The sequence below is a fragment of the Diospyros lotus genome, chromosome 12 (genome assembly GCF_014633365.1).
Source record: "Diospyros lotus cultivar Yz01 chromosome 12, ASM1463336v1, whole genome shotgun sequence".
Lineage (NCBI taxonomy): Eukaryota > Viridiplantae > Streptophyta > Magnoliopsida > Ericales > Ebenaceae > Diospyros > Diospyros lotus.
This window is the reverse complement of record NC_068349.1, coordinates 32,191,960-32,264,048: the sequence shown is the minus strand read 5'-3', so window position 1 is coordinate 32,264,048 and position 72,089 is coordinate 32,191,960. Positions and strand designations below refer to the sequence as shown.

At 38.9% G+C, this 72,089-nt stretch overlaps 1 protein-coding gene across 2 annotated transcripts; it reads right to left on the bottom strand.

Moving 5' to 3' along the window:
- Positions 1-16,104: 16,104 nt before the first annotated feature.
- LOC127786832 (protein EMSY-LIKE 3-like) lies at positions 16,105-50,183 on the bottom strand. Of its 2 annotated transcripts, XM_052314518.1 has the most exons (10): positions 49,881-50,178; positions 39,896-40,107; positions 39,698-39,807; positions 39,325-39,577; positions 39,010-39,231; positions 38,860-38,928; positions 17,152-17,394; positions 17,006-17,074; positions 16,859-16,922; positions 16,105-16,505 (listed from the first exon to the last, which is right to left on the bottom strand). In XM_052314518.1, exons 1-10 carry the CDS (start codon positions 49,906-49,908, stop codon positions 16,468-16,470), a joined length of 1,308 nt encoding a protein of 435 aa, XP_052170478.1. In that variant the 5' UTR covers positions 49,909-50,178; the 3' UTR covers positions 16,105-16,467. The 2 variants fall into 2 exon arrangements, 1 of the variants encoding a protein (XP_052170478.1); XR_008020055.1 differs by lacking the exons at positions 16,105-16,505; positions 16,859-16,922; positions 17,006-17,074 and adding an exon at positions 37,462-38,766 and having other exon boundaries at positions 17,246-17,394; positions 49,881-50,183.
- Between the last annotated feature and the right edge of the window lie 21,906 nt (positions 50,184-72,089).

Sequence of the window (72,089 nt, the reverse complement as noted above, 5' to 3'; positions counted from 1 at the left end):
AAAATTAAATCCAATGCCAAAATATCTTGTGATAAATTTCTTAATGGCATTTGAAATATTATGTTTTTATTTAATTAAAAAAATTATTATTAAATGAAAATTAATTTTATCATGTGATAAATTTATATTTGAAATATTATGATTTTTATTTAATTAAAAATGCTCCAAAAAGTTATTTTTCAAAGAGTTTAAAAATAAAAACTAGCTTTGTTGCCCTAGGATTCGAACCTAAGCCACCAACAAAGCCTAAGCTTTAAGTGGGCACAAGAAACAACTCCAGTTGAAAGCCCTTTGTTTACTCAGGTGCACCAAATTAATTATATAGTAATTTGAGTTAGTTTTCTTAGCAAAACTGTCAACCATTTGTTCCAATCTGTCGATAGGCTAAATGTTTTGCCTTGCATCTATCGATCGGTCTGCTCCCATCTGTTGATTGGCAGAACCTTTGCAATGAAACTGGTGATTGTTTTCACTAATCTGTCGACCAATTTTCAAATTTTTGCTAACCAGTCGACCAATGCTCCTCATATGTCAACCATTTATGTCGTAGAACCTCCAACAACTAGTTTTTCCACTCACCCAAAGTGTTATTTCCACTACCAACGACAAGATTTTTGAATGGGCTCTCTAAGGCACTATAAATAGAAGTCAAATGGATGATTCAAACTACCCAAGAGAATTGATTACAAGCTTTGAAGTGCTCCATCTTTCAAGTACTCATTTGTTCTTCTTTTTTTGAGAGAATTTGTAACAAAGAGTTTTGTCTCTTAGATCCTCTCTTCTTTTGTATCATTCTCAATTTACCTAGCTTGTATAACTAGATGGCCTACATTGATTGTAGGAGGTTGTATTGCCTAGCATTGTTTGTAGGAGGATTGTGATTTCTAGGTTGTTGCTAGAGGGCTTGTTTGTCAAAGTCAAGAGGTTATAAATTCTTAACTTGTAGTTAGAGGGCCTATCCTGAGAGATAGGAGGATTATACTGAATTGTTTAAAAAATCCTTAGTGAAGAGCTAAGGTAGTGGATTAAGCTTAGTTTAAGCCGAACCACTATATATCGTTGTGTCCATTTTTTACTTGTGCTCTTTGTTTCATTTATTGTTCCAAGCATTTCAATAATTATCACTTGCACTAAAATCTCATTTTTCATCAAGAAGATTTTCAAACTTCAATCAAAATTTTAAATAACCCAATTCACCCCCACCCCCCCCTTTGGTATTGTTGCCATTGCTATACAAACTTAACATATTGTTGGAGACAGTGATCTTTCAGATGATCCTTCCACTTACCAAGAGGCGATATCATATATCGATTCAGAGAAATGGCTAGAAGCTATAAAATCCAAAATAGATTCCACATGTGCGAACTAGGTTTGAACTCTTGTAGATCCGCCAGAAGATATAGTACCTATTGGATGCAAATGGGTCTACAAGAAAAAGATAGGTTCAGATGGAAAGATAGAGACTCATAAGGCTAGACTCGTGGAAAAAAGGTTATCGTTAAAGGCAAGGCATTGACTATGAGAAACCTTTTCACCATTCGTCATGCTTAAGTTTATTATGATCGTACTAGCCATTGCCGCTCATTATGATTATGAGATTTGGCAATTAGATATGAAAACAACCTTCCTGAATGGTTTTATAGATCAAGATAAATCGAATCAATTTTGAGTTAGAACACCTGTAAGAAAAAAGCCATATTTAGCGAGTGGGCATTTCGGTGCCTACTCGACTGCATGACATTTACCCTATTGGGGGCTTAACTAGAAATAGACTCCTTAATGAAGGGAGGAAGTCGAAGGAAGAGAGATCAGATGATCTTTCAGTAGTCCCTGGCCTAAGGGCTTGTTAATTCCCCGTCGGTGTAGCCTTAGGCTTTTATTCACAAAGGCAGGCTGCTCTTCTCTTTCATATTCATTTATGCTTGTGCATTAGGAGGTGTCCCCCTCGGAACAACTGTTTGTGCCCCTAAGTTAGCTTGGTTCTGAATAGGAGTTCTTTTCCTCCCAGTGTTGCCCACATATGTCTGGCAAAGCCTAATTCATGGTCGTGGGTGTCTGTTAAGTTGTCTCTCTACCTCATTTAACAAAGGTATTTGCCAGGTTATTTAGAGCTTCTTCTATTACTATTGATCGTGGCATGTTTTGTACTTGGAGATCACTCTGCCCTTACTACCCAGATTGATTCTCATCCTAGTCATGACTCAAGTGGATGTCGTGGTGGTGGGTGTCCTCAGCCCCAATGCTCCTATTGTAATTGTCTTGGTCATAGGTGGGAAACTTGCTATTGCTTACCTAGTCATCCACCTCAAGCAGCTAGTATTGCTAACATTGTTTTTGGTGTTTCAGAGGGTTAGGCATCTGTCACACCCAGCCTCACCAATGACTATCTCCGCGAGAGAGAATGCTTAGTTCCTTAAGTTTCGGGCAACATAACATGCCACTTCACTTGTCACATCCCTTGCTCACATCGGTAATCCTACTACTTGCTTTATTAAGTCCTCATCTTCTCTTGGCCCATGGATCTTTGACCCCAACACAACCAATCACATGTCTGGTAATCGTTCTCTTCTATCCCATATTCAAACTTTGAAGTCTATGCCTCTTATAACATTGGCCGATGGCTCTAATGCCTTAATCGCGAGTATCAGCACATCATCACCCCTTCCTATTTTACCATTGTCATTTGTTTTACATTTAGCACAATGTCCCTTTAATTTACTTTCTGTTAGTCAACTCACTCGTAGTCTTAGTTGCTCTATAACCTTTTTTGTTTGATTTTGTTCTTATTTAGGATTAGAGGACCGGATGGATGATTGGCACGGGACTTGAGTCTCAAGGGCTCTACTATTTATTTCACCCTACTTCATTAGTGGCGTGTACGACAACTGCTTCCCCACTACAGGCCCATTGTCGGTTAGGGCACTCGTCTCTATGTAATCTCAAGAAGATGGTTCCCAGTCTCTAGTCTTTCTTCGTTAGAGTGTGAGTCTTGTCAACTTGGGAAACATAGATGTAGTTCTTTCCCAAGTAGAGTCAATAAACGTGCTAGTTCTCCTTTTTCAATGGTCCATTCGGATGTATTGGGTCCTAGTCGTGTCAGTTCAAAACATGGTTTTCGTATTTTATAACCTTTATTGATGTTTTTTCTCAAACTACATGGCTATATTTAATGAAAACTCATTCAGAATTGTTTTCTGTCTTCACTACTTTTTGTGTTGAAATTAGAATTCAATTTAATATAACTATCTGTGTTCTCCGTAATGATAATGCCCATGAATATTTGTCCTTACCATTTAAATCCTATATGGCATCCAATGAGATTCTTCACCAAACTCCGTGTCTTGGAACCCCACAATAAAATGGGGTTACTGAACGAAAGAATCATTTAATTGAGACCGCCCGCACGCTGCTTCCTCATATCCATGTTCCGCTTCAATACTGGGATGAAGTTGTCTTAACTACATGTTACTTAATTAACCGAATGCCCTCTATTGTCCTTAATGACCAAATTCTGTTCTTTTTTCTCGACTTGACTTGTATTCTCTTCCTTCTCATATCATTGAGAGTACTTGCTTCATTCACCATCTTACCCCAGATCGTGATAAGCTATCCGCTCGTTCTATCAAATGTGTTTTTCTTGGTTATTCACGCATTCAGAAGGGGTATCATTGCTACTTTCCTCAATTAGCTCGCTATTTTGTTTCAGCAGTATTACCTTCTTTAAGTCATCTCCTTATTTTCTCCCTTCGTCTGAGTTCTCCAAGTTCGTGTCTACTAGCTTACCTTTGCCTGTTCCTTTCCTTGACCTTTCCTCTTCTCCTTCTCCACCGCCATCTGCATCTCTCCTTGATTGCCCTGATCTTCAGGTCTATCAGGGACGTCCTTGACCTGTGGCCTAACCAATAGCGCTTGTCATTGCCAATCCAAGGGAGCTGTCCATTGACTCATCCTCTGTGCCCATTGGTTCTTCCTCTGGTTCCTTTCCCTCGATTTCTAATCTTGACTTACCTATTGCTCTCTGTAAAGATACTTATCATTGCATTGCTCCTATCTCACATTTTGTTAGTTATAATTCTTTGTCCCTTGGATATTCTGCTTTTGTTTCTCTTCCTAAATCTGTTCTAAAAGCTCTTTCTCATCCCGGGTGGCGGACTGCTATGGTTGAAGAAATGTTTGCCTTACATTCCATTGGAACTTGGGACTTGGTGCCTCTTCCCAAGGGTAAGTCTATTGTTGGTTGTTGTTGGGTTTACACTGTTAAAGTTGGTTCTAATGGTTGGATTGATCGCTTTAAGGCTCGTCTTATGGCCAAAGGCTACACTCAAATTTTTGGCCTTGACTATGGCGATACATTTTCTCTTGTTGCTAAGATCTCCTCTGTTTGCCTTTTCTTGTCCCTTACTGCTATGTTTCATTGGCTTCTTCATCAACTGGACATCAAGAATGCTTTCATTTCATGGCAATTTACAGTAAGAGGTGTACATGGAGCAACCTTCTAGCTTTGTTGCTCATGAGAGTTTGGGCTAGTGTGTCACCTTCAAAAATCCTTATGTGGCCTAAAACAGTCTTCTCGAGGTTAGTTTAGTCGATTCAGTTTAGTTGTTCTTAGGTTTGGGTTAACTCATAGTGGAGCTGATCATTTTGTTTTTTTTTTTGCTCTCAGTCTGGCCACCACATTTTTTTAGTGGTGTATGTTGATGATATAGTACCTACTAGGGGATAATGATGTTGGTATCACTGAATTGAAGGCACATCTTCACCAACAGACTAAGGATTTGGTCCCTTGAAATATTTTTTGGGTATTGAGGTATCTTGATGAAAGCAAGACATCTATTTTTTGGATATGCTAGAGGAGACAGGATTGCTTGGATGTAAACCAACAAATACCCCTATGGATCCGAATATCAAATTGTTATCGAGATAGTGGGAGCATTTTTCTGATCGTGGGCACTATCGTCGACTAGTTGGAAAGCTTAATTACCTCGCAATCACACGTTCTGATATTTCATTTGTTGTGAGTGTGGTAAGTCAGTTTTTGGATTCACCATGTGACAGTCACTGAGATGTAGTGATTTGTATTCTTTTGTATATTAAGGCTACCCCCGATCAGGGTGTGTTGCATGAGAATCATGGACACAGTCAAAATTGTGGGATATACAGATGCTAATTGGGCAGGATTGCCTAATGACAGGCGATCCACATCTAGATATTATGTATTTGTTGGTAGAAATCTAGTCTCTTGGAAAAATAAGGAACAAACTGTTGTTGCTAAGTCTGGTGCAAAAGTTGAATATAAGGCAATGGTCGTAACAACATATGAGCTAAAGTGGCTGAAACAATTAATTGAGAAGTTATGAGTTACTCAAGTCAAGTCTATGCAATTGATTTGTGACAATCAGGCTACAATGCATATTGCTTCTAATCTTGTTTTTCATGAGAGAACCAAGCACATTGAAATTGATTGTCACTTTATTAGAGAAAAGATGCTCCCTGGGGATGTAGTTACAATATATGTGAGTTCCAATGATCAGTTGATTGATTTACTTACCAAATCACTTAAAGGTTCTCGTGTGAATTACATTTGTACCAAGCTGGGCATACTCAATATATGTGCTCCAACTTGAAGGGAATGTTAAATAAGATAAGTAAGGAATATTAGTGTAATTAACTTAAAATACTTATATATATATATGTATTCTCTTGTATTATATATGTATTCTCTTGTATTATATATTTTGGGTGAGTACATATTATGTTATTCACACTATCGATGGTATGCTTCATACGTTTGGGACACACCTTGCTTCAAATAGGATGCCTCATTTAGAACTTACGCAACCCCATGAGAGAGGTGCACATAATTTGGATCACTATCAAGAAGCACCTAAGTATGTGCAAAGGCATCTAACTTTTGAAGAACCTATAGGTGGCAACCCTAGGATTATTGCACAACATGATAGGATTCCAGCCAAGGAATGTAGGCAATCGCCTCCTCCTCGTAGGCTTAGACAGGATGACCATTGGGATATTGCTAGAAATGTTATTTCAGGATAATCCCAGAATGTGGTGGCAAGTTGGACCCTAATGTTATTCAAACATGCATTAGAAGTGGAGAGAGAACTTGCAAAATGGTTATTGATAGAGGAAGTACCTTAAGATAGAGCCACATCCTATGCCATTTTAGGTAGTGTGGATAAACAAAAGACCGTGCTTGTCACTAAGAGATGTCTTGTTCCCATTGAATTAGGTGACTATAAGGTTGAAATTTATTGTGATGTGTTGTTAATGAATTTTACCCATGTTCTTTTAGGTCACCCTTGGCTTGATGACATGATTATAGTACATTATGGGCAAAAGAATACCAATATCTTTAACTACTACAAGGGGAAGAAGCACACTTTGATACCTGCCAAACCCTCTAGTAAAGACACTAGGGCCAAGACCAAGCAAGCACCACAAGTCCCCAATAAGAAGCACACCCACCTTATAACTCATAAGGCTTTTGAAAAGGATTACTAAAACAACATATAAGAATTAACCATTGTAGCAAAAGAGCCCATCCCGAGTTCCATTGATATGAGCTTAGAGTTAACACTTGATGTGACTAAAATTGTTGAGCAATTTCAGGATGATATGCCTAGTAAGCTTCCTAGTGGCCCACCCTTGAAAGATATTCCACATGCCATTGACTTAGTTCCAAGGTTTCCCTTTTCTAACTTGCCCCATTCTAAGATGAATCTTAAGAGAGTGAGATGAGTTAACTGAGCAAGAAGATGAACCCTTGGCTAAGGGTTTGTTCCTCATAGCCTTAGTCCTTGTGTACTACCTACCCTCTTCACCCCTAAGATGAATTTGGGAGTATGTGTGTTGGTTACAAGGTCACAACAAACTCGTCATTGAATGTAGGGTTCCTATTCCAAGGTTAGAGAATATTTTGGGTATGTCACATATAGGTTTCCTTGCAATGAGACACTTAGTGCTTCACATGTTGCTAAGCTATTCTTTCTAGAGATCAATTAACCTTAGGTTGGGATATTTGCTTAGGTGTCTTCTAGGAGAGAAGCCTGGTAATTGGGACTTGATTTTGCCAACTGTTGAATTTGCCTATAATAACTCTGTTAATAAGTCCATTGGTAAGAGTCCTAACATTGTTCAAGGTTACTTCACTCGTACCCCTTTTGATCTTAATACCTTTACTCCCAAATACCCAAATTTTTTAGCCTACTAAAAATTTTGTCTAACGCATCCATGACTTGAATGCTGGGATTCAATGAAAAATAGCCTTAATGTTGACTATAAACTTGCTGCAGATGTACATCGTAAGGTAAGGACTAAGGAGTTTAAAGTAGGTGATTATATCATGGTTCACGTTCGTATAGAGTGCTTCCCTAAACATTCCTTCAAGAAATTAACATGCTTAAGCTAGTGGCCCATTTTTTATCATTTAAAAACTGACATAATGCTTATTTTACTTGAGTTGCCTGATAATATGAATATTAGTCTTCGTTTCCATTGTGGAAGAGTTAACTCCTTATGGAGGCACATTTGTGCCTTCCCTTTTGCCTACCATTGTTCCTACAGGCTGCCAAGTTCCTCATCTCCCACAACAAAAGTATGTGATTGATGTCGTGTTTAATGATGAGATCGTGACTTCTTCTACTGGTGTGGTTATCAAAGGTTCCCTCGTCAAATGGAAAGATCGTCCTGTCAAGCCCTTGAATTAGGGCTGGCAATTCGGTGACACCGATTGTGAGAGAGAGAGAGAGAGAGAACAGGGAAAGAGATCAAGAGGGAGGAGAGTTTATTCATTCAATCAATCGGTAATTCCTCTTTCGTGTCATAGGTCTTTTATTAAGAGGACCTCTAGCCATACAACGATTTCCTCTAACTGCTTGACAGCCTACTCTAACTGTTACAACTGTTCTTCCCGCTTTCTAACCTCCCAACAATCTCTAAGAGGTAAGTAATTACAAGATTACCTCCAGAGTGGTGACAATCCCCACCCCTTGAAATAATTCTTGTCGTCAAGAATTTAAAGAAATCCCACAGCTCGAGGAAATTGCTTCAAAAGATCTGGGAGATATTCCCAAGTAGTGTGGTCTAGGTGAAGATGAGACCACTAGACCAATACTTAAGTTAGAGATAGCTTCCCTTGGTACAACACTCTTTTCTCCACAATGGCACAGGGTTCAATTACCTCTTCCGCATTTTGGGGCAAGTCCATCCAAGTAGGATTAGCAGGGTTTGTAGCTCTCTTTAATAGCAAAACATGGAACACCAGATGGTTGGTCACCCCTTTTGGTAGTTGCAACCGATATGCTACTGGCCCTGCCTTGGCCACAGTAGGGTAGGGTCCAAAATACTTTGGACTCAACTTAGAAGCTGGTAGGGAGGTATAGGGCTGTTACATGAACCTCCGAACCTTGAGGTAGACCATGTCACCTACCTCAAAGGTCCTATCACTCCATCTCCTATCCACCGTCTGCTTCATCCGATTACGAGTAGTAGTCAATTTCCTTTTTAACATTGTTAGCAACTATTGCTTCTTTTGGAAATAATACTCCACTTCAGCCATAGTGGGGGGAAACTCTGAAATGGCGGGAAACAAAGTAGGCTTATACCCAAACATTGCTTCAAAGGGCTCCTCCTAATAGCACTGTGGCAATTGGTATTGTACCACCACTATGCTAACAATAGCCACCTATTCCAGTTCTTAGGGTTAGTGAAGCACATACATTGCAAGTATGCCTCTAGACATTGGTTGACCCATTCCGTTTGGCCATCTGTTTGAGGGTGATAGGCAGTGGACAAACATAGGCTTGCTCTCAACTTCCTGAACAGCTCCTGCCAAAACAAACTTGTGAATAACTTGTCTCTATCTGAGACAATGGTTTTAGGAACACCATGTATGCTGGCCACCCCATCCAAAAATGCCCTTGCCACCTCTTGTCCAGTAAATGGATGAGATAGACTAATGAAGTGCCCAAATTTTGTCAAACGATCTACCACCACCATAATTACATCTTTGCCTTCCGACTTTGGTAGGCCCTCCACAAAGTCCATGGAAAGTCCCTCCCATGCTTGCTGAGGCATTTCCGGAGGCTACAACAATCCAGGGTAAGCCACATGTTCATGCTTACATTGCTAGCATATTGCACACATCATCACAAATTTTACCACATCCACTTAGGCCAAAAGAATAATTTTTGACCTTTTGATAAGTAGCTCATATTCCTAAGTGACCACCCAAGGGAGAACAATGAAGGGCCCCCAAAATTTTATCCTTTTAAGGCATTGTCATCTCCTACTACCAATTTGCCCCTGTACTGAACCAGCCCATTGGACAATGTATAACCCGCAATTGCAGTAGGTTGCACTCCAACTGTGCCATAATACTCTAAAGCCACTCAAACTGCCCATAGCTAGCTTCCAACTTAGTCATCCCCTCTGGCACTACAGTAGTTACAGCTTGGCAGGCTGCATTTTCATGACCCTATGGGCTGCTTTGTAATTTTCAATTGCATTTTAAATTTTCAGTTGTAGAATTGGAGGGAGCTAACTGATTTTGTTAGTAGCTTTACTATAATACCCTCGAGTGTGTGTAAACCATGAGGAACAACCTATATAAGGCTCTTAAGCGGGAGGATGGGAATTCATTGTAGAATGAGAATTGAATTCTTTCCCTCTAATTTTCTCTCTAATCCCTTATCTCACTTCCCCTCCCAAATTCTCTCTCCGGTCCCTCTCTCATTCTCTTCTCAAATAGTCGAACTCAAGCCTCTTCCTCGAGGCTTGACACTCCCTCAATCTGCTAATAAAGACTGATACCAAATACTGCTCGGTGAGTCCTAGTTGCACCGTGCTCACCATGGATCTCAACTTCTCAAATCGAGCTTGGTACTCAACCACAGTCCCCTCTTGCTTTAACTTGCTGAATTCTTCAACTACATCAGCCATGTTTTTCTCTCCGAAGCAATCTCATAAGCCATCAACAAATTCTGCTCAGCTTCCATGCATTCCTTCATCTTGGATCCATCCTTGATACCAAGAATCCGCCTCTTCATTCAAATAGGCCGACGCCAAGTTTATCTTTTGATCTTCAGGGATTCAGTAGAATTGAAAAAATCCTTCGCACCTTCGTGCCCACCATCGTGGTTTCTTTCCTTCAAACATCGAAATCTCCAATCTAAGCATCGAAACATGGGTCTGAGTCCACTGTTGCTGATTCCTTCCCAGAACTTCTTGAGCTGCAGTCTAATCTACTTCGTCAAGAATTCCTTGTGTGCCTGAACGGTTGCCCTAGTGTGGCGAAATCGAAGAGTCAGAGGCCTGTCTTGGGGGATATTTTGATGGCAACCGGAATTGGGGTAGGGAAGGCAGCCTGCTTAGCACATTGTCGATCCTTCATCCCTGTAATTCCACCATTTCTTAGCACCGATTCATCGCTTCTTGTTGCTTCTCCAACGCTTCTTGGTGCCTCTCAGTGGCCACTTGCATGGCTTTGCGGTGCTTCTCCGTGGTCACTTGCATGGCTTCTTTCCATTCAACCAAGTCCTCCCGCATTTGGCATATGGTTTCTTGGGTGTGGGTCACCCCAAACTCCATGGATTCTAGCTTGATCTCCAACTACTTCAAGCGTGTTCCCTCGACCATGGCACCTTGATCCCCAAACGCGCTGAATTCCTCAATTGTGTGTTCTATCCTTCCCACATCGAAGCACCCTGCTTCGTTCGATGCTTTTTTCGTCGTGGCACAGCTTTCGTAAGTCTTCCCACAGCCAAATCGTCCGACTCTAATACCACAATTGTCAAGCCCTTGAATTAGGGCTGGTAATTCAGTAATACCGATTGTAAGAACAAGAGAGAGAGAGAGATGGGGGAAAAGAGAGAGGGAGAAAATCAAAGAGAACAGGGAAAGAGATCAAGTGGGAGGAGAGTTTATTCATTCAATCAATCGGTAATTCCTCTTGTGTGTCGTAGGTCTCTTATTAAGAGGATCTCTAGCCATACAACGATTTCCTCTAACCGCTTAACGGACTACTCTAGCTGTTACAATTGTTCTTCCCGCCTTCTAACCTTCTAACCTCCCAACAGTCTATAAGAGGTAAGTAATTACAAGATTACCCCTAAGGTCATGACACATCCATATTTAGATAATGCATAGATTACTAAGGATGATTTTTGAGTTTAGGATCTCAAGCTCTTGGAGTAGTACTTGCAGTCCAACTCACCAGAGTTGAGTTCTTTTCAACAAGGGGAAAGTGGTGTGGGACAAGCAAGGCAATTTTCTGAAAAAAATATTATTCTAGGGAAAAATATATTTTATTTGTTGTAGTTTATTTCATTTCCTTCTCTTTTTTTTATTTATTTCCTAAGAAGTTTTAGGAAGATTATACCTCCAATCTAGTTTGGATATGATTTTCTCTTTGATATGTTTCCTATTTAGCTAGGATCTCTATCTAGTCTATATAAACCCCTTAGAGATGTATTGTTAAGTGGACTTTGAATATTGATATTGAATTTGAGAATTGGTTTGAGTAATTGGGATTTGTTGTGTTTTTGTTTCGGATTCTGCATCACCTAACATACAAATGCATGATTAGAAACTTCTTGTTGCAATCTGATATGAACTGGTCCACTAGATAAATCCTAAATGCATCCATTGCAAAATCCCAAAATGAAACTACATATAATATCATCTATGTTACATGTCGTAATTGGTTTCTTGTTGCTTTATAGCTATGATATTATGGTATTCTATGTGTTCTTGTGAAATGTTTCTAGATATATTTGAGGGGTGTGAGTTTCATTGCCAATTAATGCAATGTTATTCCTCATGTGGTTGAGAGGTGTAGCTGAAATGGTAAAATTTCTTTTTTCCAATTAGTACACATCTTTGTAAGTGTCCAAGAACCATTGGTGTCTACAATAGAAATATCTGCAACTTTTAAGTACTTGTGCTACTTGATGAGAAAATAGGGCGACTTTGTAAAATCTTACCAGTTTCTCTGAACTCAAACCAGTGTTCTAAAAGGCGCTAGTCAGGCACCAGACTAAGGCCTAGCGCCTAGGCCGCCTAGGTGGGGCCTAGGCGGATTGCTATTTTTTCTTTTTTTTTAAATTTATAATATAATTTTATGTTATTTTTAAATAAATCAAAGTTAAAAAGATAAATAAAACTTATATATATAAATCAGAAATTTATATATATGTTTATATAGATAGATTTATAAATATATTATTTATATATATATAAATTGGGATGGCTAGGGCAACTTGGGGGGTCGTAGACTAGAAGCCGCGGATCTGATTGTAGCTCTCGAAGACCACCTGGTGGCCCTCTTGCTTGAGCTCACGAACTGCCAGCAGGTGAGCTTCACTGCCTCTACACCATCGCCGCCGTCAAGCTCCATCCTTGCCGACGCGTCTTCGCTGACTCAAGCTCTATCTCCGCTACTTTGAGGTCGCGATGGAGCTGGAGGTAGCGATGGAGCTGGAGGTAGCGATGAGGTACTGGCGGCGACATTCAGGCAGCGGCGGCCTTGGGCTAGAGAAGAGGGAGACGGCTGAGAGGTAGGTAAAAAATTAGGCGTTGACGGCCTATTAATCGGGCCGGCGCCTAGGGGGCTGACTAGGCCAAATTCGCAGCGGCCGCCTAGGCCGATTTTTAGAACCCTGACTCAAACCATTAAAAATCTGCTGCTCTTATTCTTAAACAAACCTTTGGGATTTGTGGTTCTAGCAGGCATGGACTAGTTATGTTAGAATACTCTCTATGTTTGCAGCTTCTGTGAGATCCATCAAAAGCACCATATTTTTGTTTCTTGTACCAAGGCTTCTTAATTGTCAATAAATGTTAGATTTTTTAACATCATTAAAAAATGACATGTTAGTTAGGAGGCACGCCAGTTTCATGATTAGTTTGTTGTTTCTTGATGCAGATTTCTCCTGAAGATATTCAATGGGAGGGTGAAGACTCTGGAATTCCTCTTCAAGGAGCTCATGGCCAACCAGGACATGTATTGGGTAGATCTGTTGGATGTGACAGTGTTCCTGCAGGAGGAAAAGGTGGGGGGCTGACAAGGGGTCAGTCAAGGGAGGATTTTGAGCCATCACAGAATGGCATTGGAAAGAAGGAATTGGATGAAATTCAAATGCTTCACACAGATAATTTGATTAAAGAGGTTGGAGAAAAGCAGCTTCAATTGGTGTTGGCATTTGTAAATGCATGGATTATCTTATATATTGCTGTTATCTGATAGGTAGAGAGAGTCTTCGCTGATCCAATTGAAATTGAGAAAGCAAAGAAGGTGCTAAGGTAGGTTGGTAAAGCAACAGTGCCATTAACTGATTTTGCATCAGTAGCAAATATGCACATCAAGTTTAAATCTTTGGCAAGGCAGGAGCATGAACAAGCGCTTGTTGATGCAATTGCTCACCTGGATGAAATTACTCGTGCCAAAAGTGGTATGGGATAAATGATATTGACACATTTTATATGTCTTTTGTGTGGATATAAGGTCAGTTTGACATCTCAGGGAGAGGAAAATAGTTATGTTCACTTCTGCTCTAGCATTTCATGGCCTTGGATCAGTTATAGGAGTTCTAGAAATTAAAGGCACTTCACATGATCCTGAAAATCAAATCAATCGCTTATTTATCTAGTGCCTTATCTGTCTGTTTGTTAATAAACCAGTATTGGGATATGGCGGATGCTACAATAAGTTAATTTTCCAATGTCTCCTCCCTGCCCTGATTGCTTTCACCTCTGTTGATTTGATGAAACAGATGAGAGAGAGGCCATTTGTTGCCAAAAGGACACAGAATAACAAGCTCTGAGGCGGTTGCGAGAAGTAGAACAGTGAATGTGCTTCTGATGGTCTGGGAGATGTTTTTTTTTTTTTTTTTAACTTTGCCCCTTTGCCACAAAGAGAGAAGAAAACAATTTAAGGCATATCCATCCCTCTGCCTCTGCAAAATAGGCATTATTATTATTATTTCATTTGGTTGTTCCATCTACATACATTTCTTGCTTATCTTGTTAATTAAAATTGATTTCAGTGTTAATTTTATCTTTGGATACGCAAATGTCAAATTATAATTTTGTTCATTTTTTTTATTTTGCTTTCCTTCCTAACTTGTTAAAAAACATAATTAATAAATTAATCTTTTCACATTTATTTTTAATTTTTAATATAAAATCCCATCTCGTCAAATTTTATTATTGTTTCATCGAATTACTACATCGGCCAAATTATAATGTTACCATATCTTTATATTAAAAAAAAAAAAAGTGTGAAATTTTCAAATAAACTTTTGCTTTTTAAGTTGTGTAAATAGTTTTACAAATAAACTTTTTACTATAATTTTGTTTTGCTTATATTTTAGATTTGACTTATTTGCTTGAACAAAATTTTGCTGATAAAAACTTTTTGTTACAGATTTTTACACACAAGTTATAACAAAAAAATAGTTAATACAAAATTGTTTTGTTTTGTTAAGAACTTAAAACTTCTTAACGTAAATTGCTTTTTTCATTTTTATGTAAAAAAAATATTAATTTTATTGAGGAGGATGTCAACTTTTACTTGATTTTAATTTTAAATAATTATTATTATGTCAATAATTAATAGTAAAAAATAATAATAATAATTCATGTTATTAACTTGGACAAAGCAAGTTCAAAGTAATATGTGACGATATAATCTATTCAAATGTTAGATCAATGATAAAAGTTAACTTCGATAAATTTTCTCATAGATATTCTTATTCTCTGGCAAATCAAGTTATGTTACTCAAGAATTAATAATAATATTTAAAAAAATTATTATGTTATTTAAGTTAGACAAATCTTTGAACCAATAATATGTGATGTTATTTGACATAAAATCAAAGGACCCTAATATCCAAAGAAATAGTAATTAAGTGTCCCAATAAAAGAACTAAAAAAGTTATATCTAAAATTAAAAGAATTGTTTTTTTGTAATTTATCTAACTATATATAAAAAAAAATTTAAATCAAGGAGTGTGTTAGAAATTTAAAACCAGAAAGTAATAAAGTTCTTGACTCGAGGATATCAACAAACTTCTAAATTTAGGAAAATATAAAAAAAAAAGAAAAAAAAAAGTTTAACGACCTTCGTTAGAGAAGTTTGATCAGACTTTTCCTATCAAACTTCTCTATATGGCATTCATTATCGGACTTTTCCGATTAGACTTCTACAATTTTCATTATCGGATTTCTTCGATCAAACTTTTTTAACCTTCATCAAATAAGTCTGATCTTCAATTAAATTTGATCAAATTTCAAATCAAACTTCATCAACTCTTTTACCCTCTCTCTCCCTCCCTCCTGGCAACGTCACCATTGCCCTTACTATCGCTCGATCTACTATCCATCACCCTCTATTGCCACCAGTCACAATATATTTTGTTGCGTGCATATATATGTTATTATGTGTATATGTTGTGTATGTATATATATATTGTTGTATGAGTGTTAATCAATTCGTGCAAAATAAAAAAAAAATGTGACAAAGAAAAGGTGACGACAAAGCAAGGCAAGTAACTGCCATAACAAAAGAAAGAAGGCTGTCATGATAGAAAAGGGAAAAGAGAGATTTTTTTTTTTTAAATAATCAAAAAATTTTAAAAATAAATTAAATATAAATGACATGCCACCTAAACAAAACCACACGCTAGTTAAAATTAATTTTAACGTTGACTAAAATTACAACTAATTTCAAAAATTAAACTCTTCTTGCCAAAATTAAAAACATTAGATAAAATTACCAAAACCCGAAAAAGTTTAAAGTTTTTGGTCCTAATAGTAATAGTAATAGCCCTATGTAAAATTGAAAGAATGCCTTTTTTGTAATTTATCTAATATATAGAAAAATTTAAATCCCAAGAGTGTGTTAGAAATTTAAAACCAAAAAGCAATAAAGTCCTTCACTTGAGGCTATCTACAAACTTCTAAATTTAGGAAAACATAAAAAGATAAAAAAAAAGTATTTTTTTTTTTCACAATTTACTTACCCTATCCATAATTCATGAATTACAACAAAAAGATAGTTCCAAGGAGAAGAAACATCGACAACCAGCCTAAGATTAAAAAAACTTTGTTCATGATCACTGATTAAATACAAAGATAATTTTACACTACACAAGGATCAGCATGTTAGGATGATAAACTACAGAGCAAGCCAACAATTTGGCAGGCTGGCTTAGACCAAACTAGAGCAATTCCACGTTGGACAAACTACAACCAGGAAAGGGCATTTATACAACAAAGCCCCTCAAATCAGGAGGGCAAAAGTTTAAAAAAAATAAAAAACACATCTCACCGACCATCACATCACATTCAAATCTATGCCTTCTGCTCCATTCCCATTCAACTTTAACCATTATGCCAGCAGTACATTAACTGTTCTAGTTTTCACAACATTAACATTAAACTCACAGCTTGTTATTCTCTGTCCATAGGCAATAAATGGCCTCCCCCATCTGTTTCAAAGCAACAGAGGCAAATTGCAATCAGAGCAGGAGATATTGGGAATTAACTTATTGTAGCAGGATCCAACATGTCCTAAAATACTGGTTTATTAACAGACGGAAGAGGCACTGTATAAAAATAACAATTGGTTTTCGGAATCATATGGAGCGCTATTAATATCTAAATCTAAAACTCCTGTAACTGATCCGAAGAAATTGCTAAGAATTGATTTCAGGATTTTGTGAAATGCTCTACATCTCTTACATTACAGCACAATTTTCCTCTCCCTGAGATGCCCAGAGACTCACTTCACATGAACTCAAAAGACATGTAAGAAAACGTGTGAATATCATTTATGTCATACCACTTTCAGCATCAGTAATATCTGCCAGGCGGGCAATTGCATCAACAAGCGCTTGTTCATGCTCCTGCATTGCAAAAAATTAAACTTGATATGCATATTTGCTATAATGCAAAATCAGTTAATGGCACTGTTGCTTTACCAACCTACCTTAAGCACCTTCTTTGCTTTCTCAATTTCAATTGGATCAGGATGACTGGCACCAAAGACTCTCTCCACCTATCAGACAACAGCAAGCTATAAGAGAATCCGCGCATTTACAAATGCTAACACAAATTGAAGCTGCTTTCCCTGACCTCTTTAATTAAAGTATCAGTGTGAAGTATTTGAATTTCATCCGATCCCTTTTTTCCTATGCCATTCTGTGATGGCTGAAAATCCTTCCTTGACTGACCCCTCATCACTCCCCTACCTTTTCCACCTGTAGGACCACTATCACGTCCAACAGATCTACCCAATACATGTCCTGATCGACCATAAGCTCCCTGACGAGAAATTCCAGGGTCTTCACCCTCCCATTGAATATCTTCAGGAGAAATCTGCATTAAGAAACAACAAACTGATGATGAAACTGGACTACCTCCAAACCAACATGTCATTTTTTAACAATATTAAAAAATTAACATTTATTGTCAATTAATAAGCCTTAGTACAACCACCATCGCGGTAGCCCAGCAGTTTAGGAGTTCTTGTGTCTCCTGGGTCTGGGGTTCAACCCTTAAACCCATCTTGTTTGTAGGATAACCCAAAAGACCCATGACACCAAAAAGAACAGTGACCGTAAAAAGCCTGATGTGCACTGCGGTACTAGGGTGATGGGCTTGCCTTCTTGACAGTAGCTAAGGCTCAAACTAGGCATTCCCTAGGGAAGAAGGGCCCCAATGGTCACAACCAGAGGGGATTGCTACACTGGTCGCCCCACCTACCTCTTTCCATTAGCCAAAATAAATAAGTACATAAAAAGTAAGCCTTACTAGAAGAAACATAATATATGGTGCAACTGATGGATCTCATATAAGCTGCAAACATAGAATATTATAACACAGCTTGCTCCATTTTTGCTAGAAAATGGTTCCATGCCCAAGGATAAAAATTCCCTAGATTTGTTTAAGAATATAAGGAGCAAATATTTAATGGTTTGAGTTCACAGAAAGTAGTAAGATTTTACTAACTCACATTATTTTCTCATCAAGTAGCACAAGTACTTGACAAGTGCAGCTGTTTCCATCTCAGACACCACTGCTTATTGGACCACTTAAAAAGACGTGCCTTAATTCTTAAAAGCATACTTAATTGGGGGAAAAAAATTTACGATTTCAACTACACCTCTCAACCGCATGAGGAATAACATTGCAATGACTTGGGGATGAAACTCACCTCAAATATATTTTGAAACGTTTTCAAGAAGATAAAAAACTACCTAATTCTTAAAAGCGTACTAATTGGAAAAAGAAATTTTACCATTTCAACTACGTCCCTCAACGGCATGAGGAATAACAATGCAATGACTTGGGAATGAAACTCACCTCAAATATATTTTGAAATATTTCCCAAGAAGATATAAAATACCATAATATTTATAGATATGAACGGACAAGAAACCAAGTAAAACATGCAATGCATATGATAATATATGTAGTTTCATTTCAAGATTTTGCAATGGCATGCATTTAAGATTCATCTTGTGGGCCAGTTCATATCATCTCGGGTCACATCAAGAACTTCTAAATCATGTGCTCTAAGGTGGGCCTTGAATAAGCCTAATAGGCCCACACGGAGCCTATTAAGGTTATAAATAGGAGGGTATTACCCTCTTCATGATTGACCATCCATTTTCCTTTCTTTGAGAAAATTTACCGAGGAGCTGGTGTTCTTCAGGCTGCCTTGTCACTAGCCGAGTACTGGTCACCTTAGCCTATGCCTCTTTCTCTTTAATCTGATTTTTCTTACACACCCCCTTCCAGAATGCACAAAGAGAGGAAGAGTTCACTTCTCTGAATGTACCATCATTTACTGGTATTCCAGCCATTACAACTTACAAATTGAATGGCAAGAATTACCTATCCTTGTCTGCCTCTATTCAAATATGGTTTTGAGGATGACAGTTAACATTTGACCAAACAGCTATCTGATATATAGCTGAATCAGATAGGATTTGTGGGATAGAATTACCTGTTTTGATATTTGGTCTCATTCCCAGCAGCATTACATTAATGATAGTGCGTCTATGCACTATCATTAGTACCTTGTTCTAAATTCAGAAGGAGAGTCAGATGTGGCTACTTATTTGGGTCGAATCCAATCTGTTATGACTGATTTTAATGCTATGTTCCCTATAACAGTTGATCTTGTTGAGCAGAAGAACACAGAGGGACAAATTGTTTACAGCGCTTAACCTAGTTGGTCTTGGGGTTGGTACAGACGGAATTTGTGCTCATATTTTGAGTAGTCCAATTATACTTACTACGGAAGAGGTGTTTTCCCAGATTCTTCATAGTACACAGACCTTTTCTGAGGCTTCAGTTGAAAAGCAGTCTATTCTTGCTTCTCAAACCAATGTATCTTCATCTAAGTCAAACATTTGAGGTGATACTGGTAGATGTGATGTATGTGGCCGAGGTGGTAAACCGCCTTTTTTGTCATAGATGTCAAAGGCAGAAGACACGCTGAGGCGGCAAAGCGCAAGCCTCAGGCAGAGGCGCACATTTATTCAAAATGCTTATAAAATATTTATACACTATTCTTTTCAATATGCACCCATAAGGAGGTAATGCAAACTCATAAAATCATAAATGACAACTAAGCAATCCTATGATAACAACTAATATTATTGCAAAAAAAAAAAGAATTCTAAATGCAAAAGAGATTAGAGAAAATAAAAAATTATAGCGGAACACAACACAAAAAAACAATTAGTTTCTTTTAAATTGCAAAAGAAATTCGAAGAGAGAAAAAATTGTAGATCACGCAATAAAAACATTTGTTTCTTAGCAATTAGTTTTTTCTAAATTGCAACAAAAATTAGAAGAAAAAAAATTCTAGTAGAACATAAAGAAAAACAATTACAGGATAGAATTAGTTTCTTCCAAATTGCAAATGAAAAAGAGAAAAAAAACAAATATGAAGTAGAGCGCAGACATGAGTAGTTTTCTAGAGAGTGAACATCACTGCCAAAGGATCCAAGCAAGTGGGAGATTTGATAGACCTCTGACTTACACTGCTAGGTTTGCCTCTCACCAATATACAAGAATATGCAATCAAATCAACAAAAAATGAGATCTAACATGACAAATGGACAATAAATAGGGCATTAATACACTCATATATACAAGGAATGCACCTCTTGTGCCTAGAGCCTTGGATGAGGCACCTAGGCAACGCCTCAAGCCTAGCGATGCGCCTCAATGGTGATGGGGCGCACAAAGCTGCATCTTGTGCCTTTGACAACTATGTTCTTTGTTATTGCTATCATATTGGTCATTATAAGGATACTTGCTATGTACTCCATGGTCAACCTCATAAGGTCAATGTTATTGCCCCTAAGAGTGTAGAAGAGCAATCACTAGTGTCTAGTACTTCTACCCATATTGAGAGACCAACCCCTACATATACTACCTCTGTTGAGGTGTTGGCAGAGTATCGCCAATTGTAAGCAGCTTAGACATCTTCTCCTGTAGTCTTTGTTGCCCAGACTTCTTACTTCACTTTGTCATCCACTGGTAATCCTCATATATGTCTTTCACATGACTCTCTTGGTCCTTGGATTCTTGATTTTGCAGCTTCAGAACACATTTCTAGCAATAAATCTTTATTTTCCCGACTTGATACATTTGCTTCCCTTCCTCCTATTATTGTGGCTGAAGTTTTAAAACCACTCCTACCAGTATAGGTAGATGATGGAGAATAATAATAAATGTGTTTCTTATTTGTTAATTAAGAGTCTAAATATTTTGTAGAAGTTCAATCCTTCAACCTAACCATTAAATCAGTCAATTAAAGAGTCTTGGGAAAGTTAATTCCTGCAACTAGGGGTCTATGCAGTCAAAAGTAGTCAAAAAGTCAGTCAAAAGTCATTTGTTAAGTTTGATAAGAGTCCACTCTGTTCTAGAACCTAAAGGGGTCTATAAATAGGGGTTTTCTATGTACTATCAGCAGAACTTAATGAATTTTATTCAGTCTTAATACCTTATGGTATTTTACTTCATATTTAGGGTCAAATATTTGAAATTTTCAGGTTTCTGTCCAAGGAGGTGGACTCTTCCCTGATCACCCTTATGCATCATTCCCGCTTCTTTAATCCCAATTAAGTTCCTAGGCTGCATCAATAAGGCTGATCCACTTCCATCTATTCCTCTTAATTCTGTATTACATATTCCTAGTTGTCCATATAATCTCATTTCTATTAGTCTTCTCAGTCCCTTAATTGTCACGTTATCTTTGATTCTGATTGCGTTCTTGTGCAGGACCAAGGCATTGGATAGATGATTGGCATCAGATGTGAGTTTGAGGACTTTACCATCTTGCTTTGCCATCATCCATGACAACTACTTGTGCTACTACAATGGCATGTCCTCTCCAGATTCATTCCCATATTAGTCATCCTCACTTGTCCACTCTTCGGCAAATTGTCCCTTCATTGTCCTCATTAGCTATTCTAGAATGTGAGTCTTGTCAATTAGGCAAGCATGTATGTTCTTCCTATGCTAGTTATCTTAATAAATGAGCAGATGTTTCTTTTAATCTTGTACTTCGACATTTAAGGTCCTAGTAGGGTCAAGTCTAAATAGGGTTTCTCTTATTTTGTTACATTCATTGATGGGCATTCTCATTGTACTTAGCTCTACTTAATGAAAGACCTGCTGAGTTGCTATCCTTGTTCACTACTTTTTGTAATGAGATTACTACACAATTTGGTTGCTCTATTCATATTCTTGGAGTATTGTTCTACAACTTTTTAAGCCTTTCTCTCATCTTTGGGTATTGTTCATTAATCCTCTTGTCCTTGTACTAGGAAGCAAAATGGGCGCGGGGGGGGGGGGGGGGGGGAGCAAAATGTAAAAACCGTCATCTCATTGAGATTGCTTGAACTTTTCTACTTCACATGCATGTTCTTGTTTCCTTCTGGGATGTAGTTATTCTCACTAATTGTTATCTAATCAACTATATGCCATCCTCTATTTTGAATGGGTCCATTACACGTACTTCACTTTTTCCTCCTAATCCTATCAATCCCATTCCCCCCCATATCTTCAAGTCAACTTGTTTTGTCCATATTCTCCCACTTGGCCTTGATAAACTGTCTCTTCTCTATTAAATGTGTGCACCTAGGTTACTCTTGTCTTCAAGAGGGATTCAGTGTTACCTTATCTTGGGTATACTTTTGTCTTTTGATGTCATCTTCTTTGAGTATACCATCTGATGCTTTTTCTTCCCATCTTGATGATGATCTTCCTATCCCATCTTTCCTTTCTCAAGTCCCAATCTCTGTTCCTGCTCCTCTTTCTTCCTGCGTTGTTCCTACTTGCCTTCAGACTTATCATCGTTGCTCCTCTTTCTTCCTGTGTTGTTCCTACTTGCCTTCAGACTTATCATCATTGTTTAAGACCACCTTCTACTCTAAAGCCTCGTATAGTAGCTCCAGCACCTACTACTCAGATGGTGATGTTCCTTCAAGCCCATGTCTCCCTTTCCCTCCAATTCTTCCTACTCGCCTTCAAACTTATCATCATTGTTTAAGACCACCTTCTACTCTAAAGCCTCCTATAGTAGCTCCAGCACCTACTACTCAGATGGTGATGTTCCTTCAAGCCCATGTCTCCCTTTCCCTCCGGTTCTACCCAAGCTCCTGTTCGTCAAGGTACGCACTCCACTTGGAACCCTCATCCCATTTATACTTTTGGAGACCTATCATCTTTTGTCACTTATCTATTCTACTTTAATATCCACTCTTTCTTTTATTTCTATTCCTAAAACAAATGCAAAAGCTCTTTCTCACCCTAGGTGGACGCATGCTATGAATGAGGGGATGTCTACCTTGTCAGCTAATGAGACATGGAATCTTGATCCTCTCCCTCCAAGGAAGTCTATTGTTAATTGTCGATGGGTGTTTACCATTAAGATTGGTCCAAATGGCACCATTAATCGCATGAATGCTCAATTGGTTGCTAAGGGCTATACTTAAATTTTTGGATTGGATTACGCAGAAACTAGGTAGAAGAATTAGGGAAAACACTCTCACTGATTTCATTGATCTGGAAAATATATATACACAAAAATCCTAAAACTTCTCCTAAAAAATCTGCTTCAAAAATTCCTGATTTTTCTCCTAACAATTCTGCCTATTTTATAGGAGTAGAATACAACCCTTTGTTATCTATTTTATAGATCTAATCCAACAATAATTAGGATAACTTTAAGATTTATCTTTTCTGTTTGAACTCCTTATCTACACGAGATTGCTAACCGAGACTCATTAGCTTACTCCTACACTCCCTCTCAAGCTGAGGAATAGATGTCAATCATTCTCAGCTTGTCTCTAAGAGCTTCAAAACCTTGTTTTTGCATGGCTTTAGTTAGGATATCTGCTTCTTGATCTTCTGTAGGGATACAAGTGAGTCTTATGTCTCCTTCTTCCATCTCTTGCTTGACGAAATGCTAGTCAATTCTGACATGCTTTATCCAGTCATGCTGCACCTGGTTGTTTACAATGCTGATAGCTGATTTGCTATCACTATAGAGTACTTTAGGGGATGATAGAGGCATAAAAAGATCCTTCATCAGTCTTTCTATCCACACTATCTCACAAATCCCTTGAGCAATGGCTTGATACTCTGCTTCTGCGCTACTACAAGCAACAACTTGTTGTTTCTTGCTCCTTCAAGTCACTAAGTTTTCCCATAGCTTGGTACAATACCCTGATGTGGATCTACTATCTTCAATGGAAACTGCCCAATCTGAATATGCATAGCCAATAATCCCTCTATCATCACTTTTCTTAAACAACAGCCCTTTTCCAGGTGTTCCTTTGAGATACTTGAGGATATGATAAGCTGCTTCCAGATATCTTTTAGTTGGGAGATACATGAATTGACTAATGATGCTCACAGCATAAGCAATATCCGGCCTTGTATGAGATAAATAGATAAGCTTCCCTACCAAGCGTTGAAATCTTCCTTTGTTCTATGAATCTCTCACTTCGGGAAAAAAAAAAACCCTAATATTCTTCTTTCTCTTCTTTATTCTTTCAATTGGGCTCTAGGGGAGTACTTGTTGGTTTACACCCTAGTTTGCATGTTTCCCTTAGCAAATCTAGGGTATATTTCCTTCATGATATAAATATTCACTCCTTGCTTCTTGCCACTTCCAATCCAAGGAAGTATCTTAATTCCCCCAACTCTTTTCCCTTGAATGCTTGTTTCAGTTGATGTTTTAATTTCTCAATCTCTTGGTTGTTGTCTCCCGTGATGATGATATCAGCCACATACACTATCAGAATTGTTCTTCTTCCATCTTCTTCGATCTTTGTAAATAGAGTGTGATTAGCCTGCCCTTTCTTACAAGGTTCATAATTAGACAAAATTTAGAGAGAACATGTCATGTGATCTGATGCTCCAGTGTCTATGATTCAAAAATTTGTACGAAACCTTTGCGAAAATAGGGAGTGTGATAGGCCCCAATCCACTGGACATATCAAAGATGATCCCAGGAGCAGGGGTAGGAGAGTAAATTAGCTAGCTAGCGTAACAGCCAGCCATGTGCAAGGAGGGGGGGTAGAGATGGAAATTGCTAGTTTGTGTAACAAACAGCTGGCACGAATTCAAATTTAGTTAGAGGAGGAGAAGAAAATATAAATAGGAGAGAAAATTGTAGGAGAGGGTCTGATTTTGGATTTTGGATTCAGTTTCTAGAGAGTTAATGGCCTCTTGAATGCCCTGTTTTCCTTGTAATCCTGATCAAATTGGTGAATTGAATCAAAGTGCAATGAATTTGTTTCTGATATCCATCATTTTGGTATCAGAGCACTACTGATCCTCATGGTGAACTTAACGGAGAGAGTGGGTGATCTGGAGTCGAAGATGGATGGCATGCAAAGGGGAGTTGAAGTCATGAGAGGAGATATCCAGACGATGGAATGGAATGTGGCGGTGATGATCAAACAGTTCGCCTTCATGCGAACGAAATGGGACGAGCAAGAGCGAGAGAGAAAGTGCAACTCCAATGAGGGCGAAGGACCTTCAGAATTCACCTTGGATTCCGAAGTAACCCCTGGAATGGGAGGCGGCAACAACTTGGAAGGAGGAATCGGGGGTGGGTGTCGGTTAGAAGTATGAGGAAGAAGGTTGGAGATGCCTATATTCGAAGGAGAGAACCCAGATGATTGGATATTTCGGGCAGAAAGGTACTTTGCGATAAATCAACTAACAGAAGAGGATAAATCAATTAACAGAAGAGGAGAAGATACACACAGTTGCACTGTGTTTTGAAGCCATAACCCTGGCTTGGTTTCAATGGGAGTCGCAACAAAGGGGAATTCGGAGTTGGGAAGGCTTGAAATAGGGAATTCTGGGCAGGTTTCGCTCCACTCAAAGAGGGTCATTGGAGGAGCGTTTCTTGGCTCTCTGGAAAGAGGGGACTGTCAAGGAGTATAGGTTGATGTTTGAGACGTTGGTCACGTCCGTGTCGAATGTTCCTGAGGCATTTTTGGAAGGTCAATTCCTAAACAGTCTCAAACCTGAAATAATGGCTAAGATAAGGGTGTTGTAACCCCGAGGGCTCGATCGAATCATGATAATGGCTCAAAATATCGAGGACAAGAATGCAACACTTCAAAACTGCTTTAAGACAACAGGACCACCAAAGAGTGGGTACCTTTTTGCACCATCCGTCACTAACCGAACGTCCCATGTATCAGCAAAGAGTTCGGTTTCCTCCCAAAAGTCTATGACACCAACAGGACCCCGGTTTCACACCTTTGGAAGTGTTGGGAATTTCCCTTTTAAATGGCTTAGTGAGGCCAAATGGAAAGCCAAACATGATAAGGGCCTTTGTTTTCGCTGCGATGAGAAGTATTCGGTAGGCCATAGGTGCAAAAACAAGAAACTCTAGGTTATGATGATCCATGATGAAGAAATAGGAGAGGCTAGGGGAAAGGAGGAAACATTGGAGGGAGGTGAAGAAGAGTTGCTGAGTGGGGGGAAGTGATCGAGCTATCCATGAATTCGGTTGTGGGATTGACTACACCACAAATGATGAAGCTAAGAGGACACATAGAAGGGCAGCCAATAGTGGTGCTTATTGACAGAAAAGCAATGCATAATTTTATAGCAACCAAGCTGGTGCAGCAGTTGGGTTTACCAAAGGTGGAAACAGCAAGATATGGGGTAATTTTGGGAACGGAAATGGCAGTGCAAGGGGCTGAAATTTACAAAGGAGTGAAGCTTAATCTCCAAAATCTGCAAAATGTGGAGGATTTTTTACCTCTAAAATTGAGGAGCTTGGATGTAATTTTGGGAATGAAGTGGCTAGCAGCCGTTGGAAAAATGAATGTGGACTAGAAGACCCTAACGATGAAATTTCAAAAAGGAGGCATAGCTATAACGTTGCAGGGGGACCCTAGTTTGAGCAATACCTTGGAATCCTTGAAGGCTATGGTGAAAGCCTTTAAGGAAAAGAGGGAGGGAATGCTGTTGGAATTGGGAACCCTAGCAGCCGAAATTAAAGATGATCAAAAGGAAGCTCCAGTGATACTAAGGGGGGTGTTGGCCGAGTTTGAGAGGGTTTTCTCTACTCTGAAGGGGATGCCACCTTGCAGGAGGAAGGATCATACCATAAACTTGGTTTCAGGAACCACCCTGGTTAGTGTAAGGCCCTACCGCTACCCTTATTTACAAAAAAATGAAATTGAGAAGTTAGTAGGAGAGATATTGGCTGCTGGAATTGTTCATCCTAGTTTTAGCCCATTTTCTAGTTTGATATTGTTGGTAAAGAAGAAGGATGGAGGGTGGCGTTTTAGTGTGGACTATAGGGCTTTGAACAAGGTTACTATTCCGGACAAATTTTTCATTCCTGTGATAGAGAAGTTACTTGATGAGTTGCACGGTGCCATGGTCTTCTCCAAGTTCGTTTTGAAATCTGGTTACCATCAAATTAGAGTCAAGTCTGAGGATGTTCCCAAGACCGCTTTCAAGACTCATGAAAGGGCATTACGAGTTCCTAGTAACGCCATTCGGGCTGACGAATGCGCCAGCCACCTTCCAATCATTGATGAATGATATTTTCATAGAATATTTGAGGCGTTTTGTGCTGGTATTTTTCGATGATATACTGGTGTATAGCAAGAATTTTGAACAACACACATAACATTTACGTTGTGTCTTAAAGGTTCTAGCGGACAACCACCTCTTTGCCAACAGGAAGAAATGTGTTTGGGCAACTGGAAATTGAATATCTAGGCCATATTATATCCTAGTAAAGGGTTTTAGCTGATTGAAATAAGGTACAAGTTATGTTAGATTGGCCTACTCCTACAATGGTGAAGGAATTGAGAGGGTTTCTTGGCCTCACAGGGTATTATAGACGTTTTGTGAGGGATTATGGCAAGTTGGCAAGGCCTCTAACAAAGAGATTAAGGAAGAACAATTCCTTTTGGGATGTGGCAGCCGAGCAGGCCTTCCAGTAACTTAAGGCTAAAATGGTATCCCTACTTGTCTTAGCCTTGCTAGACTTTGGGAAGCCCTTCGTCATTGAATCCGATGCCTCAAGACAAGGTATGGGGGTTGTATTAATGCAAAAGCAAAGGCCTATTGCTTATTTCAGTCATACTTTTAGTCAATTGGGGAGGAAAAAATCTGTTTATGAGAAGGAACTAATGGCCATAGTGTTTGTTATGCAAAAATGGAGACACTACTTGTTAGGTAGGAAGTTTGTGGTTCCAACTAATCAAAAGAGTCTCAAATACTTGATGGAACAATGGGTGGTGAGTCCGGAATACTTGAATTAGATGGTGAAATTGATGGAGTTCCAATTTGAGATACAATATTGGCCAAGTTTGGAGAATAAAGCTATTGATGGGTTGTCACGAATCTGCCACCCAGCAACAACAATGGCCTTAACAGTGCCTAAGGTGGTCCAAATTGATCAGTTAGCCAGTGAGGTAGAAGCAGATGAAAGATTGCAAGGAATTATCAAAGATCTCCAAGCTGATCCTTCTCCACAACCTAACTTCTAGTTGGTGAACAACCATCTCCTTTACAAGGGAAGGTTGTACTTACCAAAGAGATCCACTCTCATTCCATTGTTACTTCATAAGGGGCATGATGGAAGTGTAGGAGGACATTCAGGGTTCTTAAAAACTTACAAGAAGGTGGCGGTAAATGTCTATTGGCAAGGAAAGAAGAAGGACATATATCGGTATGTAAGTGATTGCTCGGTTTGCTAACAAAATAAATATATGGCCTTAGCACCAGGGGGACTCTTGCAGCCCCTTCCTATCCCAAATCAAATTCGGGACGACATTACTATGGACTTCATTGAGGGATTGCCAAAGTCTAGCAAGATGGACTCAATTTTGGTGATGGTGGACAGACTTAGTAAGTACGGGCATTTCATTGACCTTAAACACCCATTTATAGCTGGGGAGATGGTAGGAATTTTTATTAAAGAAGTGGTGAGGCTTCATGGAATGTTAAGGTCCATTGTATCGGATAGAGACAAAATTTTCATGAGCAAATTTTGAGAGGAGATGTTCCGACTACAAGGCACCAAACTCAACAGAAGCATAGCCTATCACCCTCAAACGGATGGGTAGACGGAGGTACTTAATCGGGCTTTAGAAACCTACCTATGTTGTTTTGTTTCCTCAAAACCGAAAGCATGGTATATATGGCTGCCTTGGGCTGAATAATGGTATAATACCTCCTACCACACACCTGCCAAGGTGACTCCATTTCAAGCAGTGTATAGGCGAGAACCACCACCCTTATTGAGGTTAGAGAAGAGAACTACTCTTGTCTCAATGGTGGAGCAGCAGTTGATTGAGAGAGATTTAATCCTTGAGGAATTGAAGGCACAGTTGATGAGAGCACAAGCAATGATGAAGAGAAGAGCATATCTGAAAAGAAGAGAGGTGATGTACAAAGAAGGAGACTCGGTTTATTTGAAATTAAGGCCATATCATCAGAAATCATTGATCGCTCGTGCAAATGAAAAGTTGGTTGCTCGATATTATGGTCCATTTGAAATTGAGAAAGAGGTAGGCCCGGTAGCCTATAAGTTGATACTGCCACCTCATTGCCCTATTCATCCTGTATTCCACGTGTCCCAACTACGGGAGGCAAGAGGGGCATTGAAAGCTAATGTAGAGATTCCCCGACAGCTTAATGAAGACCTTGAGATGTTGGTAGAATCAGAGACAATGCTTGGAGTTCGACCGAGGACCGGAAAGAACTTACGGGAATTAGAGGTGCTCATACAATGGAAGGGGCTACCACAGTTAAAAGCTACTTGAGAGCCTTACCACTTGATCCAACAACAATTTCCATTTTTCCACCTTGAGGGTAAGGTGAAAGTTGGGGGGGGAGGAAGTAATGATAGGCCCCTAGCCCACTGGACCAAAGACGATCCAAGGGGCAAGGGTAGGGGAGTAAATTAGTTGGCTAGCATAACACCTAGCCGTGTGTGTGTGTGTGGGGGGGGGGGGGGGGGAGGAAGTAATGATAGGCCCCTAGTCCAATGGACCAAAGACGATCCAAGGGGCAAGGGTAGGGGAGTAAATTAGTTGGCTAGCATAACACCTAGCCGTGTGTGTGGGGGGGCGGGGTGGGGGGGGGGGGGGTAGAGTTGGAAATAACAAACCAGCAATACACAAACTAGTCAGCACGAATCCAAATTCGATTAGAGGAGGAGAAGAAAATATAAATAGGAGGGTCCGATTTTGGATTTTGGACTCAGTTTCTGGAGAGTTAAGGGCCTCTCAAATGCCCTGTTTTCTTTGTAATCCTGATTGAATTGGTGAATTGAATCAAAGTGCAGTGAATTTTTTTTCTGGTACCCATCAGAGTGACTTATATTACCCTGTTTTGCCAAGGAAACCATTGGATTGTTATCCACACTTTAAGCCAACTTATGCACTTTAGTTTAGCTTAGTAGCTGTTGTAGAGCCTCTAGTTGATTTGTTGTAAGAGAAACCGTAGTTGAACTTCCCTTTTCAGCTTCTACCAAGTATGTGGAAGTATGTGGACTGACCTCATTTTCACTGATTTCTTGGTTTCCAATTGGCTGGCTTGCCATGTATCTTCCAACAAGTTTCCCTAGTATGATAGGGTTTATTACAGTGGTCACACCACTATTTGTCTTTTTGCACCTCCCCTTTAGTTGTGATTGGAAGCTTTCCGAGATATATTTAGGGCAAAATTTTAGTAGTATACCTCGTTGTTTGAATGATTAGAGGAGGTAGGCAGCATCACTTTCTTTCTACTTTCTTCTTTTCTTACTTCAGCAAATACTTATCTCAAAGCTGGAAAGGGCTTAGTCCCAAGTAATCTGCCTCTTACTTCATCTAAATCTAAGTTTAGACCATGAAAGAAGTCAAAAACTCTTTCTTTCTCCACCATCTTGTCATACTTTCTTCCATCTGTTGAGCACTCCCATTTAATCTCATAGAAGAGATCCAATTCAGTCAAGGTGTTATAATACTCAGTAACAAAGTTATTACCTTGCTTTGTAGTGCGGATGATAGATCGGACTTGAAAACTTTGGGTTGTGTTTCAAGATTTGAGTAAATCTTCTTAACAACCTTCCAAATCTCACTTACTATTTTGTAGAATAAATAAGTTCTTCCAATCTTGAGTTCCATAGAGTTTACTAGCCAAGCCATAACCATGGCATTCTTAGCTTCTCATACTCCATAAGTTGCTGACTTGTTGCTCGGTTTTGCAATATCTCCAATTAGATAGCTTGTTTTACCTTTCCCTTGAACTACCAGCATAACTGATTGGAACCACTCTCGAAAGTTTGTTCCATTCAACTTGTGTAGAGTAATCTGAAGTGAATGACTATCAAGAGGAGTAATTGGAACCTGATTGTTCTTCATCGGAAGAGGATTGGTGGTTGAGATCTCACTGCTTGTTGGAATCTCAGCCATTGCGTGAGCCTAAGAGTCCTTTCTGATATAGAACTCTAGCTACCAGGTGCCACAAGAACCTTGCTCTGATACCATGAAAAAATTAGGGAAAACACTCTCACTGATTTCATTGATTTGGAAAATATATATACACAAAAATCCTAAAACTTCTCCAAAAATCTGCTACAAAAACACTCCTGATTTTTCTCCTAACAATTCTCCTATTTTATAGGAGTAGAATACAACCCTTTGTTAACTATTTTATAGATCTAATCCAACAATAATTAGGATAACTTTAAGATTTATCTTTTCTATTTGAACTCCTTAGCACGAGATTGCTAACCGAGACTCCTTAGCTTCCTCCAACAGATTATAGTGATACCTTATCTCTAGTGGCTAAGATTGCTTCTATCCATGTTTTTCTTATTATGGCTACTATACAATGGTGGACACTTTACCAGCTGGATATTAAGAATGTTTTTCTTCATGACAACCTTTAGGAGAAACTGTATATGGAGTAACTTCCTGGGTTTTTTGCTCAAGGAGACTCTAAAATGGTGTGTTGCTTGAAGAAGTCCTTTGGTATGACAAGAAGTAAAGCTGATCAATCTGTTTTTAATCGCCATTCCACTGGTGAAGTTATATACTTAAAGGTCTATTTAGATAATATTGTTATTACAAGCGATGATGAGGTTGGTATTGAGAAGTTAAAGAATCATTTGCACTCTCATTTTCAAACTAAGGATTTGGATAGGTTGAAGTATTTCATTGGTATTGAGGTAGCTCAATTTACATGATGTGTGCATCTCTCAACGAAAGTATGCGTTGGATATCTTGGAAAAGACTGGTATGCTTGATTCCCAGCATATAGATATTCTTATGGACCCTAACGTTAAGCTTGTATTGGGACTAAGAGAACCATTAGAGAATCATTGGCCATATAAAAGATTGGTTGGGAAGCTTAATGACCTCACCATTACACAGCTAGACATCTCTTTCGTTATTAGTGTGGTGAGTCAATTCTTAAACACCCCTTGTGACTGCCACCAGCATGCCTTAGTCCATATCTTGAGGTACATTAAAAGTGCTCTAGGTAAGGGTTTGTTGTTTGAGAACAAAGGGCATAAGCAGAATGTTGAATATACTGATGTTGATTGGGTTGGTTGTCCCACAGATAGACGCTCTACCCCGGGCTATTGCATCTTGGTTGCGTCTTGGGAGAGTAAGAAGCGGAGTCTTATGGCTAAATCTAATGCAGAAGCAGAGTATTTGGGCATAGCTTTAGGTACATGTGAGCAGATTTAGCTTGAGCAACTCCTCAAGGAGTTGATATTTGGAGATTCAAGGCCTATGCACTTATTTGGGATATTCAGGCAGCCCTTCATATAGCCTCTAATTCCATTTTTTTCACTCAACACATAGAGATAAGACTATCATTTTGTGATATAGAAGTTGGTTTTTGGAGAGTTTAATACCTCATTTGTTTCTAATGACCAACTGGTTGATCTTTTTACAAAGGCAGTATAGGGTCCACAAATTGATTACATTTGGACCAAGCTAGACACATATAATACATATGTATCTACTAGAGGCGAAGTGTTGGAATGATGTAGACACATAGCGCCATGTTTCTCTTAGTTGTACCTTCAGTTTGTTTTGTACAGATGTATATCTCTCTCCTGATCCTAACTGTGATTAGCATAGTTTTCAAAGGAGAAAAACATACTGAGGTGCACATTAGTGCTTAGGGCCTAGGAGCGAGGCACAAGGCAAAGCACAAGCCTTAGGCACATGAGGCGCACATTTATTCAAAATGCTTACAAAGTACTTATACACCATTGTTTTCAATATGTACTTATAAGGAGATAGAAGCAAACTCATAAAATCATAAATGACAAATGGCTAGCCCTATAATAACAACTAATATTACTGCAGAAAAACATTTAATTTCTTTTGCAATTAGTTTCTTTTACCTGCAAAAGAGATTAGAGGAAAGAAAAAATATAGCAGAACACATTGCAAAAAATAATTATAGGAAAACAATTAGTTTCTTCCAATTTCTTTTGCAATTAGAACAACAACAACATATCCAGCATTTATCCCACTATGTGGGATCAGCTACATGAATTCTAGACTTCCATGTATTTCTGTCTTTTATCATATCTTCATTTAGGCCTATACACTTCATATCAAACTTTAATGTCTCTCCCAAAATCTTTTTGAGTCTGTCTCTACCTCTTTTTTTAACTAATTGTCAACTCTTCTCACAGGAGTGTCTATTAGTCTTCTTCTCACATGACCAAACCATCTTAGTCTAATCTCTCTCATCTTCTCTTCGATTAGCACTACTCCTACCTTATTACGAATAATCTCATTTCTAATTTTATCTTTTCGTGTATGGCTGCATATCCATCTTAGTATCCTTATCTCCGCTACGCTCGCCTTTTGCTCATGCTAGTATTTGACTACCCAACATTCTGAGCCATACAACAAAACTAGTATTATAGTTGTCTTATAGAATTTTTCTTTCAGTTTTAATGGGATTTTACTATCACATAATACCCCCATGCATTTCTCCATTTTAGCCAACCTGCCTTAATTCTATGCATGACATCCTCGTGAATTTCTCCATCTTTTTGAATCAGTGATCCCAAATGTCGAAAATGGTCTTTTCTTTGTATGATTTGGTCTTCCAATTTTATTATAACATCCTTCACTCTTGCATTCTTACTAAATTTACATTCCAAATATTTTGTTTTCCTTCTACTTAATTTAAATCCCTTAGATTCTAAATTGTTTCTGCACAACTCAAGCTTAGCATTCATTCCCTCTTTTGTTTCATCCACCAACGCTATATCATCTGCAAATAGCATATACCATATACCATGGCACCTCTGCCTGAATGTGTTTAGTGAGTTCATCCATTACTAAAGCAAATAAGTACAGACTTAGTGCAAAACCTTGATCCAGTCCCATTGTAATTTTAAACGATTCAGTATCCCCTCCACATGTTCTGACCCTTGTCTCTGAACCGTAATACATGTCCTTGAGGGCTTGTATATAGGCTATTCGGACTCATTTCTTCTCTAAAACCCTCCATAATACTTCTCTAGGGACCATATTATAGGCCTTTTTCTAGATCTATAAACACCATATGCAAGTCCTTCTAATGATCTCGATACCTTTCCATTAAGCGCCTCAGTAGGTATATAGCTTCCATTGTTGACCTATCAACCATGAAACCAAACTGATTTTCCGATACGTCTGTTTCTTTTTTGAGCCTCTGTTCTACTACTCTCTTCCAGAGTTTCATGGTATGGCTCATTAACTTAATTCCTCTGTAATTTTCATTAAACATCTCCTTTGTTCTTGTATATAGGAACCAACGTACTCTTCCTCCACTCATCTGGCATCTTTTTTTATTTAAGGATCGCATTAAATAATTTCGTTAGCCAGGAGATGTCATCTTCTCCCATGCATTTCCATGCTTCTATTGATATATTATCCGGTCCCACCGCCTCATGATTTTTCATCTTTTTTAATGCTTGCCTTATTTCTTTTGAACTTATGCGTCAATAAAATGTATAGCTCACGTTCCCTTCGGAGTTACTATAATGTCCCAACCTAACTCTTGTGTCCCCACCATTATTGAATAATTTTATGAAATACTCCTTCCATCTCTCCTTAATCGCTCCCTCATTCACTAATACATTTTGGTTTTCATATTTTATACATTTCATTTGGTTTAGATCTCTTGTTTTTCTTTCTCTTACTTTAGCTAATTTATATATATCCCTTTCTCCATCTTTTGTATCAAGTCGTTTATATAGATTTTCATATGTTTTTGACCTTGTTTCACTAACAGCTCTTTTTGCTGCCTTTTTCGCTTCTTTATAATTTTTTAGGTTTTCTTCATTGTTACACTGATATACAGCGTTATAGCAAGTTTTCTTATTTTTAATTTTCAATTGTACCTCTTCATTCCACCACCAAAACTCCTTAAGGTTTGGGGCTCTACCATTTGTCTCTCCAAGGACTACATTTGCCGTGCTTCTCAAGGCAGTAGCCATTTCCCTCCACATTTGATTTGCCTGTCCTTTTCCATTCCATTTCCTTTTACCCCTTAATTTTTCTTTGAAGATTAATTGTTTCTCCCCTTTTAAATCCCACCACCTAATTCTTGCATTTTGTTTTATGTGATTATTTCTCTTCCAATTTCTTACTTGGACGTCAAGTACCAAAAGTCTACGTTGAGTAGTCAAACATTCCCCCGATATCACCTTTCAATCCCTACAACATAACCAATCATCTTGTCTCACAAGGAAGTAATCTATTTGGGTACTTGATGTGACATTTTTATACCAGAACACATAGCAAAAACAGTTACAAAAAAACAATTAATTTCTTTTGCAACTAGTTTCTTTTAAATTGGAAAGAAATTAAGAGAGAGAGATGGTAGAGCAAACAATAAAAATATTTGTTTCTTAGCAAGAAATTGGAAGAAAAAAAAAATAGAGTAGAACACTGCAAAAAACAATTGCAGCAAATAATTAGTTTCTTCTAAATTGAAATTAGAAGAAAGAAAGAAAAATGATGCAAAACACATACGTGAGTAGTTCTTTAGTGAGTGAACATCATTGCCAAAGGATCCCAATGGTGAGTGGGAGATTCGGCAAACTTCTAGCTTACACTGCTAGGCTTTCCTCTCACTAATATACAAGAATATGCAACCAAAATAAGATCTAAGATGACAAATGGACAAAGAAATAGGGTTTTAATACACTTGCATGAGGCACGTGCCTCGTGCACCTAGGCAACAGCACAAGCATGGTAATGTGCCTAAGTGGCGGAGGCACACAGAGTTGTGCCTTTGTGCACCTTGCACCTAGGTGGGCCTTTAACAACAATGGTGAATAGAGAATTCAGATCTTCTTTTCCCTCCATATCATTCTCTCTCTCTTTCTCTCTCCTCTTCACAATTCTGAATGATTTAACACTTGCCACAACCCCCTATACAAGTGACAGGTTGTGTGACCAACCCTAAACCCTAAGCTAACACTTAAAGTTCATGAAGCCTAAAAATCCATCCATATCATTCAATGAAAATAACCAATGTTCACAACTAAAACAATAATCCACTGAAATCCTTAGGGTTTACAAACTAAGTTATCTTAAATAATTGAAAAAAAACCATCCTAAACAGAGTACACTATTATCCACCAATCGAAGTCCACATCTAATCTTGCTAATCTTGCTCACCTAAAAAATGTTAGGAAAGGGGTGAGCTTAAAAGCCTAATGAAGTTTACACCTACATAATGGGTCAATATCCAAAATAAAGGATTTCATACATATGATGAACATTTCAATTTCAATTTCAATTTTTCACCAATATTCCCAATGCAATAACATGAATCACCAATAAAAATCGCATCATATCACATGGTATAGCTATCAATTTTTCATGACATGTGTAACATCATTTAACCAAGGGAACCATAATAATCAATAATCAATTCAACATCATAGTAAATATCTCAATCTACAGTATTAACCTTGGATCCAATAATGTAGGAAGGGACCCAATAATTTCCCTAGGATCTACCCACAAGTATGTGACAAAGCACAACCAAAATAAACCAGTCACCTCTCCTCCTATTGAGTAACTAAAATTCATATGGCACCGCATAGGTAGTGGAATTCCAATTACCAAAGTAACCCTCAGACTTCCCCAATGGTTCCAAAACAATTTACAATATGCTAACACCATTAATAAATCTTTTCAAGACAATGCTACAAATCCACTTTCTCAATTTATTTTCAAATCAATAATTCGTGTATATATGTCAAGCAACAAAATTGGGAGCATATTCACGTCTAAACAATTTTTAAAACACGCATGGGAATAATTTTCAAAATATACTACTATGAAAATAACCACTCACTTAATTGTTGGTGTAAAAGTAATTCACAATCCTCCACATATAATCCAAAAAATATCTTTAGCCGGAGCAATCACATAACAATTTCACATCATTTAATTTCCCCAAATATAATTTAAGAGCCCTCCTATAACTTCTATAACTACAAGGACCAATCTGTAATTTCCTAAAACTATAGGGCCTTTTTGTGGTTTCTTAAAATTGCTATGAGTTCCAAAACTGATGGTTTAAAAATGCAATTAAAAGAGACTAAGTTGGATTGGATCTTATCAAATTGAGTTAGGGTTTAGTTTGGACCTTTTCTAAACTGGTTCACTGAACTAGTGCGAAGGGTTCAATTGCGTCGGTGCTAGGCCTCATCAAGTTTGTTGTCATCAGACAAGGCCCGGCTACTATTGACGATGGTCGGTGATGTCGATGGGAGTGAAGCGAGGTTCAAGTTGAGTCACAATGGCTAGCTAAAATTGGAAATTTCAGAAACAAAAAACTAAGACAACTACTAAATTGAAGAATGAAAAACAAACTAAAAGAAGAGATGTGACTGACCTCGGATCTATCATCGACAATCTGATACGGACACTGCTGCTTCTCTCCTTCATTTCCTCAAGACAGCCTCTTCACTTAGATTGCTCACAGCACAATCTCGCTCAATTTGCTATATGATTTGTGATGCCTTAGACTCTATAGGCTCGACCCTTTTATAGCCTTCCCAGGGTTTATCCAATCCAATATTGATTTTGGATTCTTCTGTTTCCAATTCTAATAATCCTAATCCTCATCAAATTCTCTAGACAGTGTATATCTTCCTTTTGATTTATGTTCTCTAACATGCAGTTGATTGCAACTCCAAGTCTTCCAAGAATTCTCCAAGGTTTATCATTATCTAGAAATCAAAGGTTAATTTAGTCTCCATAATCAAATATTTATCTAAATCAAATTCTGAGCTTAACCCTAGTCCTTCCAAACTATAGTGATCCATATCATATAATTCTCTAACTGAATTGCAGGTCAGTTATCATATATAATTTCCCTCTATTTATTTATATTACTTTCTTTCCAAAAATTCTGAGTGTTACAACACACCTAACCGCCTAGGGTATATCAGGACAAGAGAATGGATCAGGCAAAAGACATGCAACATATGCTGCAGACACACACAGAATCATTGGAATTTGCTACATGGCTGGCAGACGAGGCTACAACTGGTGCATGCATGGAAGACGTGATTTATAACTGGCACACACATGCCTCGATTGCTCAACAGCTTGGGCCAGTAATACCCCTCACACGTGCCTGGCATGGCTGCCCAACTGTTGCCTTCACAACTGCAGGTCCCATGCACAGTCGCATTTCTTGGATTGTTCTTCCCACACGCGCCACAGTGCTGCCTTCTGCATGTGCCAACCATGTCACATGTTCCTATACGCATGTGTGGCAAGCTGCCTTGCCTGGCAATATAATCGTGTTCCCTGCTGCGTACATGTCAACTCTGCTGGCACCAAGGCACAGCAACCCCGTGCCAGTGCACAAGTGCACCATCACTGATTCTTTACCCGAGGCTACACACACATTGCAACTTGACTTAAAAGAGTGTCAGCTCCCATCAGGCTGCCACAACGCTTAAGACACCTGGCATGCCTTTCTCATGCCACCATGCTGCATGGTGGAAGGTGCTTGACCATGAGCATGTTAGGGTCCTCACAATGCCCCTCTTTGACAACTATGTCATCTTCCAACTTCAGTATGATAGACCACCTATAATATAACCTTTAACCTCCACATCATCATTAGCATCCAAGAACAATTACCAAATAATATAGTCTTCAGCAGCAATTCCCGAAATTCCATTCCCTTTCATTACATGGGGAAAAACATAAATAGATTCATAATTTCTTTTTTGTTAATAATAATACCAAGTTCATATGTAAAGACTATAGTATCTACCTCGGAAAGATTCACCCACTCCCATGTCTCATTTGCCGTACCAATATCATAAACTAGAGCATGGCGACCCTGCCAACAATATTTTTAGGAAATGTTGTCAGCACAAACACAAGGAAAATTATATCCACAAATGATTAGTAGGCAACATACCTCCGGTTGATTGTAGTCAGTAATAACAGCTTCATAAAAATTATTGTCATCAGGCCACCTGGTTCTAACCTTCCTCCCAATCAAGGAATCAAACGGTGCTCCTTCAGTAGGTTCACCTGGATGGGCAGCAGAAGAAACACGATTACCAATTGGACCCCTTCCAGTGGGACCTGAGGAAGGGTACTGCATTTTCATTGAAGGTGCACCAGCCAATATCTGACCCTGTTAAGAAGGATAGAACGACAACATGAAGATAATATTGAAGCCTTCATAAACCATACTTCCAGACTTTTTTTTTTTTTTTTTTTTGCTTACAGATTTTTGCTTCTTGCCCTTGGCTCCCATAGCAGGACCTCGTTTTGCAGCTGAAGAAGATGGCTGTGTGGAAGCAGCAACTCCTTGTGGGTGGAAAGAAGCAGATGGTCCACCAAAGGATTGAGAGGGTACAGACTGAGTTAACTTCTGTTTCTTGCGTGATGCTGATACAGTGGGGCTGGGCACTGGATCATGAACAGCTTGGCCAGTGCTAAGCATACCGGCTTGAAGCCCACCTGCCTGTCTCCACTCCCTAGTGGCATTACCCAGATACCACCAATAAAATAAAAGAAGAAACAAAGCTTGCATAAGATCAGACGAATGCAGTCACTTTCTTCGAAAACAACAAAAGTTATTCACAACGGTATCAGACCTTATCCTCCTAATGACATCATCTGCATTAACCCTGCCAAGAAGCTCTCTGTGTTCTTCATTTGATAATCTCAACTCTTTCCTGAGCTCAGTGATTAAACTTTCCTTCTCCTGAAGAAACATATTTTATTGAGCAATCATTTAAACCTGATCAAACAAATATAGAGACATCAGACCACACAAGTCTGATAGAAAGTACCCAAGTAATGGCATCAGCTTGAGCTTTAAAGGCTCTTAGAACTGAACTGTATGCTTCTTGCTCGAGTTGGTGAATTTGTGTCTCCATGTCAGTTTCACTATACATCCTAGGGTATGGGACAGAACTCATTACAGCAGATCTTCCATTTCCTGCAACACGGCCCCCTCTTGGAAATCTATTCTGATGTGGTGGTGGAAGATCATCATCAGTCCCTGCAATTATTTCAGGATAGAATAAAGATAAAAAAATTATGAGAAATGAAATTGACCCAGTAAATTCTATGATAAAGCACAATTAAAGAAAAGGTAAAATTTTGAGTTCTTAGGTATTTTATTACATTCACGAACAAGACAACAAAGGTGTTTGCCAACAGAAAAGAGAAGAGAAGAAAAAGAGAAAAGTTTTCATGACTCTGCATTTGAGAAAGGAAAAGTAGGAATTTGAAAGTATGTTGCAAAAACTCAGACAGAGTCTAACAACCAACATGTGACTAGATCCCATGGACTCTTGTTTATTATCCAGTAAGTGTCAGATGTGACCAAAATGGGAAAACTTCATCATTTAAATGTTTGCAAAAAAACAGTATTTAAACCAGTGTGACCCAGAACTTTTAACATGGTAATATATATTCCATCAAAGCGTACAGATGTCTGCATATAAGACGCTCTTCTACCATTTTACCAGTACCTGAGTCCCATTATTCTACTTCAGAAATAAGTAAAAAGGCGAACAAATGAAAATTGAAAAAGACACAACAGAGGAATTATATAAGCAAATCAGCCATATCCTTTTTCTTTTTTTTCAGTAGTATAAGTGAAATCAGCCATATCCTTGTTGCTTAGGTGGGGTTGCTTAGCCAGAAGCAACTATTAAATGAACAGGGAATTATTAAGGTGCCCTTATCTGCATTTTCTGTTCCCAAATCAGGTATTATCTTACCAGACAAAATTCTAGCATACCAGTTTCATTGTGTTACTATCTAGTTTGTAGTGTACAAGTCAACCAAGACATCAACAAAGAATAAATGCCTTTAGAGTACATCAAGGTAGCCAAAGACGAAAGGCACCCTTAAGGCGCTATGAACCATCTATCACCCGAGGTGCTAAGTGCTAAAAAAGCGCTCCCTTGACGAAGCAAGGGGCTAAATTCAAAAGAATTAATAAAAAATATATTTAATATGAAAAATATAATCAGACAATATAATATATAACATTAACACACAAAATATAAGTTTTACAACAAATGTTCAATATTTATATAAAAAAATAAACAATGTTAAATACTTATAGGAAAGCAAACAAGCATACAATATAATAAAAATATTCACACCAAAAATTTAAGTTGCATAATTTATATAAAGTTATATAATATATAATATTGTTATAAGTTACATTGTTACAGACTTACAGTTGTAGCAAACCTACATAACTCTTTTGTTGCAATTATTAACTGAGTATTGACTAAAAGTCTAGAACAAATATATATATATATATATCATAGAACAAAACAATAAATGTCAAGCAACAATTAGCACTCCAAAAATTTAAAACACTAACTGAGAAACAGTGCAACAGTGACTGAAAGGCAACATCAACAGCATACAACACAAGGAGGAGCTAGGTGCGTCTGCTTTTTCTTCTTTATTTTTTCATTTTCCTCTCCATTTCACTCTTCCTATTGCACTGAGAGACCTTTCACATTCCTTCTACAAACGACCCTTCACTTTCCTTCATTTTTTCTTTTGATTTTGATTCATTACAGCCTAGGCGAGCGCTTGCAGCGCTTGACACCTCAGAGCAGAGGCACTTGCTTAGGCAGTGCCTGAGTGAAGGAGCCTCCCTTGGCAGTAGACGAGGCACTTTCCCTGGTCCTTGTGTCGCCCAAGCGCCTAGGCGAGCCAGGTACTGGCTTTTGACTACATTGGAGTACATTATTATCTGAAGAGTAATAAAGAGAGAAAAAAAGTTCATTTTATCATCTTTGTAGTCCCCATTCTCACAAAAGAGACATGAGTCACATAAGAAATGGAAATTCTAAAGTATAAAAGCTAAGTTTAATTGATTAAGAATTCCTTGACACTAGGAATAGCCAGGCATGCTCACTTGTGTTGTGGGAGACTTTCTATTAAGTTTTCCACTGTCTAAAAGCCATGTTGCTTCAAAAAAAACTAACAAAGAAAATTTGTTAAAGAACTATCCCCTAGCTAAATGTCTTGATAAAATATTTACCACATATAACTTCTCACTCTCATTTTTGCAAGTTCCAGTCATTACTGCAAACAAAATGGAGTCCAACACATCCATACAAGCATACAACAACAACCCAAACCACATCAATGACAACAATAATAACAATAACAGAGATAATCACAACCCCTAATCCCGCAAGATGAGGCAAGTGGAGATACCTATATGCATATATAATTGCACTTTGCTATCATACACATAACTGGCAAGTTCAGGTAAGCTAATCTCAAATGGATAGATACTGCTTTTAGCCTTTTGTTCAATTTTGTGAGTTTGAGCAATATAATAGCTAGCAAATCCAACTCTATGATAAGATTTTCAGGTGCTAAGTGTCAGGATCTTGAACCTGACGGACCAATTCTCTTCAATTGATGACAATTAGAACAGAATTTGGGTGAGAAATGTGAGAAGAATGGAGAGAGATAAGAAGAATAGGAGGGAGTGAGAGAGAGAGAGAGAAGATTCTGGAAGGAGAGAAATTGAGAGAGAGAAATTGGATAGAAATTCTCGATGATTCTCATTAGGCTGGGTTAGTTGCTTATATATCAGTCCTAAGGCAGTGTTTGGTTGGCGCTTACAGGATACAGCCCAAACAGCTACCTGAAGGTAAAATAACCCACTGACTGCCATATAAAAAAATAAGAATAAGGAATCCCTTTATAGAACATTAGGGTTCCTGACAATCACCCCCCCCCCCCCAAACCCAAAATTTCTTGTCCTCTAGAAATGGACAGCAGCATGTGGGAGTTGAGTCAGCAAGTCAAGTAGGTATTCCCATGTACTGTTATTCAGATGGAGGCAAGTCCACTGCACCGGCACTTGTGTCAAAGGGGCTCCATGCTTGTAGATGACCCTCCTATCCAAAATGAGAGCCAGCTGCACTGGAGGTGAAGTATCACAAATAAAAGTAGGCAGGGAAGAACTAATCGACTGTGCTCCCACTAATTTCTTAAGCATTGAGACATGAAACACTGGGTGAATCTGAGTAATAGGAGGAAGCTGGAGCTTATAAGCGCCAGTCCCAAACTTAGCCACAATCCTAAATGGCCCATAGAATTTAGGACTGAGTTTGGAAATCTGTCTGTGAGAAAGCTCTTTGGTGAGAGTGTTTCAGCTTGAGATAGACCATATCCCCCACCGCAAATTCCCATTCACTTCTTTTTCTGTCAGCAAAATGCTTCATTCTGTTTTGAACAGTTGCTAATTCCTTGCGCAGCACCAGTAGAATTTCTTGTTGTTGCTGCAAATGATAGTCAACTGCAGCTTCTGATGTAGATTCTAGAGTGGCAGGTAGGAGAGGGGGTTTATACCTGTATAGGGCCTCAAATGGGGACACCTTGGTGGAGCTGTGGTGACAAGAATTATACCACCACTAAGCCAATGGAAGCCACTTAAGCCAGCCTTTAGGTTGCACAAAACAGAGACACCATAGGTAAGTCTCCAAACACTGATTTACCTGCTCTATTTGGCCATTACACTTGGGGTGGTATGCAGTAGACATATGCAGCCTTACACCCAAAGGCTCTACACAGTTCTGCCACAATAAACTCGTAAAAACCTTGTCCCTGTCTGAAATAATGGACTGTGGAACTCCATGTAGTTTGACAACATTATCCAAAAATGTTCAGGCCACCTCTTGCACTGTAAATGGGTGTGAAAGGCTCAGAAAATAAGCAAATTTGGTAAATCGATCTACCACCACAAGGATGCAGTCCCTGCCCTCGGACTTAGGCAATCCTTCAACAAAGTCCATGGATATACTTACCCAAGCATGTTCTGGCAATGCCAATGGCTGCAACAGTCCAAGGGCTGCCACGTCTCATGTTTACAATGCTTGCACACGTCACATGCCATAAAAAAATCTATCAGACTTCTTCAAATTTGGCTAGTAAAATATCTGCTTTACCTTATGATAAGTGTTCCGGATACCCAAGTGACCTCCCAAAGGGGACCCATGCAGGGACTGCAGGATTTTGGCTTTCAGTTGGTCACAGTCCCCTATCACCATCCTTCCCTGAAATTGCATTAAGCCGTTGGTTATTGTATACCATGGTCTGCTAGATGGATCAATAACCAGCTGCTCCAGCAGTTCGTTAGTCCAGGTAGCCTTCTCATAGCTGGTTGTAACCTCCTGTAACCAATCTGGAATGATAGAAGTGATGGCTCAAATTGTTCCATTTTCAAAGCATCGGGACAGGGCATCAGCAGCAACGTTCTCGCTTCCTTTCTAAATTGAATGGTATAGTCTAAACCCAACAGCCTGGTCATTCCCTTCCTTTGGGGCTAAGTTTGTAATTTTTGTTGCAACAGGTACTTCAAACTCTCATGATCAGTCAGGATAATGAACTGATTCCCTTTGAGATAATGCCTCCACTTGTCAACCACTGAGTACAGCCAGCAACTCCTTGTGGTAGACACTTAACCCCAGGTGTTTTGGAGCTAAGGCCAGGCTTAGAAAGGCAGTAGGACGTCCTTCCTGCATTAGAACAGCCCGTACTCCATAATTACCGGCATCAGTTTCTAACACAAATGGTTTACTGAAATCCGGTAAAACCAACACCGGGACTTCAAACATGGTCTGTTTGAGTTTAACATAAGCATTCTCTGCTTGGTGCATTCCAACAAAAGTTATCTTTCTTCAATAAATCTGTTAGGGGCTTACTAATGATTCCATAGTGTTTGACAAACCTCCAGCAGTAACCAGTGTGCCCCAAAAACCCCCTCACAGCCTTGACAGAAGTGCGTTTAGGCCAATCAAGCATGTCAGCCACCTTCTATGGGTCAATATTTACCCTAAGATTAGAAATGATGTGCCCTAAAATACTCCACCTGCCTTTGGGTAAAGGCACATTTCAATTTCTTAACATACAATTGATTAAGTCGGAGAACCTCAAATGCAGAGGTGGGCAATATGTTGAACAAAAGTGGGGATGTACATCGGAATGTCATCAAAGAATACTTGGACGAACTCTCATAAATAAGGCTCAAAGATATGGTTCATAAGGGATTGAAAAGGGGTTGGGGCATTGGTTAGCCCAAATGGCATAACCTTGAATTCATAGTGCCCATGATGGTTACAAAGGGCTATCTTTGGTATGTCTTCCGGTTTCATCCGTATTTGATGATAACCGGCTCTAAGGTCAAGTTTAGGAAAAAAACATAGGCATGCTTGAGCTCATCCAAAAGGTCTTCTATAATGGGGATAGGGAACTTGTCCTTGATGGTTATGGTATTCAATTGATGATAGTCAATGCAAAAGCGCCAAGAACCATCTTTCTTTTTGACAAGTAATATGGGAGAAGCAAACGGGCTATGGCTAGGTTGCATGATTGATTGTTGTGGCATATCTTTTACCAATCTTTCAATTTTGAACTTTTGTTTTGGAGAACATCTATATGATCGAACATTGATAGGTTCAGTATTTGGTTTGAGCCTTTGAGGGGAATGGAATTGTCAAAATTCAGCTGGGTGGTAGGGTAGTAGATTCTGCAAAGAGGTCCACAAACTCATTCAAAAGCACATTTAGAGAATCGAGTTCATGCACCTGCCAAGTTGCTTGGGGTTGGCTGCTGACAGTCACCCTCAGCTCTCCTGCATACTCCTGCACTCCTTCCATTTCCTCTATAGCATGTATTGAGAATAGCTGTGCCACCTGCACCAGCTTATTCTTTAATAACTTCTGCAGCTTCTTTCCGGTAAAATGATCATTTTACATAGGCCCGTATTGAGGCTGCCAACAAGAGTCAGTTGCTTTCCATTCCTTTCAAAGGTGACCTCCAGCTTATTAAAATCAAAGCTGATTGGACTGATGGTCTTCATCCAATCTACCCCCAACACTATATCACATCCTCCCAGTTTCAGCAACCTCAAGTCTGTCACAAATTGCTCCCCCTGCATATCCCATTGGAAATCAACACAAGCAAACTTACTGATCACTTTCTCTCCATTAGCCACAGGTACTGACAGTGGCTGCGTGCTAGTGAGACGGCATCCTAGTTTCTTGGCTGTGTTATCATTGAAGAAACTATGTGTACTTCTGCTATCAGTTAACACCATCAGCTTGTGATTTTGAGCCTTTCCTTCAACCTTAATGATTTTACTGTTAGTTAAGCCCCTAAAGGCATGCAATGATATCTCACCATGTCCGATTTCTTCCGATTCATTCTCTGCCACTGGAGTTTCTACTACCTCTTCTATTTCCTTGTCTCATTCCCGCATTTTACATTGATAGCCTGGCACATATTTGTCCCCACATTTGTAGCATAAGCCAGCTTGTCTCCTCTGTTCCACTATTGCAGATTTTCCAGCTGCAAGTTGATTCAAAACAGCCAATTGTTGAATTGCTGTGTTTTTGTAACCCTGATTATTTCTTACAATTTCCTTATTAGCTCCCCAGTTTACCATCCCTGGTTGAGCTCCTTATTGATTCGAATTCATGTGTACCCCTCTCCAAGGATTTTTCTGTTTTTCCATGATTGATTCCACCAATAACTCCTGCAACCTAGCACTGTCCGCAGCCTATTTAACCATCCTCGGTTGTAACATCTTGACTGTAGGTTGTAGTTCTTCACTCAAGCCGCTGATGAAGCATGAGACGAAGTACACCTCAGTTAAATACAAGTAGAGGTTAAGCATTAAGGACTTCAATTTCTCGAACTTCACCTGATATTGTTGGACAGAAAGCTCTCGTTTCAGTTTGTTAAATTCTTCGACTATATCCATCATGTTTCTTTCTCCAAATCTACCACAGAAATCTTTGACAAAGTCTGGCCAATTGTAATTACCTTGCACCCATATCCAACTTGAAATATGCAGAGGCTAGGGTAATCCTCTGCTGCTCGGGTACGATACAACGAAAATAGTTTCTCACGGCACCTTATCCACCATCGTGGATTCTGCCCTTCGAACTTCGAAATATCCAACTTCGGCATCGAAAGTTACGGCGGATTTTGTGTGGCTGGTACTTCCTGTTGCCTTCCAACAGTCCTCTCCTCCAAATTTTCTCTGATCGCAGCTGGTTCCATCTCCAATTCCACGGAACCAGCTGTCCTAGGAGGAGCTGGTTCGAATCCTGGAAGAATTGGATCAGTCCATTCTCTAGGAGGGAAATCGGGAGAGATACTTACTTGAGGCTGCCTCACAAACATCATCAAGAATCCATTGAACTTCCATGACAGGCCCTCCACCATCACCTCAATTGATTCAACCCTCCGAACCACTCTTTCAATTTTCTGGTCCATCACGAGAATTAATTCGTGATTCCTGTTGGAGCCAGATTCCAGCGAACTCATGTGCGATTGAAGGTCAATTACTATCGAGTTCATTTGCTGCAGTTGTGACTCGAAATTCTTGATCCATGTACCATCGGCCATGGCTAAACCTCTTGAACAAGGGAACTAGGATCACCCTGTATCACTGGAACTAAACCAGATATTCACCACTGCTCGCCTCGCTTCAATCAATCACCCCAACAATCACCGATTATTCCCCGCAACAATTGCCCGACTCACAACCAAGGAACAATTGCTCTGATATCACTTTGTTAGGAACTTTAACCTAACAAACCAATTATCTTCAATTGATGACAATCAGAATAGAATTTGGGTGAGAAATGAGAAAAGAAAGGAGGGAGATAAGAAGAACAGGAGAGAGTGAGAGAGAAAGAAGGTTCCGAAAGGAGAGAAATTGAGAGAGAGATCTGAAATAATTGGATAGAAATTCTCGATGATTCTCATTAGGCTGGGTTAGTGTCACAATCCTAGGGTTTGCTTAGGGTTTGAATGGGAAATTTGGAAGAAATTGAGAGGGAATTAGACTGAAAGAGGAGGAATTACAGCAAGAATTGGAGAAGAATTACAGAAAGAACATAGAGAGAAAGAAGAGAGAGAGATAGGATATGGGAAAGAATCTTCTGTATCATTCCATAATCCCTTCCTCATACCCATCGGCTACATATAAAGCCCACCTCCTAACTGATATAACAGAAGAGGCTGGACTGTTGTACAGTTAGTTCTCCAACTCCCTAACCAGTTGTACAGTTAGTTCTCCAACTCCCTAACCACTTAACCACCCAACTGCCTAACCACTTACAACTTCCAGCTAACTAATACAAGTAGTTAGTTATATCCCCAGCTCACTAATACAAATGGTTATTTATCCCGGAAAATCCCCTTTTACCCCTAGGGTTGTGACAGTTAGTTGCTTATATACCAGTCCTAAGGCAGTGTTTGGTTGGCGCCAAGCTAATTTACAGGATACAGCCCAAACAGCTACCTGAAGATACAATCACCCATTAACTGCCATATAAAAATATAAGAAAAAGAATAAGGAATCCCTTTATAGAACATTAGGGTTCCTGACACTAAGATACCATTGATATAAATATACCTCCCTCTATATACACTTTCAATTATATGTTATGTGCATAACTGGCAAGTTCTGTTTAATTAATTTGAATGCTTAGAAACTGGTTTTAGCTTTGCCTCCCTTACTACCTCCTTTCTGATCTAGTCATTTTTTCCCAAGTTGACACTGTGCATGACTAAGGCATCATTTAAGACTCTAGCTCCTAATGCCACTTTTTTTTCTTCATGAATCCTACAAAAAATACTAAAGAAATTCATCCCTCTCACCAAAATGACAACAATCTCAACCTGGAATCCTCTCTAAAGTTTCTTCTTCTGCATTAGTCAAATGGGGTATGAGGTTCAACTTGAGTCACAAAAATGTTTAAACTCGAAAACAATATCAATAGAAAATCAGAAAATTAAACATAATATAATTATCCAAGCAATATTCATGCAATCAAAGTTTGCTTGGAGGTAGAATTAATTTACAATTCACCAGTCGCCCTGAAGAATTTTGTACTCACCTTTGCAAGAAGATTATTTGGTTTCAAATTTTTAAGATATTGGTTACTCATTATCTTTTTTAGGGAAAGCCTCAATAGTAATGGTAAGGTTGTTCCTTCGTAGCCAAAAGGTCACGAGTTCAAGTTGTGAAAACGACCCCTTTGCAAAAAAGCAAGGAAAGTGGAAGTGTACAAGATAAAACTGTCACAATAGGGGAGCCCCTTTACCCTATTTCAAGAGATCGTTTACCCATTATTTTAGATTGAGAGATGCTATTTCTCCTCTAGTTTCTTCCATCTAAATTATTGAAGCATATTTCACATAAACTAACATGTCTTTCAATTCATATAAAATACGCATTGTTATGGTGTGAACTAAACTGGAGGAGGCACGTGCTGCCAAGATATCATCGCGCTTCTTGAAGTCAAAAAATCCGAACCAACCGCTGTAATATAGAAATTTATGCTCTGAAAGTCACTTTATTCGCCCAATAAAATCCAATTGAGCTTAGAATTTTAAAAGATGAACATTTCCTGACAAGGAACACCCTATTGATAAAGAACACAAGCCCTCTAGAAACCCCCAAATCTGAAAATTAGAGAGAGAAGGAGAGAGCAGCCACGATTACATCTTTCAAGCATATATCTAAAGCTCTAAACCTGAAGCCTCGTCAGATGAGCGGGCAAGCATAAAATAGAACTACCCCTACAAATTTAAGCTTTAAACCCTAATTGCCTCACTCCGAGCTCTTACTAAGTGAAATTTCAAGAGATCAACAATGCTGAAAGAAATGAAACATACCCACATCACAATTTAACAATCACTGCAGAACACTAAAGCACCATAACTAGCGACACAGATTCAAGGGTTTTGATACAGTGCACTTACCACTGCTGTCGTATGGTTCGTAGTCCATAGCCAGCTTTCTTAGCCCACCAACTCTCCCTCAATTGCACGAACTATCAACCCGAGATCTCGAGGCAAACTCCCAAACTGAGAATTGATCAGAGAAACTCAAACTTGAGTGGAGTTCGAGTGCAAAGTGATAGGAATCTCGTAGAGCGAGAGAGAGATAGAGATCAATTGAGGGACGGAGAAGAAGGAAAACCTCAGCTGAGAAACGCGGACTTGAAACTGTATTATAGAGTGGTTTGATTTTCTGGGTTGATAGTTGTGTTTGAAATCCGCCCTGTGGGGCTCCGGGATGGAATTGGGGCCAGAATTCAGCAATTGGGTCCTTTTCTCTATTTTACCCTTTAATTTTTTTTCCCCCTCTTCTATCCTCCTTGTCGGTCGGACAAGTCGTCATATGTCAGCCATCACATATGATTTTGTTTGAATTGGTGAATTACGTCATAAATAACAAAAATATTGATAAAAGTTGAGTTGTGGTAAATCAGCCATCACATGTAGATTTGTACTAATTTGTAAAATTACATCATTAAGTAACATAAATATTATTAAAAATTAAATTATTACATGTTAACCATCACATATGTCTCTGTTATAATTTATGGAATTACATCACAAGTAACAAAAACATTATTAAAAATCGAGTCATTATATTATTAAGTACTATAAATATTATTAAAAGTTAAATTGTTATATACCAATCATTACATGTGACTTTGTTATAATTTATATAAAAATGTTTATATCATTCCATTACAGGATAAAACTCTTCCATAACTTGTGCACGTACTTTCTCTCTTGATATAGATTATCTACTTATTTATGTCAATATAACTCGTTATTTATGTTATTCTTAGTTAACTTCTTAGAGATTCATTATTTCAATTAGAATCTATATCATTCTTGATAAGATATCTTTCTTCAATCTTGATATTTATTCTGCCTTTATATGCATTGGATGTTGTTCTTTGGTACAAATTTAATACTGTACATGGGTTTTTTGTATGCACAATCTATGACTAGAAATGTAGTATGTGCTATACATATGCAAAAAAAAAAATGGAGATTTCAAAAGAACACTTATTTGATTGTGCTTTACAATTAAATTTAGTTTTTACTTTTCTTAGGTAAACATTTATATGAAGATGAAGTTTGGTGTAGCAAAAAAATTATTCCTAAATTTATTATAATTTAAGGTTATGGGTTCAAATCTTATTGGATATAGTTAATCTTAGTTTTTTTAAGCAAAATAGACAAATAACGTTTTTGAAATTTAATTTATTAACAGAGTTTCATAACACCAAAATACTATCTTTATTTATATAATATAACAAATATATTTGGTGTTACCTAGCTACAACAATAAAATTTATTTATTAAGGAATCATCTTCAAGCTGTCAAGACTCTACAAGAAATAAAATAATACTGTGTGCAAATATTCCGATACTTTAGTCAAATTTATGTTCAGAAGAGATAATAGAGCTATTTTGTGGGTAAAAATGACTTACATTTAAGGAATGAAGACTCTCTTATTTATATAAGAGCTTTGGTTGATGATAAGCATCTCCGATATTTCAAGATTGACTAGAATTTAAACTATAAGCCTTGTCTTTTAGACTTTTTGCAAGATTACTAGATGGAATTTTGGAGTTATCTATTTGTGTTTCTTCAATGGGAATACCCCACGAGAGAGTAAGCGAGAAACCTCTAGGTCTTTCAAGGCTTATTTTCCCTTTTACATGATTGCTTCGAGAGAAAGTCTCTTGGAGACCTTTTGGTCTCTTGGGCTTTCATGCAACAACCTTATTTGGTCTTTCGCAACTTTTCTTTTGTGGGCTTGGGCCTTTATTGGTGAGACTTGACCTATGACACATTAATATCATTAGTATTAATACGATATTGTCTTCTAATTAGTTGCAATGCATATTCATATTATTCAAGGTGCATGCTATGGTTGTGTTAAACTTTGAGGATTTAAGTCCTTAAAAGGCCCAATGTTTGCTTGGGGAATTGAATAAGCTACGATCATCAAGATTGGGTATTGCAATGAAGGCGTATTGTATTTGAGGCAACCATTTTGGTGAGATTGTATGAAGAATGGTATGACATATATATTATCCTAATACTAAGATAGAACATCAAAGATCACTTGTGTAGCACTTGTCTCTTTCTAGGCATTATTCATCACCTATAATAATTATTTATCATGGTAGAATTTATTTAACCCTTAACTTTTCTCTAGATTAAGTTTATTATCGACCAAACACTATCACCTTAGCTTAATAACCTATTTTTTCTTTACTCTTTTTCTTTCTAGGTCACACACTTCCATGATGAACAAAAGTAACAGATTCTACTATATTCCTCTTTTTATAGCCATAGCAACCTATACCTTACTCTGTTAGTTTTGTGTAATCTAATGGCACCCCACACCCAAAATGGAGGGTGAAATGGGTGTCTATAAATTTCAAAAAATTGTGGAGATTTTAAAAATAGATATGAAAACAGTGAAATATAAATAAGAAATAATCAATTAAAATACGCAAAAGGCACATAATTTGGAGTGGTTCGACTCATACTAGCTTACTCCACCACTCTAACTCCTCATTAGAGATTTCAAAATCCACTATAACCTCCTACTTAACCAAGTATGCCATCTAGCAAAGTTGGTAAGAATTTACAACCTCTTAATTATCCCAAAGTAGACTTTATAGCACAACTACTAAGAAATGTACAATAATGAATACAAAATAGATGATTTGATAGATGAATTTTTCAGTTACAACATCTCTCAAATAAATACACAAAAGGTTAAACAATATTTTACAAATAATATATGTAGCCTATTTGGGAGAAAAATGAAAGTATAAACACTAATAAGAAGAATGAAAACACTTGTAAGTTCTTTTCACTTCGTTAATCTCTCTAGTGCATCATTGGGCTAGTATTTATACGCTTATCCCGAACTTAAATTAACTAGCCATTATTTGGAGACATTTAGAGCCTACAAAAACTAGTTGTTAAACATATCAATGAAAAAATGGTCGATAGTTTGTCAAATTGGTTGACAATTTTCTTCGAGAAATCTGAAACACACTTATGACTTATTTTGAAAAACAGTCGATTGTTTTGACAAGAAGTTGACATTATATAGTGATGGTCAGTTTTTGAATTTGTGTGAAAATAACATAGACTTGAAAATTTGCCATGTTGACAATTCAAAAAAATGGTCAATTATTTTTTACTAAAAAGCCAAACATAGACCACAGTTTTAACAAATTGGTTGACAATTTTATCCTGATTCAACAACCCAAAACTCAAAGCAATGTTATTAAAGGCCCAAAGCGCATTAAGGCGCATAAGGGTGTTGGAGCCTGAGGTGCAAGGCGAGGTGCGTGTCTTGTGGAACAAAGTGCATGCTAACTAAATATATATATATATATGTCCTACTTGAAAAATAATGTATAAAATAGGTTCTAACTCCTAATAATATATTCACAGGCATATTATAAAAAAATTAAAAAATTCAATATATACTAACTAATAAAAATATTAAAATAAGTTATATACCTGTAAATTTTAGTAAAGCACATTCCATCATATTTCAGTAACATGCATATAAGCATCACAAAAGTTAAAAGAATTTGTAAGAAAAGTTTGAAAGTTTTTGATTTATTGTTTATTTAGTATTTTGTTATAATTGAAATTAGAATATGAAAAGTTCATTTTTCCTATTAAAATTGGATTCTATTAAAAATCACAGAAATAAACAAAATATCAATTACAATAAGTAAATACCAATTCCAATTAGTATTTAGTTATAATTTGAATTGAATATAAAAAGTTTCATTTTTCTATTAGGATTAGAGAATTAAAATTTAAAAAGTATCATTTTCCTATTATGATTTTATTAAAAATTACAACAATAAATACTTAAAAGTTAAAACAGTAAAAATATTCTTAAAAAACCAGGTAGACACGCCTAAGGCCAAGGTTGCGCCTGAGGGCCTAGGCACGCCTAGCTTAATTGTTCCTTCCTGGGATCATTTCACGCACCGAAGGCGCACTTAGATGCGCATTGCACCTAGGTGAGCCTTTAATAACACTAACTCAAAGGCACAAAATGGTTAATAATTTCACTAACATGGTCGACAATTTTGTCTTTAAAGATAATGTTCATGATATATGAAATATTTTGACATTCTGATACATTTGATTTCAAAATAAATACAAAAAATTGATTTCAAACTAAATACAAAATATTTTGCATACATTGAAAGCTTATATATCCTTTGACATTGATTGGATAGATCGTTTTCAAATTCTAAAGATAAAATATAATTCATTTTAAAATATCAAATATATAAAGTTTTTCATCATTAAAACATCATCAAAGGCAAAACAACAATTTTTCCCTTTTTGATGATGACAAAACTATTATGAAAAATAAAATATTATCCCCCTTCTTTGTTATAATTCAAAAGGGATATTATTGCAAAAAAATTGAAAAGAATTTGTCATTTGCAAATAAGGGAACTGGGGCAAAACAGCAATTAAGATAAGATAAAAATTTAATACTCCCCCTTAATGACATATATCAAATATTTGAAAATAACTTTGATAATATAACTTCCTCTTAATTTGATAAACCAATATGATTGAAATTTTTAGAAAGAAATTTTCAAGCAAAATCATAAATGTAAACACATGATTCAAAATCATCAAAATTGAAAGTTGAAGGAAAGGGATATACCACCGAGATTTAATTTTTTAATCCTTCTTACTCTTGGTTGGCAATCAATGATACTTCATTTGAGAGGTGATTTTCTTCTTCACTTCCCTCTTCACTTCATGCTTGATTTACCATTTAATGATTTGACTTTGTAGCTTTATTTGATATCAAGCATGTAACACCCCACTTTTCCTTTTCCAAGTTACACATACAAATATGCATGATGACGCTAGCAACCGTATGGTAATCAAAGGGCGTTTATGGAAGCCTTTGCTAACAGAAGCAAGGATCGAACCTGAAAGCTTTATAAAACCATAAGCTAGATATTTAAAGCTTCCACTATATGCTTTGAACACAAAAACCATCTGAAAAGCCATAATACAACTTGAAAATCTAGGGATCATTTAGGCTCCCTTTTACAACAAGTAAAACTCACACTAAAGTAATAGTACAACGCTTTGCAATTAAAACGTAAAGGAGCTAACTATCCAAGAACCACTTCCTTTCCTTTCCTCTGACTTGATTCTGGGGCACCTGTCACGACTAACCCACCTGGAACGTTGAATGTTCCAGGGGTATGAGACACCCAAGTTAGATAGTTATATCTAGTGAGTGCAACAAGAAGAGATAACATGCATGTGATGAGATATGTAAAATGATATGAAACCACCTGTGTGGTAGTAACGCCGAGGTGTTGCAATCACCCCTGCTGATCAATCATGTTCTCACATCTCCAAGAATTTTCACCAGTCTAACATGAGATCCTGACTTCAGCTAGCCACACACACCAAGTGATGCATGACAAAAAAAGAGAAAATGTTTGATTTAAAGGAAAGTCATGCTTATGCAAGTAATCACCCTTACCCGTGTGAAGACAAAATGTTCGGTATGTAATTTAAAGATGCAAGAAGCACTCACCTTGCTGGTTCGGAATCTCTAAAGTACTGTTCACAGGGTTCGGGAAAGTTTTTCTGCAAAAATAACATAACTTCGAAACTCAAACCTAAAATATTTTTATATGGGGTCTTAGGGAAAAATTTAAGGACCAACTACAAAATTTGGGCCCAAGAGGGCATCTCACTCGCCCTCACGCGCTTAGGGAAGGAGCCCCACGCGCTCCACTCGCGGCCATCAGGTGGCGCGTGAACTGCACGCGCCGCCCCTCCAGCTTTGACGTCTTGAGGTTTTTTGGCCCGTTCTCCCTCATCTGGACTCCGATTTGACTTCCGTTTGAACCCACACGACCCTTATTCAATTATCTATCGAACTACGGAAAGAAATTAGAATTACCTTGCTGTTTTGTCGCTGTTTAACGCCTTTTACGGTGGCGGTCCAACTTTTCCGACGAAGTGTTTTACCACTCTATTTTTGGGCAAAGCTTCTCCTCTCAACTCACCTCCCCTTTTCCTCTTGATTAATGGTGAGACTTTCCCTTCCAAGGCCTTGGTATTTATAGGCATTTATGGCCAATCCAAGAGTGCCATGTGTCACTTGCCATGTGTCACTTAGATAAGGTTGTAATCATCACTTTCGTAGGATTGTGCCAAGTGTCCCTTGAGATTTGAGCCATTTCTCCCCCTTGTGACATGTGTCCTTTTAAACATGTGCCACCACATGCTAATTTGATTTTTCAAGATTTCTCGTGATTATGTCTCCTAACTAAGTTAGCTTACTTGGTTCCTTTAACTAACTAGTTACAAGATATTTTAACTTCTTACAAACAACTCTTTAACCCAAATACTTCTTTGCACTTATATCCCTTGAGCCCCTATAACTCCTTAAACTTCTCCAAAATACCTTAGATGATGTCCTCTTGCGATAGTTTCCGTGATTTTTCAGAAAACCCTTCATTCGTTCCTCGGCAATTACCTCGAAACTTCACATGTATCCTTCGATTTTCAAGGAAATGTTTTATTTCTTAAACAACAATGCCTAGGAAAAACTTCGGGTATTACAAAGCATACCTGTAAAAATAAACTATTCGGTGTCCAAACCATTTTGGATCCACCATTGCTAGCCTGGAAGGTTACTTTGGAACCCATATTTGTTTAAACTTTGTGGGATAGTTTCTTATAGAGTAATTGTTTATAAAATGCCCACATCTTCCTTAACAATGATAAATAATATTTGAATTTGAGCCAAAAAAAAAATATTTTCTTTTTATGAAGAAAATAATTTTGCCATTTTCTTCTTTTACGAAAATATTTTCTTTGTTTGTCAAGGGTATTTTTCAATTTTTTCACTTATTTGTTGTCTATTTCAAAAGATAATTTTAAACATTAGTTTTTCTCTTGAAATTCATCATTTTGAGTTTTCAAATTTTTTTTGTCATTTTTCAAAGAATTTGCTTCGCTTTCTAGAGATAAGATTTTCTTTTTCAACATAGTGTTTTTCAAACTCAATTTTTTAAAATCATGTGCTAATTCATCAAAAGTATCTTGTAATTCTTCAAAAGAAAAATGATCATATAAAGTATCAAAATTTTGAGATGTTACCTCAAGATCTTCATGTTGCACTATCAAGCATCTATAGTCATCGCTTGATGTGGTTTTCACATTTTTCTTCATTTTCCCTATGTACGTCATCCACATTCTCATGACTTCGATTAGTAAGATATATTAAATTAAGAGTATTCAATATATCTTTTGCATTAGAGCACCTAGAAACTTTGCTATAATCATTATCATTTAAAGAAATATTTTTTTTACCATTTTTATACCATTCCAATTTTAGTTTTAAAATAAATCAATTTTCCAAAATATACCACAAGTTGAAATCAATGGACGTCATGAAAATACAAATCATTTTTCTCCAATGATCATAATACGAGCCTTTAAAATAAGGAGCCATATCATTATGACAACCTTATTTAAACATGGAAACTCTCATATTTGCCATGGATCTCTCCTTAGTATGTTAAACTTAAAAAATAAGGAGATGAGCTCTGATACCAAATGTTAGATTTGTGTAATCTACTGATACCTTAAACTCAAGAGATGAGTGAATTGAGTGTTTATAAACTTCAAAAATTTGTGGAGGTTTTACAGATAGATATAAAAACAGTGAAATATAAGCAACAAGAAATAATCAATCAAAATATGCAGAAGGCATAAAGAATTTAGAGTTGTTTGGCTCAATCTAGCCTACTCCACTATTCTAGATCTCCATTAAAGATTTCAAAATCTACTATAACCTCCTAGTTAACCAATTAGGCCCTCAAGCAAAATTGTTAGAAATTTATAACCTCTTACTTATACCAAAGTAGGTCCTCTAGCACAACCGCTAGGAAATGTACAACAATGAATACAAAAGAGATGATATGAGAGATTAATCTCTCAATTACAACATAATAAATACACAAAGACTTAAACAAGATTTTACAAATGATATATGTAGCATTTTTGAGAGAAAAATGAAAATATAAACACTAATGAGAAGAATGAAAACACTTGTGAGCTCTTATCACTTCATTAGCCTCTCTAGTGCAGCAATGGGCTGGTATTTATAAGTTTTTCTTGAGCTTGAATTAACTAGCCGTTGTTTGGAGCCATTGGAGACATTTAGAACCTACAAAAACTAGTCATTAAACATGTTAGTGAAGAAACGGTCGATAGTTTTTTTCGAGAAATTTGAAGCACACTTATGGCTTTAAGAAAATAGTCAACTTCTTTAGAAAAATAGTCAATTGTTTTGATAATAAGTCAACATTATACAATGATGGTCGACAGTTTTTGAACTTACGTGAAAAGAACAGAGACTTGAAATTTGCCTTGTCAATAGTTTAAGAGAATAGTCGACTATTTTTGCTAAATAGCTAAAAACAATTGACAGCTTTAATAAATCGATCGACAATTTTTCCTTAATTCAACAACCCAAAACTCGAAGGCACAAAACGGTTAATAATTTCACTAATATGATCTATAGTTTTTCCTTTAACAAGAGTGTTCATGATATGAAAAATATTTTGACATTCTACCACATTTGATTTCAAAATAAATACAAAAGATTTTGCATACATTGAAAGCATATATATCCTTTAACATTGATTGGATTGATCATTTTCAAATTCCAAAGATAAAACATAATTCATTTTCAAATACTAAATATAAAAAGCTTTTCATCATCAAAGGCAAAACAACATACTCCACTCATTGATTTTCTTTTAATTCCATTTACAATGAAGTGATTGGAAACTCTTGTTCACACTTTGCTATATCTAAGTACTATCTTTATTTATAATTGAAAGGCAACATCGTAAAGTCCCTAGGTTACTAACTGAATATACCTCCCAAATAATTGAAATATAGGATGAATATGTTACATCCTAGGCTACTTAGTAAATTGAGATGGGTTTTGTAATATGGTTCTCATGCGCGTCAAAATAGTAAAGTCCCTGTTTAAGACAAAATAGTAAGGGTCAATATCGAGATCATATGACGATTTCTCATTCCAAAACATTTATGACAAAGTTACTTTATATCTTAACATTCTAATAGTTTACATATCAGTACACAAGGATTCATTTTCATAGGAAATGTTAATTAAACAAAAGCATATGAAGTATAATCTTACAAAATGCCCTTTGAAGATCCTACTGATCTACACTTACTCGTACACACACATATTACAAAAAGAAAATACATTTGGGTGAACTACACATTTATAAAGAATTTGCACAAAACATTTGACATATATTGCATTTTTCAACAATTTCAATTTCGTCAAGACACTCATACATTGCAACTTTAACATGCTTTTCTCAAAGAATATCCAAAAAGTATATGCACAATCATTTTTTGCTTTCTTTTACGAGGTATTCAAGATAGCATTCATGCAAATCAAATATACATATCAAATCATGCAAGAAAAATTACTCCCACATGCCCTATACCTTAATTAATATTGTTCCTTACGGCCCAACGAGGTTGGTAGGATTGGTAGCAATAGCGGCGAAATGTCATGATTCGACGATCTTCGTGAGGGTATGGTTGGCCCTGCAAGCACTCCGATGCTCAAGTTAGTAAGGATTTAGAATGTCAGAGTGTTGGTGAGGTTTGGAAATAACATACCTTGGCCTGTGATCATGTTGGCTTATATAGAGATGTAGGTGTCTTGCTCATCGTCGGCCATAGTGGAAAGATAGAGGGCCGAGATGCACAGTAGTGATAGGGATCATCCTCGAGGATCTTAGATTTAATGGAGATTACAAGCTGAAGAGGATCAGTGTGCGAGTTGTTCGGGGTTGATAGAATTCATTACTGGCGCAATGATCTCGACTTAGATGGAAACATTATTTGAGCTCTTGGGCTAATATCTAGCATGGGGATTGGGCTAAATGCCAAGTAGCGGGTCAGCCCAATGGATTAGTGCAGTCTAGAGCCCCCCAGGTCAGATGTTCGCAGAGGCGAGCATCCAAGCTTGGAACGTAGTCAAGGTGGAGATAGCGCCTGGGTTTGCCTTAACCTCAAGTTGAGTTGGCTGGAACCGAGCTTGGCAATTCTTAGGGGTCATTTTTCAGGGCACTGACTAGAAGCGCACGCAGTCATGAAACTCGAGGAGTCCATTCCAAAATATGTGAAATTGTGGGCGGACAAGGAGTTGTCCCGGCGCCTTAACCCAAGGTGTTTAATGTGTGTCAGACGCGCGTGATAGGTGGCCTAACCTCTACGGGTGATTGGTGACACTTAATCTTTGTTCGTTGGATGCATTGTGCGATGTCATTTTGTTATCTGGGATGTGATTAACCGTTGGGCGATATCTATATATAAAAACATCTGTAGTCTGTTTTCTCGCTTCTCACTTTTGCGTTTGTGACTAATTTTTGAACCCTGGTCCCTTGAGAGCTTCGGGATTCTTCCTGCCTTTGATCATTCGCGTGCTTTTGGCTTAGGCCAAATTCCTCTTTCACTCTTATTCTACAGATTCTGCTCGCTGCCATAGGTAACTTCACAAAATTGATTCTTTTGATTATCTTCTCTTCGCTCTTTTTGTTATTTTCTACTGGTTCATCAAGTGTTAGGGTGAGTTTGGGGAGCGAATCTTGGGAAGGGAGTGATTTTGTGATATTCGTGGGAAAGCTCCTAGTGAGGAGTCTGGCGCTTGGCCATGGAATTTGCTGGTTGAGCTTAGGGGAATGATTTGATGTGTAGATTGGGTAATTAAAACATAGATCGGAGTAGGAACGGGGTACGACTTCTGACAGCTTTGTTTTCTCTGGTTCCTCCGGGGATAGTGTAAGTGCTTCATCCATGGCTGGGTTACCTTCAAACCCGCTTTTTGGTGCAAGTTGTGATTATAGTTGGGTGAGTGAGGACGTGCCCAAGGTCACCTCAATATATAACTCCCTAGACAGTGTCGCCGTGTTGAGGTTGTGGATCCATTTGTCAGCGGTTGAAGACAAGGGTTTGTTTGAGTGTCGACCTTGTAGGAAAGAGGAGTGGGTCTTCACGGCCGTAGACTCGGGATCTATTTTTGTGTATGAGATGTGTTTTACACTTTTTTGCCTTCAACTCCCATTCACCGAGTTCCAATGCTCGGTGTTGGTAATGTTGAATGTTAGTGCGACCCAGCTGCACCCAAACAGCTGGCCTTTGAAGTGTTGTCAAGCTTTTTAGGTCGGGAAGCTAGCACGAGGGTCTTCTTTTCTTTCTTCCAGTTGAAGGGCATTAGCAAGGGTAACTGGGTCTCATTGAGTGGGCTGCTACAGAGGAAGTTGCTAAAGGCCTTTGACAACTCCTATAAGAATTTCAAGGCTGGCTACTTCAAAGTGGCCTCTCGACAATACGTGCTTGCTTTCTTCTTGGAAGAGAACGCGACCACCAAATTCCCTTTGTGTTAGAGCAAGGAGCCGAGCTCCATTACAAGAGTGGAATACCAAAGCTTAAGCTGGGAGGACCAACTGAAGGTGGATCTCCTTAAGGATTGCTTGGTATTGGAGAGCTAGGCCCTTGTCAAGTATGGGAATAACTGAGAGGGTCTAGCCACTTATATGGGTCGGTTTTTGTCCTACTTTTCTTTTTTGGCTAACTCTTGGTGTCGCTCACCTTACTTGTTTTTTGTTTCAGGTGAGATGGCCCCCAAGATGATTGTTAAAGAGGTGAGGCAACGCGTGCTGTGGAGAGGAAGGGCTGAGCCGAGCTCGGGGTCGGCACGTGAGGTTGCCGAGAAGGCCCTGCTTTGAAAAGGGGTGCCTGACAGTCCAAGGTCCTTGTGTCAACTAAGGACCCAATGTCGGCTCCCCGTTCGACTCCTCAACCTACTTTTTTGAAAGGCACGATCTCTCGACTGGCTGAAGAGCAAGCTGATGCCGAAGAGACCCTGTTGTAATAGAAAAGGCTAAGAGTTGCTCGAGATAAGGAGTTTGGGTCGTCTAGGGCCTCGAGCTCAGCAATCGACCAACCATTGAGCGCGGGCCAGCCTCTATCGAGGCTTAGCTTGTGGGGCTGGGATGACGCAGAGGCCGACTCGAGGAGCCTCTAAAGTAAGGAGTTTTGGTTCGGGACCTTTGTCGAGGATCATCTTTCCCTCTCATCCGATTGGAAGAGGGAGTTGGAGCTCGGAGTTGGGGGACTATGCTACTGGACCGAGATGCAATCCCTCAGTCTCACTAGCGCCTGCCAGACACTAGAGTTAGAGTTCTAGACCTAGTCGAAGCGAGTCAGCCAAGCTTGCGAGGAAGCGATAAAATGGGCGAGGGGGGAGGTGGCTGTTGAGATAAAGAAGCTGTGGAAGCGGGTGGCATAGGAAGTTTTTGCAGTAGCGGGAATGCAGTTTGGATAAACTAGTGGTGTTAAAGGAGGAAGCTTAGGCTGCCAAGGTCACTACTTTGGAAGGGGTCAAGAAGGTGGCAAAGCTAACGACTGACCTTGCCACCACTATCCTCCATGCAGACCAAGTGAAAATTGAGGCTGTCGAGTTGAAGACTCAGGTAGCCGTGGTGCAAGCCGAGGTTGAGAGCTTGAAGGACGAGTTCGTTGACCAATTCCCAGAGGGTTTTGTAAAGGCCTTATCCCAAGCTCAGATGTTTTTTCCTGAGGCCGTATTCTCAACCTGCGATGCCTTCAAAGAGGTCGTGGTTGGTCAGCTTGTGGATTTACCTTTAGCGGATCTAGCTGGTCAAGCTAAAGCTTCAACGGAGGTGTTGGGGGCCGATGGAGACTGGCCTATGGAAGACGTTAACCAGCCTGGCGAGCACGCTGCTACCTTTGAGTTCACTTCAGGAGTGGGTGTCGAGCTCATGGCCGAGCCTGCCCCTGGACTTGTTGGACCCTGGCTTCTTTTTCTTCTTTCTTTTTTCTTTTTTTTTTTGTAAATTTGTAATATAGGTCGGCGTATCTTCTGTAATTTTGACTTTGATGTAATAAAGAATATTTCATTGATTTTCTACCTTATTCGATGTTTGTCTGTTTGTTGGTTGCATCTCCTCTGTTGCTTTCTAAGGCTGAGTCGGGAAATGTAATAATCTTTCCTAGGTTTTCTGTATTGTTCGGTGTAAGGCTTCTATAATTTTGACTCTTTAAATAACACTTTAGCTCGACTATTTGTTGCGCGCAATTGATTTTGCATGTCGATTTGATTATGCGTAGTATATTTTGTTGTTGCCTCCTTTTTACTTCCAATACTGAGTCGGGTGAGTGCGTTTGTTTCAAGGTTATTTGAGGAGGCTAAGATGACCCGAGGTCTGCTCGCCGGGACTAACCCAGGGGCAGGTGGGCGGACTGACCAAGCCTGGCTAGGCAGGGTGCATCTTAGGAGATTGAAATGACTAGAGGTTCACCAGCTAGGACTAGCCCAGGCGCAAGTGGGCGGACTGACTAAGCCTAGCTAGGCAAGGCATGACTTAGGAGACTGAGATGAGTTGAAGTCCACCCGCTGGGACTTGCTCGGGTATAGGTGAGCACACTGACCGAGCTTGTTTGTGTAGGGCACGACTTAGGAGGTGTGATGAATAAAAGAACTGAACATCTGATAAGAAGACCTCGGTGTAGAACCAGATAATATGCCAGAACCAGATAATATGCCATGTGGCATAACTAAAGGAACAACAGCATAATCAAAGAATATAATAGATTGAATCTAGGTAAGAAACACGAAATCAGACTGTAACATAAATTAATTCAAGTACTCTTTGAACCATAAACAATTTTCGAGGATGATCATGAGACCATTACTTAGATGTAATACTTCTGTAGGCTAGCTGTGTTCCATAACCCTAGTAGGAGTCGCCCTGAGGGCTCGGCTAGGTGGTAAGCTCCATTGCCGAGGTTACGAGTAACGCGGTAGGGGCCTTCCTAGTTAGCATTGAGCTTTGCTTCCCTGGGTTGCTGCCTTGCGATCTCTACTTTCCTCAAGACCAGGTCTTCTTCTTAAAAACTCCAAGGCCTGACCCCAGAATTGTACCTCCGGGCTTTATTTTCTTAGCTGCTTGTTCTCGGATATGGGCTAGGTCTTGTACTTCCTGGAGGAGATCCAAATCAACTCTTTGCTGCCATTGGTATCTTCTTGGAAGTACTGCCTTCGGGGACTCGGCTCCTCAACTTCCACCGAAATCATTACTTCCGACCCATAGGTGAACCTAAAAGGGGTCTCCATCATTGATGTATGTATTGTGGTATGATATGACCATAGCATCATATGGAGCTTTTCTGCTTGGGCCTCCTTTACCTAGTTCAATCGTTTCTTGAGCCCAACGAGGATGACCATGTTAGCAGCTTTGGCTTGCCCATTTTTCTGGGGATGTTTGATCGAGGTGAAGGCCTGATGAATGCGGAGCTCCTTACAAAATCCTCGAAACTTTGCATTGGTGAATTGAGTGTTGTTGTTGGAAATGATTAAGCCGGGTAGGCCATATCTGTAGGTGACATTTTTTTAGACGAACTTTTTGACTTTTTCCGTCGTAATTGTTGCTAGGGGCTCAGCTTCGATCCACTTGATGAAGTAATTAATGGCCACCACAATGAACTTGAGCTGGCCCAAGGCTAGTGGAAAAGGCTCAAGTCAATCCCCTACTTGTAAAAGGGTCATGATACGTCAAGACTATGCAGTTCTTTCGTTGGATAGTGATGTGCATTTGCATTTTTCTTGCACTTCTCGCATCTTCTCACATATTCCAAGCACTCGTTACGCATGGTTGGCCAATAGTATCCGACTTATAGTATTTTTGCTGCTAAGGACCGACCTCCAATGTGACTTTTATAAACCCCTTCATGAACTTCAGTCATCACGTAAGCAGTCTGCCTTTCGTCCACGCACTTGAGAAGTGGCATGGCAAAGCTTCTTTTATATAGTTGATCCTCGATCATGGTATAAAGACTGGTCATCCTTCTCAACTTTCTGGCTTCCTTTGAGCTGCCGGGCAATACTCATTTCTTCAGGAATTGGATGATGGGGAACCCCCAGAAGCTAGGCTCTTCCTCCACGGTGTGCACTTTTTCTAGGTCAACAGTTGGTGAACCCAAGGTTTCTTGTATAACCGATTAGTTGTTTTCTGGAGCCTTAGTGCTAGCGATCTTTGAGAGCAAGTCTGCTATTGAATTTTGTTCCCTTGGGACGTACTCAATGTCGAAAGACTTGAAGGCTTCGGATAGGACTCTGACCTTATCAAGATACTTGTCGAGTTGAGGATCTTTGTTGAATGTGTGCATCAGTAGCTGCATGATTGCTAATATGGATGCTGACATGGCTAGCAGAGGTGGTTGCCATGTAAAATTGAGGCTGTAAGCTCATGTTTTACTGCTAGGTGTCTTCAAGATCACGTTTTAAGGGTTGTAACTGGTATTCAGTGCAATAGATACTCTTTGACCAAGTTTTTAGGAGATTTGTTTCTCATTTTCTGTTATCTACTGGCTGTTAATGTTAGCAGCTAAAGTTTAGGAAGTTTGTTGCCTTTATTTCTGGTTTTTAGTTGCAAACTCACGTATTTAATCAGAGCATAGTTCAATAAAATTAGATTGCTCCAAAAATTACAACAAATTGGTATCAGAGCCGTCATATCTCGAGGGACCTTATGAGTGTAAAAATGCAATCTGAGACATCATTTACAGCTGCAACACCTCCTGTGTTTAACGGAGAAAACTATCAAATGTGAGCAAGTGAGGATGGAAGCCTACTTGGAAGCCAATGATCTTTGGGAAACAGTGTAAGAGGACTACAAAGTTCCACCTTTACCAGAGAATCCAACAATGGCATAGATCATAAATCACAAAAAGAAGAAGCAGAAGAAATCCAAGGGAAAAGCCAGCCTTTTTACAATAGTTTCATCAACTATCTTTACTAGGATTATGACTCTCAAGTCAACAAAGGCAATTTGGGATTTTCTTAAGAAAGAGTATGAGTGAAATGAGAAGATCAAAGGGATGCAAATGCTGAACCTAATCAGAGAGTTTGAGATGCAAAGAATGAAAGACTCAGAAACTGTGAAAGAGTATTCTGATAAGCTTCTTTGCATAACAAATGAGGTAAGGATACTTGGTGGTGAGTTTCTTAACTCTAGAATAGTTCAAAAGATTTTGGTTACTCTTCTAGAACGTTTTGAATCAACAATTTCTGCTTTGGAGAACTCAAAAGGATTTGTCCAGCATCTCTTTGGCAGAATTGTTGAATGCTCTTCAGGTACAAGAGTGGAGAAGACATATGAGGCAAGAAGGAGCTGTTGAAGGGGCTTTACAGGCCAAATTGCAGATCAAGGGCAAGAAGAAGCAGGGGAAGAAAGGAAGTGCTAATCATCCTTGTAATTCAATCACACATGGGGGAGTAGCCAAATCAAATTATCCTCTATGCTAGCACTGTGGAAAAAAAAAGTCATTCTCCTTTTAAGTGTTGGAGGAGACATGATGTGAAGTGCCATAAGTGCCAGCAATTAGGTCATATTGCTAAGATTTGCAAGAACAAAACTCAACAGCAGCAAGCAGGTGCACAAGTAGCAGATCAACAAGAGCAAGAGCAGGAACAATTGTTTGTAGCTACCTATTTTTCCACTATCAGTTCTTGAGAAAGTTGGTTGGTGGACAGTGGTTTTACTAATCACATGACAAATGATGAGGAGCTGTTTCAAGAACTAAGCAAGTCAACTACCATTAAAGTCAGAATCAGAAATGGTGAACTCATCACTCTTAAAGGAAAGAGAACTATAGCCATTGAAAGTTGCACAGGTACAAAATTAATTTATGTTGTTTTGTATGTACTTGATATTGATAAAAACTTGCTAAGTGTGGGACAATTAGTTGAGAAGGGATTTAAAGTCATCTTTGAAAATAAGCAATGTTTAATTAAGGTTGCCAATGACAAGGAAGTTTTCAGAATCAAAATGAGAAGTAAAAGTTTCTCACTTGATCCAATGAAGGAGGAGCAAGCAGCTTATCCAGTAACTGTAAACAATATAGAGATCTGGCACAAGAGGTTAGGCCATTTTCATCATGCAACAATCTTGTCTATGCAAAGGAAGCAGTTGGTTCAGCAATCTTGTCTAAATTTTAGGAAGTTTGTTGCCTTTATTTCTGGTTTTTAGTTGCAAACTCATGTATTTAAGCAAAACATAATTAAATAAAATTATATTGCTCCAAAAATTACAACAATCTTTTGCCTAGAATTCACTTTTAACTTGATTAGCCACCAGTTGGGAATCGCTCCTTGCAATTAACCTAGTGGCTCCAACTTCTTTGGCCAGACCTAGCCCGGCGATAAGGGCTTCATAGTCAGCTTAGTTGTTGCTTGCCCTGAAGTTAAAGCCGAGGGACTGTTTGATCAGCAACCCATCTGGTCCCTCCAAGACTATTCCTGCCCCACTACCCTTGATGTTTGAAGCTCCATCCACTAATAAAATCCAAGGGTTACTATCGAAACTTTTGAGTAAGTAAAGATAACTCAACATAGAAGTTAGACAGTAGTTGGGATTTGATATGTTTGCGGGGTTGGTACTGTATGCTGAACTCAAAAAGCTCCATTGACCATGCGATCATTTTGCCTGAGAGCTAGGACTTTTGAAGCACCTGCCTGATTGGTTGATCAGCTAGCATTGTGATTTAATGACTCTAGAAATAAGGTCTAAGTTTTCGAGCTACGATAACCAAGGCTAGGGCTAACTTCTCTACCTTCTAGTACCAGATTTCAGGCCCCTGCAAAACTTTGTTGACGAAATAGATTGGTTGTTGTATTTTTCCGTCTTCACTTACTAACACTGAGCTGAGCGCGCCTTTTGAGACAGAGAGGTAGAGCAGAAGCTCTTCGCCTAACTCCAGCCTAGATAGGATGGGAGGGGTTTTTAAGAAGTGCTTCAGTTCTTAGAAGGAGGCTTCTCATTGTTCCATCCACCGAAATTCTGCTGGCCTCTTCAAACATTGGAAAAATAGTTGGGCTCGATATGCTGATTTTAGAGAGGAAGTAAGAGAGGGTGGCTATCCGACCTGTTAGTCGTTGGACCTCTTTCACGTTGTTAGGGTTGCACATGTTGAGGATAGCTTGGCACTTGTTGGGGTTGGCTTCTATCCCTCGAATGGTGAGTATGAATCCAAGGAACTTTCTGGCTTGTACACCAAAAACACATTTTTTTGGATTCAGCCTCATGTTGTGTTGTCGGATTTGCTTGAAGATCTCGGCCAGATCCGAGCAATGATCTCTGTTCTCAGACGTCTTGGCCACCATATCATCAACATACACCTCGATGTTTCGACCTATTTGATCAACAAACACCTTGTTCATCAACCGTGGGTATGTAGCTCACGCGTTCTTCAATCTAAATGGAATGACTCTATAACAGAAGTTCGCGTCTTTGGTGATGAAAGATGTCTTTTCCTCGTCATCTGGGTACATCTCGATCTGGTTGTACCCTGAGTACGCATCCATAAAGCAGAGATACCTGTACCCTAAGGCTCCATCCACAAGCTGGTTGATATTCGGTAAAGGGTAAGAATCCTTTGAGTATGCTTTGTTTAAATCGGTGAAGTCCACACACATCCTCTATTTACCTGAGGGCTTTTTCACCATCATGACATTTGATAGCCTTGTGGAATAATGCACCTCCCTTATGAATCCAACTTGGAGGAGCTTCGACGTCTCCTTAACTACTACATGCTGCCTTTTCTCACCTAATTTTCTTTTCCTTTGTGCGACCAACTTGTGGCAGATGAAGGACAGGTCAATGCCTAGCATGTCTGTGAGTGGCTAGGCGAAAAAGGTCGACATTTTGCTGCAGCAACGTGGTTAACTGCTCCTTGAGGTCATGGGGAAGTGTAGTGTCGACCCTAGTTATCTGCTCTGGGCAGGTCCCCAAACTCATGAGAAGTAGCTTCTCCCTGGCTTGTGGTCGACTATTCGGAAACTCACCCTGCGAATCTAGCTCAGTCATGTTTACGCTGTGATGCGCAGATCGGCTACTAGTGGCAGTGATTTGGTTGCTACGGTTCCCGCTGCCAGACGGGGAGTGTTGAACTCTCAAGCTGTCATTATAGCACTGTCTGGCCTTTTTTTGGTCAACGTGGACTACTCTGACCTCAGTGGTCGAAACCAGGAACTTTATGGCCAAATGTGAAGTAGAAACAACTGAGCCCAGAGAGTTGAGGGACAGGCGGCCCAGTAGGGCATTATAAGGTGTTTGACAATCAACCATTACGTACTTGACGCTGACTGTTTTGAGCAGTGGAGCTAACCCGAACGTAGTCAACAGCTCAATGTACCTCTTCACATTCACCTGCTCCCCTGAGAAGCCGACCAGATTTTCGTTAAACGGCTTCAAATCTTCTTCTGGTATCCCTAGCTTCTTTAAAGTTGACACGTATAGCAAGTTAACCGAGCTTCCTTGATCTACTAGGACTTTCTTGGTGACAAAGTTGGCTGCGACCACTAATATCACAATGGGATCTTCTAAGTTCTGGTCGATCCCCGTATAGTCTTCATTAGTGAAAGAGATCACTGGGTGTCAGGCCATTCTTCTCAGCTGGTGTTCAGTGTTTCTAATAGTCATCACCGCCCTCAGGTGAAGTCTTCTTGTCGAGCTGGAATCTCCCCCTCTAGCGAAACCCCTAGAAATCATGTCGATAACCCCCGTATTTGATCTGGGGGGGGTTACCCTGGCTTCTTGACCTTCTTCAGCCCTAGGTCTTCTTTGCGGGCTATGGGTTCTCCTTGGATGTCGGTCATCATGTGGCTCTCTGCTCCGACTCCGTCTCCAATAGACATACCGACAGAGGTGGCCTTCTCTAACCAGCTTCTCAATCTGATCCTTAAGGGCGGTACATTCTTCGGTCTTGTGGCCGAACATCCGATGATAATCGCAATGTTTGCTAGTGTCCACATTAGGGTTGAGGTTAGGCTGGGCTCTCACCTTGGGAAGTGGAATGGCCCTTGAGTTATAGACTTCTTGGAAGATTCGATCTCGCCTTGTCGTTAACGAGGTGAAAGTGTCATAATGCAACCGAGGTGGCTCGAGAACTCGGGCTGGCTCTCTTTATCCCCTAGCTCGGTCTATGTTCTCTCGTTTTCGGCCAGAGTCCCTCTTAGGGTGGCGGTGATGCTTAGTAGATGGCCCTGGCCGTTGGTTCGGCTGTGGCTGGGAGTTATTGCACCTGACAACCAATACTTCTTACACATTTATATAGCTAGCTTCACATAGTCGGAGTTCGTCAAGGTTGGCAAGAGGCTTCCGAGCTAGAGAGTGAGCAAAGCACATGGGCTTAAGCCCTACCATGATGGCATGTAGGGAGACAACCGGATTGAAGTCCCTGATTTGAATGGCCTCCTAGTTAAACCAATTCATGAAAGCTCAGAACAACTCGTTCTGTTCTTTCTTTAAGTTAATTAGGCTAGCTGAGGTTTTATGATGATCTCGGCTGGTGGAGAAGTGGGTGAGGAAGTGAGTGGCGAGCTCAAAAAAGTTGTGAATGGAGCCTGGCTCAAGGGTAGAGAACCACAGCAGGGTGAACTTCTTCAAAGTGCTACGAAAAGTATGGCACATGATCGGGTCAATTCCTCCACTTAACATCATCAAGGAATTGAATATCGTTAAGTGCTCCTGGGGGTCGGTGGTTCCATCATACAGCTCCAATGTTCTAGGAAGGCGGAATTCCTCTGGTAGGGGTACGGACATGATGAACTCTGAGAAATGGTGGCTCGGAGTGTACAAGGATGCTGACGGTGGAGGAGTAGGGGTGTGGGTGGCTTGGAGTTGTTGATGATGGCTGACCATTGCGTCGTCGTCAATCCACTCATTGTGTTGGTCACGTTGCTGGTTACGGGTTAACTCGACAACTTAGTCTTGAAGCTATTAGATGGTTTGGAGGAGGGCCTCCATGGTTGTGTTTGGATTTTCCTGGTTTGGGGCCATATTGTTGTGGCTTTTAGTTCTAGCCATGGGTGGTTTGTAAAGGAAACTATAGGGATTCGTCGTGTGGGGTAGGTAAGTTTTATCGGGCCCCACGGTGGGAGCCAAATATTCCTTCCGGCCCAACGGGGTTGGTAGGACTGGTTGCAATGGCAACGGAATGTCACGATTCGACGATTTTCGTGAGAGGGGTGGTTGGCACCTGTAAGCACTTCGATACTCAAGTCAGTAAGGATTCAGAATGTCAGAGTGTTGTGAGGCTTGGAAAGAACATACCTTAGTTTGTGATCAGGTTGGATTATATAGAGATGTAGGTGCCTTATGTGTCGCTAGCTGTTGTGAGAGGATAGAGGGCTGAGATGCACGGTAGTAATAGGGATCATTCTTGAGGATCTTAGATTTGATGAAGATTACGAGCTGATAAGGATTAGTGTGTGAGTTGTTCGGGGTAGATAGAATCTGTTACTGGCGTAAGGATCTCGGCTTAGATGGAAACATTATTCGAGCTCTTATGCCAAGATCTAGCATGGCGATCGGGCTAAGTGCCAAGTAAGAGGCCGACCCAATGGATCAGTACAGTCCAAATACAAAATGGAAAAGTAACAAAATATCAACTTGACCTTTTTACTCCTTTATTTTTTTCTTCCTGGTTAAAACTCTGCCACTCTTGGCTTTGATCTATACCCATTGCTTCCTCTCAAGCTTTCTCTCATTTTTTTTTTCTTTCCCTTCTTCCTCGCTATTTTCTCTCCTTAATTCTCACTTAACTTGGTCTCACACGTAATACTTGTGTCTTGTCTCTAAGGGTGGAAACCCACTCTCCCCTTTCCCTTATTTATAGGACTTGTCAAACTTGGCCCTACTCCGTCCTTGGGGAAACCAAGTTACCCTTTGGGGAAAATTTTGAATTTTTTCTTTCATTAGCACTTTCAAATTGGTATAAGGTAACATTCTTTTATGTATTTTGAAAATGGGCTTTTTGAGGGTCAATGTGAATGGGCAAGGAACTGGCTGCAAAAATTTTGCAACCAAATCTATAGTATGTAGTAGTATTGCCGTTCGTTTAGATTCTAAACTCTAAACTCAAATTGAGCCACAAATCCTATGAAAATTTCATTGCAACCTATTGCTAGAATATAA

Bases quoted from the DNA above. Each gene is read 5' to 3' on its own strand.
- LOC127786832 (XM_052314518.1), bottom strand. From the start codon at position 49,908: ATGGACTACGAACCATACGACAGCAGTG. The intron at 39,578-39,697 runs GTCTGATACCGT...TAATGCCACTAG, and splicing joins GATGTCATTAGGAGGATAAG to GGAGTGGAGACAGGCAGGTG. The intron at 17,075-17,151 runs GTCAGGGAAAGC...GTTGTCTGATAG, and splicing joins CTGATACTTTAATTAAAGAG to GTGGAGAGAGTCTTTGGTGC.